At 45.9% G+C, this 60948-nt stretch overlaps 3 protein-coding genes across 4 annotated transcripts; 1 reads left to right on the forward strand and 2 right to left on the reverse strand.

Annotated features, from left to right (window-relative positions):
- Positions 1 to 35857: 35857 nt before the first annotated feature.
- LOC132084618 (platelet glycoprotein Ib alpha chain-like) lies at positions 35858 to 38952 on the forward strand. 2 transcript variants are annotated; one of them, XM_059489819.1, is made up of 2 exons: positions 35858 to 35905; positions 36454 to 38952. In XM_059489819.1, exon 2 carries the CDS (start codon positions 36457 to 36459, stop codon positions 38602 to 38604), a length of 2148 nt encoding a protein of 715 aa, XP_059345802.1. In that variant the 5' UTR covers positions 35858 to 35905; positions 36454 to 36456; the 3' UTR covers positions 38605 to 38952. The 2 variants fall into 2 exon arrangements, with proteins under 2 accessions (XP_059345802.1, XP_059345803.1); XM_059489820.1 differs by lacking the exon at positions 35858 to 35905 and adding an exon at positions 36131 to 36278.
- A 595-nt stretch (positions 38953 to 39547) lies between these two features.
- Positions 39548 to 44869, reverse strand: KLHL33 (kelch like family member 33). Its single transcript, XM_059489970.1, has 5 exons — positions 44631 to 44869; positions 42783 to 43310; positions 41595 to 42528; positions 40978 to 41148; positions 39548 to 40407 (listed from the first exon to the last, which is right to left on the reverse strand). The coding sequence occupies exons 1-5, from the start codon at positions 44713 to 44715 to the stop codon at positions 39831 to 39833; spliced, it is 2295 nt and encodes a 764-aa protein (XP_059345953.1). The 5' UTR covers positions 44716 to 44869; the 3' UTR covers positions 39548 to 39830.
- A 1125-nt stretch (positions 44870 to 45994) lies between these two features.
- On the reverse strand, positions 45995 to 49345 carry NDUFA11 (NADH:ubiquinone oxidoreductase subunit A11). The gene is made up of 4 exons (XM_059489971.1): positions 49228 to 49345; positions 49044 to 49136; positions 47050 to 47172; positions 45995 to 46188 (listed from the first exon to the last, which is right to left on the reverse strand). Exons 1-4 carry the CDS (start codon positions 49307 to 49309, stop codon positions 46076 to 46078), a joined length of 411 nt encoding a protein of 136 aa, XP_059345954.1. The 5' UTR covers positions 49310 to 49345; the 3' UTR covers positions 45995 to 46075.
- Between the last annotated feature and the right edge of the window lie 11603 nt (positions 49346 to 60948).

Here is a 60948-nt window from a genome sequence, read left to right on the forward strand (position 1 = left end):
GAGAAGGGGAGTGCCAAGGAGCAGAGTGTTGTGCATTCTTCCAAAGCTGTTTGAAGAAAGAACACTTTGCTTTCCACAAAAACCTGCCACAATGAATGTTCAAGAAAGTGCTTATTAAGTCACATTTAGAGACGAGCTCCCATGGCTGCACGTTACATTTTCAAGAAGCAAGAGCATACACAGCTGATTGTGCTTGTGAGTCAGCAGTTGCTGGATTCCTGTCATTCCCTTCACTGTGCACAAAAGCCCAGTGGTTTGTTGCTTCATTCTTTGTCGTCTGTGACCTGCACAGGACTGAAGCTGAGTGAGGGTATTCAGCTTTGCAGCTTTTCAGCATACACGTATGCACGGGGACATCTCTTGGGATATTTTGCCATTGCGAGGCTGTAATGTGCCGGTGGATATTTGAGCTGGGGAGGAGGGGGCAGTGATCACAGCCATCTGAAAGCAATTTGCAGCTTAACTAGGGAAGAGGAGTGCTTCTTGAATGTGCAGCAAATACAAAGTTCAGGAGCAAGATCAGGGGATGTGTGCTGTGCTGGCACAGTTTCTCCTTGCAAGACCTAGTCAAAAAGCTTTTCGTTAAGATGCAGGTGACAAGAGACACAGAAGACGGAGATACGGAGCTGTACGGAGGTAAGTGTCGCAGACATTTCTCCACAGAAATCCTTTCTTTCACATTTCTGTGTCTTCGGGAGGCCAGGGGCCCCCGAAGAGAAGGTAAACAATTATTATCAGCTGCTGTGGAATGCAATAGGATTCACCTTGATTGGCTCATTTTCTAAGTTTATAATTAAGAGCCAATCATCAGTTCAAGCCAGGGGACTGAGTCCTTGGCCACAACTTTGTTGTGGGTTCTTTTCTATCTCTTCTTAGCTTAGCTAGCTGCTCTGCAAACCTCTCTCTATATTCTATTAGTATAACTATAATGTATTGTATCATATATTAATAAATTCAGCCTTCTGATCAAGATACAAGATTCACCGTCTCTCTCTCACCAGCAGCGACCGACACAGGTCGCTGTAATAGGTAAGTACCGCTACCAGGCATCTTTCAGCAGAAGCACCACTCCGGAGTGCAGTGCTGCTGCCACAGAGATCTGTGTGGCATGTAGACACTTCTTCACCTCAGGTAGACTGAGAGCAAGGCAGCTTCCAAGAGGCGAAGAACGAAGCTGCAAAGCACCTTGTGTGTACAGCATTCAGACTGCTAGAGGACAATGACTTGCCACTCACCTGCCTGTTGAATTCACACTGGCATTTATATGGAAGGAGTTAATGGATAACTTTTCCTAAAGGGTCTCCAAGAGGTATGGAGAGTGACATTGCACAAAGGGGTATGGAGCGACAGGACAGGAGGTAATGGTTTCAAACAGAAAAAAAATTAGCTTTAGATTAGATTTTGGGAAGAAATTCTTTCCTGAGACAGAGATGAGGCCCTGGCACAGGTTGCTGAGAGTAGCTGTGACTGCTCCATCCCTGGAAATGTTCAAGGCCTGGTTGGACAGGGCTTGAAGCTACCCGGTCTAGTAGAACATGTTCCTGCCCATGACAAGGGAGTTTGAACTAGATGATGTTTAAGGTTCCTTCCAACCCAAAACATTGTAGGATTCTAGGAACATATTGTTCTGTGATTCTGTGATTTGATGATTCGATGAAAGTTTCTTTTTCAGGGACCAAACACTTACTTTTAGGTCCAATACATGCATTTTTAGGGTCCAGTGACTCATGGCTACTCTGGTGAGGGTGCAGCACCTACCAGGATCCCACCCTGGCCTAGGGTCTCCATAGGCTCCAGCTTCCTGGTGGAGCCGTTAATGATCACCTTAGAGAGACAACACTGCTGGCTGTATTCTCTTTTAAGCATCTGTGACACCTTGAGCCTGGGAGGAAGGTCATCTGAAGGGTGAATCAGGGCTTTCCCACCCCCCTTTTCATGTGAGAGTACCACTTCTCCCCTTCTCATGCAGCCACTTCTCCACAATCATGCACAGAGGGCTATGGAATATGTCCAAGGATGGAGCCTCCATGGGCTCACTCAGTAGTCTCTGCTGGTGCTCAGCACCCTTTACACTTCCCTTTCTGAACTGCAAGGGGTCCTTGCCAGCCTATTTCTCCAGTCTGCCCAGGTCACTCAGGGATAGCAGCACAACCCCGGGCCTAAGCGCCACTCTTCCAGTTTGCTGTCATGTGCCAATTTTCTGAGTATGTCCTCTGCCCCAGAAGACAGACCATTAATTGAAGATGTTAACCACGATCAATCCCAGTGCTGATTCCTGGGAGACAATGGTTGTTACTGGTACCACAATAGACTTGATGGCACTGAGCAGCACCCTCGGGGCCCAGCCATCTAGCCTTTTACAATCCCTATCACTGTTGGCTTGTCCAGTTCATGTCCTTTTGAGTTACTTCAACTCCATATTTAAAAAATAAGAGATTGCTAGTTGGGCACATGCAAGCATGCAGCTTTCAAAATCCCTTTATACAAACATCCCACAGGGAGTATTTCCACAAATTGCCCCAAAACCTACAGAGAAGGAAATACTTTGTAAATCATACACACAAAGTTAACAAGGGGTTTTAATTCTGGCTTTGTCTTTTCTGTCTGTTTGTTCCAAATGAGTGCTTCCTCCTCCTCTTTGCTGACTGGTGGTAGTCTGTGATCTCTACAAACCGTCTGCGGAGATTATAACCCTGCTGTGGTGATCTGCCCTGCTCTCTCTGCCTTGGCAGGGATTGCTCCCAAGCAACACTGGGTGCAGTAGCCCTCTTGGAGCTAGCATTTGAGGACACTTCCGGTGTATCGTCCTTTGGGTCTTGGTCACAATGTGGAGGGCTTCTTCTCCACCAGCTCCTCCTCCTCACTGACTGGTGGTAGTCTGTGATCTCCACAAACTGTCTGCAAAGATCATAGCCCTGCCGTGAGGACTGGCTTTGTTCTCTCTGTCTTGGGAAGTGTTGTACCCAAGCAGCACTGGGTACAGGAGACCACTGACAGCTTCTGTTGAAGGGCCCTGAAGCTGTGCCATCCTTGACAGCATGGTCACGACCTGGAGGAGTACTTCTCTTTCTCTTCCTCCCTGTTGAGTTGTTGAAGTCAGTGCTGTTCATGAACCAGCTGCAGTGATCATTGTCCCACTGCAGGGATCTACTCTGGATCCTCTCCCTGGCACTTGTCCTCTGGCAGTCCATTGACATAGTCCTACCAGGTTGACCATATGTCCCTGCAGAACCTGCCTGGTCATTGCTGGCCCCCCACTGACTGAGGAAGGAATGGGCATAGGATGGTATCAGAGAGGAAGCCACCATTCCTCCCATTTTCAAATCAGAGCATCTGGAGCGGAAAAAAAAAAGTGATCTCTGTTTAAGACCTTCCTTGCAGGCTCCTCTGGGATTCAGTCATTTTCTAGGAGTGGTTTCTACATCAGAGAAAAGGTTTCACCAAAGTCACCAATGGAAAACTTGATGGGGATCTTCCCACTAGGTCTGCCCCTGTTAGAACAAGTCCTCATCTCTATTCTCCCTACAGCCTCCATTTCACAGAATCCTAGAAAGGTTTGGGCTGGACTACCAAACCAAACTACCATCTAGTTCCACCTCTCCCTACCATGAGCAGGGACATCTACAGGTTGCTCCAGCCTCCATCCAGCCTTGAACATTTCCAGGAATGGGGCAGTCACACCTTAGAGAAGCTCATAGACAACTTCTGCCAGTGCCTCAGCATCCTTACAAGCATGAATTTCTTTGTAATAACTAATCTAAATCTCTCTTTCACTTTGAAATGGTTATCTCTTGTCCTATCACTGCATTCCCTGATAAAGAATCCCTCTCCATCTTTCCTGGAGTCCCCTATAAGTTCTCTCAACATAACCTAGTTTCAGAGAGCACACAAGAAGCAGCTTACACAGGCCAGCACCCTAAAGCCCAGCAAGAGAAGGACTGATATGATGTAGTTCAGAATTGACAGCACTGAAGTAAGCAGGGAAGAATTGTCTCCTATGACAGAAACACCCACAAGGATGAGAAGAAAAAGACCAAAGCCAGAAAAAGGAAACATATTCTGAACACATGACCCTGGTTATTACCTGGCATAGAACAGCAAATAGGCTTGCTGCCTGAGAACTGCATGGATGCCACAATTATCCACAGACTCATCATCCATCTTGTACCATTGTCCATTGCTGGCCTGCAAAGAAAATCATCTATTCTGGAAAGGAACTGCAGATTTTCTCCACAACACGAAAGAGAGAGAGCAGCTAAACAAAGAGTACACCAAAACAAATCCAAATCAGCCCTAAAAGAGACCTTTCCCAAATGCCTTGAATACCTGTAACACTGACAAAGAAGTTTGTTTTTCCAGCACATGTTACTTTATCAAGATAGAAGTTGCTCTTTACCTTTGTATAGCAGAAGAAGTGTCCATCAAGACAGGTGTCACCACTGTGCACCACAAGAGCATATAAGGAGTAGAGGAGGGGCTCTCCAGCTGTGTCAGACATGTATGGCCGAAGATCCAAGTACTCAGGATACTCAACAATCTACGGAAAGACCAAGTGGGCTCAGAAATTATCCTGAACTACCACATGGAATAGCCCTTCAGCACATAATGGTTTGGGCAGCAGGAAACTGTTCTCAGCCAAAGCAGTTCTGTTGGAGCAGAGTCCAGGTCTTCTCATAGGAATTCTCCTCTACCCGTAACAGAACACAAAACCCCCAACATAAGCAGCTTCTGAAAGTGTACTGCTATGGGAAATCTCCTGCTTCAAAGGTAAAGTTGCACTGCCGTTGCATACACACCTTGCTGATCTTCCTGCCTGTGTGATCAGCAGCCCTTTCCAGGCACACTGTGAAGACCTTGGGCACACGATGGACTGTAACCCTCTTAGAGGCTGTTACCTTCTTCTCACACCTTGAAACAAAGCAGAGCCAAGTGCTGAAATGCACCCTATCTTTGCCCAACAAGATGAGACAAACTTTTGTGTCTCACATATTCTTACAGTATATTAAGGCTATTCCATGACATAATGTCACAAAGAAAATCCCATGTCTCATTATTGTGCTTTGAACCTCCATGAGAAGATGATTCTGCTCAATGACACGCAGCTTTTCCACACAGAATCAAGTGTTAATAAGTTGTTAGAAATTATCTTACTTGCTACATTTGAGGCAGTATTTTCCATCCAGATTCTTGGGTGTCACAAAGTCCTCCAGAGCTTTGGTAAGGGATGAAGGTGCCTGGAGAAGTGACAAAGGAGCCACTGAGCTGTGGGAAATGCCCATGCCTAAACACTTCCAAGGAGTCAACAAGAAGATCCAGGCAGCTGATGCTGAGGAGACCCAACATGACCCTGCAGGCTGTGGAAGGAAGAAAGGAGGGAGGGATTGGAGGGTAGGGGGGAGAAAGGGAGATGGGAGACAGGGAGATGGGAAGGGAGACAGGGACAGAGACAGGGAAGGAGACAGGGAGGAAGAAAGGAAGGAAGTGTCAGAAGGAAGGAAGTGTCAGAAGAAGGAAATGTCGGAAGGAAGTGTTGGAAGGAAGGAAGTGTCGGAAGGAAGTGTTGGAAGGAAGGAAAGAAGGAAGTGTCGGAAGGAAGGAAGTGTCAGAAGGAAGGAAGTGTCGGAAGGAAGTGTCGGAAGGAAGTGTCGGAAGGAAGTGTCGGAAGGAAGGAAGGAAGTGTCGGAAGGAAGTGTCGGAAGGAAGTGTCGGAAGGAAGTGTCGGAAGGAAGGAAGGAAGTGTCGGAAGGAAGGAAGTGTTGGAAGGAAGTGTCGGAAGGAAGTGTCGGAAGGAAGGAAGGAAGGAAGTGTCGGAAGGAAGTGTCAGAAGGAAGTGTCGGAAGGAAGGAAGGAAGTGTCGGAAGGAAGTGTCGGAAGGAAGTGTCGGAAGGAAGGAAGGAAGTGTCAGAAGGAAGGAAGGAAGTGTCGGAAGGAAGGAAGTGTCGGAAGGAAGTGTTGGAAGGAAGTGTCGGAAGGAAGGAAGGAAGGAAGTGTCAGAAGGAAGGAAGTGTCGGAAGGAAGTGTCGGAAGGAAGTGTCGGAAGGAAGGAAGGAAGGAAGTGTCGGAAGGAAGGAAGGAAGTGTCGGAAGGAAGTGTCAGAAGGAAGTGTCAGAAGGAAGGAAGGAAGTGTCGGAAGGAAGTGTCGGAAGGAAGGAAGGAAGTGTCGGAAGGAAGTGTCGGAAGGAAGTGTCGGAAGGAAGGAAGTGTCGGAAGGAAGGAAGTGTCGGAAGGAAGGAAGTGTCGGAAGGAAGTGTCGGAAGGAAGTGTCGGAAGGAAGTGTCGGAAGGAAGTGTCGGAAGGAAGTGTCGGAAGGAAGGAAGGAAGGAAGGAAGGAAGGAAGGAAGGAAGGAAGGAAGGAAGGAAGGAAGGAAGGAAGGAAGGAAGGAAGGAAGGAAGGAAGGAAGGAAGGAAGGAAGTGTCAGAAGGAAGGAAGTGTCGGAAGGAAGTGTCGGAAGGAAGGAAGTGTCGGAAGGAAGGAAGTGTCGGAAGGAAGTGTCGGAAGGAAGGAAGGAAGGAAGTGTCGGAAGGAAGGAAGTGTCGGAAGGAAGGAAGTGTCGGAAGGAAGTGTCGGAAGGAAGTGTCGGAAGGAAGTGTCGGAAGGAAGGAAGTGTCGGAAGGAAGGAAGTGTCGGAAGGAAGGAAGTGTCGGAAGGAAGGAAGTGTCGGAAGGAAGGAAGGAAGTGTCGGAAGGAAGGAAGGAAGTGTCGGAAGGAAGTGTCGGAAGGAAGTGTCGGAAGGAAGTGTCGGAAGGAAGTGTCGGAAGGAAGTGTCGGAAGGAAGGAAGGAAGGAAGTGTCGGAAGGAAGGAAGGAAGGAAGGAAGGAAGGAAGGAAGGAAGGAAGGAAGGAAGGAAGGAAGGAAGGAAGGAAGGAAGGAAGGAAGGAAGGAAGGAAGGAAGGAAGGAAGGAAGGAAGGAAGGAAGGAAGGAAGGAAGGAAAGCTGAACATTTCCTTTTTGTCCCAGGAGTGGCTGAGGCCATCAAGAGCTTCCTCTGTAGAATGGGGAGATGAGTGCCATGGTCTCTGCAGAAGAAGGTGCATTCTCCTTACCACCCACCACCAAGCTCCCTTGTGCTCACAGGATCCATTGTTAAGACAAATACTTTGGATCTTAAAAACTACAGGGGCCCTGGGATTTCTTGAAGCACAACTGCGAGCCCTCTTACTTTGATATCCAAAAGGACATGCAGGAAGGCCTTGTAGGAATCAGAAACTGCTTGGCACCTCAAACATGTGACTGGAAGGAAAATCAAAATGCTGAGTGAAGAAGTTAAATTATGGTGACAGCTTATGTTCATGGTACCAAGTATGCCAGTTACAGGACCAGCCATTTTTCACAGACAGAAAGGTGAAAACAATGCCAAGGAGATCAATAGATGTGGAAACATTACCTCTGGATTTCAGAAAGCCCCCAAATATTTGATGGATGATAGTAGTTGTTTGAGAAGAGATGTCCTCACTGGAAATAAATGGCAAGGCAGTTATCCCCTCCTCCAAGAGTTTAGCTTGGAAAGCCCTGGGCATAGGTTTTCCTTGATGGGAGCACATCCAAGGAGTCCAGTGGGCTTGGGAACATGGAAAAGATAATTTACTTATGCTTACTCGCTGCTTCCGCTCAGACAAGCTCTCTGCATGGCCTCAAGAGCACAGCGTAAGAACTCATAGGCATCTCCAGCCATGTCAGGCTCAAATTCTTCTCCTATGACTAAGAAAGAAGTTAGTAGTTCTCATCTACACAAAAGGGAGATAACCTATCAAAGCATCTGAAATTACTTACATTTGAGGTCCCTGACAACAGCCCTAGGCCAGATGACATTGGCTGAAGAGTGCAGGACTTTCCTAACGTGTGCTTCCATGATGCACATCATGCAGAAGCCTTGCTGATGACCTGAAGGAGGAGGGAGGGAGGGAGGAAAGCTCCTCAGGTTAGCACATAATCCCTAGCACTGGAAAACCTAATGAAGATCTTGAAGTTCTAAGAATAATCTTCACTTCTCCCAAGTTGGTAATGTCACAGAATCATAGAATCACAGAATCACTAGGTTGGAAGAGACCCTTCAAGATCATTGAGTCCAACCCATGCCCTAACATCACCTCAACTAAACCATAGCACTGAGTACCACATCCAGTCTTTTTTTAAACGCATCCAGGAATGGTCACTCCACCACCTCCCCAGGCAGGCCATTCCAGAACTTTATTACCCTTTCTGTAAAAAACTTTTTCTTAATATCCAACCTATATTTCCCTTGGTGCAGCTTGAGACTGTGTCCTCTGGTTCTCAGCTGTTGCCTGGGAAAGGAAATCAATGGCCATCTGACTCACACCCACCCTTCAGCTGTAGAGAGTGATAAGGTCACCTCTGAATCTCCTTTCCTCCAGGCTAAACAACCCTAGCTCCCTCAGTTGTTCCTCATAGGCTTGTGTTCCAAGCCCCTCATCAGCCTTGTTGCCCTTCTCTGGACCTGCTCAAGCATCTCAACATCCTTCCTAAACTGGGCCCAGCACTGGACACAGCGCTCAAGGTTTGGCCTCACCAGTGCTGAATGACCTCTCTGCTCCTGCTGGCCACCCTATTCTTGATAGTGGCCAGGAGCCATTGGCCTTCTTGGCCACCAGGGCACACTGCTGGCTCACGTTCAGTCAGCTGCTGACCAGTACCTCCAGGTTCCTTTCTGCCTGGGCACTGTGAAGCCCCTCTGTCCCCAGGCTATAATGTTGCAGAGAGTTATTGTGGCCAAAATGCAGAACTTGGCACTTGGACGTATTAAACTTCTTGAACTTATTGAACTCTGCCCATCTTTCCAACCATTCCAACTGTTTCTAACAAGCCCAGGACATTTTAGTGTAGGTAAAACATTCTTCAGATTTGTCACAAGTTTTTGGTGCAATAAGCCAAGAAGGCTTATTGCTTGCAGGGACAGTGATACCAAGCAAGAAAAAGGTGTCTTCCTTAAGAGGGACACACATCTTGTGTCATCTGTGGACACACAAAATGGAACAATGGGTTCTTCTTTGAACACAAGCTCATGGGGCTGACAAAGAAGGGCTTTTGTCCTCCTAAATACAGTTCCAGGTTCTGTAATCCTTAGGATGTGCTCCAGAGATTTACAAGGAAATATTCCTGAAAGTACTCACACAGTTGACTGTGGTCACGAGACAGCAGGTAGTTGGCCAGAGGGGGTGTATATGTCAGGCACTGCAGGATGACATTGATGTAGCAAGTACTGCCCAGGTTGCAGAGTCCTGCTCCAGGTCTCTGTCTTTGCTGCCAGTCCATGCAAATCTTCTGTGGGGGAAAGAGGATCCTTTGTGGCAGAGCCATTCCCTCAGCAATGCCTGCCGCTGCAGGGAAATTATATTTGATGAGATATGACAATATTGTTGCTTGAAAGCACATTCAAATGTTGAGTTCTCTACAGGAACACCAAGGACAACAACTCTAACTGTCATCACAGAAACACTAGGGAAAGCCTAACAGGCCATTAACATCTACAGGAATGGAAACAGTTTTGGAAAGCAGTCTGTTCCCCTGCTTAGTCTGCCAGAAGTCCAATAAACTCCCACTCTGATTTCTGGACCTCTAGAGAGGAAGAAAAGCTACCTTTCTTCCTCTCTGACCCTTGGATTATCAGTTCCTTTTTCCTCATTGTAATGTGAAAAGAACAAGCAAGTACCTATGGATGTCAGGTCTTTCTATGAGCAATGTCCTCTTTCAAAGTCTTGTGCACTAGTGACAGAGTGACCAAATGCATTTTCCTGTGTCTAACTAAAATCACCTGGGTCAATCTGGCTGCTGTCAGGAAACACTAGTTTCACTCTAGTTTGTTAGCATACTGACGCTCAGGAATGAATGAAGCACCAGCCATGTTGTCTGTGGGCATTCACAAAGTCCAAGGCTGCTGGCAAAACTGTTACAGAAATTATTTCCTGTTGCAGCTGTTGCTCCTCTCAGGAACAGATGGAAAAGTTGTAGCTGACAAAGGATCCAGATCCTCCTCCAGAAAGATCAGATCAGAAGTAAACCCATCTCCTGTTGAAAAAGAAAATAAATGTAACTTGAAAATTAAAAAACCCAAAATGTGACCCACAGTACAGCTTTAACTGTCAGGATCATTTTGTTGATGCTTGTAGACACTGCCAAAGACAGACAATGCTTGAAAAAATGCAGACATGCAAGTAGGAAAGAAATTAGCTGAGTTATCCTGAAGACCAGCTCAATCTTTGCTGGTCTGCTCCTCAGAATACCAAGCATTGGGCAGGTGAGGTCACAGTGGCTGGACAGGTGCCACATATCTGCCCCTTTGTGATGCGAGGCTGCACGGGCACATCTCCTGTTGTGCCCACAGAACCCTATGGCTACCACAACCCAGGTACCTCTCACAAGTGGAAGTCACTGGACTTCCCCTGTCAAAGAGTTCACCCACCAGCCAAGCTCTTGTCTCTTCCTGGAGCTGCAGCAGCTAGAGGAATTAAAGGCTGCTGAGAGCTATGAGCTCAGTCACTGTTTTGGCTGGCACACTCGCAGAGCTGGAAGTTTCTTTTCCATTCTTCCCTGGTACTGCAATATGTCCATGTGACCTGTGTAGCAAATCACCTAGGCTCTTAGGGTTCATTTCCAGTGAATTTTCTCTGCCCTTAAGGTCAGCCTCAAGCTGAACCTGAATTAGAAATACCAAATAAACCTCTTCAAAAACTGCTTGGGTGGACCTGCGATGGCTGCTAGGCACCCACCCAGCTTCTCCATCACCCTGGCTTGCTCATCCTTGCTAGCTTTTTAGCAACAGAATTCTTTGAAATCCACCTCTCAGGAGAGTGTGTTAGAATCCAAAGCCTCATTTTTAGCTCACTGAAGGCTCAAAGCCTTATGTTCTTGATGCCCAAAGTCTCATTTGGAAGCTAAAACAAATTTTTCTAGGATATAAAACTCCATTTTTAAAGCTATTCCTTTAGTATCCATATATTTTAGTCTTGTTTTGAGGAACCACAATTTCATTTTCAGGGTCCAAAAGGTCCTGGGTCAAGTCCAAACTGACCTTGTTTAGGCCAAAACCCTACAACTCATCTGAAGGGCTCAGAGCATCATTATGAAGGCTCCAAGTCCTTTTTGGAAGGTCCAAAGCTTCATCTGCAGGGTCCAGAGACTCATTTGTTTTAGTCCCAGAGAGGACACCTATGGAAGCTAAAAAGAGGATTTGGACCCCAGAAATACCTTTTGGAGTTTCTAAAGAAGGCTTTGGACTCTACAGATGAGCCTTCACCCTACAAATGAAAATTTGGACCTTCCAAATCAGGTCCCACAGGCAATAAAAGATAATATAAAACAGGTTGGAAGGTCAGAAATTATGGTTGTGGCCCTAAAATGGAGGCTTTAGGCATGAAAAAAATTAATAGGTAAGATGGTACCAAAGACCCTTTAGAGCCTATTCTTATTCTTCTCCACCACCAAGAAGTGAAGCTATAGGCTCCATGGGGAGCTAAATACCAACAATAGCTTTCTGTCCTGTTACCTTTTGTGTGGAAGCAATCCCTGAACATGTTCAATTTTGGATGTGCTCTCCTAAAAGTAGAGTAGGGCCTTTTAAGGTGGGTCTCTTGCTCTCGGAGGAGAGCGTAGCCTGCAGTTCCTCTTGCTCTCCTCAGTGAGGACAGGTCTATAGGATTCCTCACATTTCTGTGCAGATGAGAAGGATATGGGTGTTGTCCTACCTTGTACAGCAAGAGCTGTTGTTGGATGTAGCTAGACTCTGTGTCTCGGACAGCCATTCACTCTGGAAAGGAGAGGAAAGCCAGACTGTGCTCTGCATCTGCTGGCTCTCAACTCTCCCAGCACCCGTGGGCTGTGGGGCATTGGCAGATGTGCCACTGCTGTCTGCAGCCTTGGAAGGAGACACCCACAGGAGAACTGCTGCGTCCCACAATGCTGCATGGGTCCTGCATGCAGCATGTGGTGTCTGCAGATGTCTGTACCTCAAGGGGTGATGCTGGGCATCATGAAGGTGAGCTCCAGCCTCTCCCAGAAGCCCTTCTTGGTCTGCTTCATGTTAGTGAGTTGATCCTTAGTGGAGAAAGCCCTGACAACCTCTAAAATCTGCAGCTCCCTGTCTCAAGAGTCACAGCTGGTATGAAGAAATTTTTCACCTTGCCCAAAAAACTATAGAAGATGAGCCACCCACAGACAGACTGTTGTAGCTGACATGCATCCCAGTGTTGTTAGTGTTCAGAAATGCATGATCACGGAATGATTATATGCAGGTGCTTTTATTGAAGAGCTCCAGGTGTCAGGGGTACAGACCCAAATCTGACTCCAACATGGGGTCAGGATGCACACGTTTTTATACTCTTATATGATTCCATATTAATTATTAAACTTATATTGTTCTATTGTATACATTGATTTAATCCAAGCATGGATTTTTGTAATTTCCATCAAACCCCCCAAACATAGTTTCTCATTATTCTTGTTACAATTAAACAATAATTGTGTCCAATTACCAAACAATCATGACATTTAACAATCATCTAATTTATCATAGTCATTAAATGCAGTTTCGCATGATCCACTAAAACCTAACATTTTTCCAGGGCCTACCAGGCCCGACCTTTCTTTACAGCCCCCCTGATTACCCCATGATTTTAAAAACATTTCATCCCTATGCTATCAGTGTGACTCAGGGAACACCCACATCATCACAGAGCAGGAAGAATGAGCCCTCTTACCCCCTCCCTGCCCTCCCCTGCCCCATAGTGACTGAGGACCTAATTTACTCATAAGTGCATGAGGAAATGAGTCTTTGAAATCTTAAAAGAAGGACTGGAGATGACCAAATTGCAGACTAAATACTAAAGAGGGGCTTTAGTGCCCAACATTGAGGCTTTGGAAAACTAAAAAGAAAGATTTGGGGGCAAAAATGAGCCTTTGGACTCACAAATCAGTCTTTGGACCTTGAGCCTTAAAAATAATGCTTTAGACCCTCTAAATATGTCTTTGAACTCTAAAAGCATAAACCTTGGCAGTTATGAATTGCTTTTTAGAAATTTAGCAAATTTTAGCCATCTTACGTTCTAAAATTGTGGATTTTGACTTTAAAATGACTATTTATTCTCCTAAAAACAGGTTCTGGTGATTTAAAATGTAAGTGGTCTTCCCTCTTTGTGTGGATTGAGTCATAAAAATAGTGTTTGTGCCTGAAAAACTCAGGGTTAAATCTGAAAAATAATCATCTGGACCTTGAAAATGTGGTGTGGGATCTAATTTTTTAATAATTTGTTTGTTTGTTTGTTTGTCCTTGGGATTCAGATTAAGATTCTGACCCTAATAATGAGGGGGCTGGAACTAAGTTATCCCTGTGCTATAGGCCCTGTTCTTGGCACAAATCCAAAACATAGGCCCCTTAAAAGGTATTATGAAGAAATTTAACTTAATTACAGGCCAAACTAGTATGCCTTAGGTTAGAAATAAGAGTGTGTATTCTATTCCTATCTGTTAGGGGTGGGGCAGTGTTCTGATAATTTCTGTTAATTAAATAACGTTGTTCTGCTAATTCGGCAGCTTTCTTTATCTCTTCTACAACCAATCCTCCCTTTGGGGAGATATCTTGTGTTATTAGTCCACTGAGTCTCACTGCACGACTGATAAAATTACGTCATCCCACTGTGAAAAGCTCCACCCAGAGGGAGGAGCCGACCATTCCTACCTAGATATAATCAGAGAAGACCACAAATAGCCTTTTCCCACTAGATTCCCAAAAGAGCAGTTTTCTTCTCTACTGGATTCCCAGAGGAAAACCAGGCCCATCTAAACCACCCCAAGACCTTCAGAAGAAAATTACAGCCTTCTATAGGATCTCTCTTCAAGAGAACTACATCTGCTACTCCAGGAGGACTGTAGCCACCATATTATAAGCACCCTGACCACAGGGTGTCAGGTTGTATTCTGATTCTGTCAGTGGGGATTTTTTTGTTTGTTTGTTTGTTTGTACTATTGCATTTGTTTGGTTTTGTTTTGGTTTGGATTTTTTTTCCTAGTAAAGGACTGTCATTCCTATTCCCATATCTTTGCCTGAGAGCCTTTTAACTTCAAAATTACAACAATTCAGAGGGAGGGGGTTTACATTTTCCATTTCAGGGGAGGCTCCTGCCTTCCTTAGCAGACACCTGTCTTTTCAAACCATAGACATAGTACTACTGTTCCCCATAATCCCTTAGGTCCCTTTAGGAAACTAATAGGACTCACTTAAGGATGGATCTTGTTCACGTAGGTTGCCAGCTAACAACCCTCTGTAGCTAGTATGCAAAAGCCCCAGTTATGTGTTATAGGTTAGTTGTGGTGGGGAATCAATCACTGACTAGTAAGTCCAAATAAAATGAAATTTATTAATTGATAGTGCAAGTGATAATAGGCAAAGTCAGCGCCCCAGGCGTGCTGGGCGACAGGGGAGTCCCCGCTCCACCACTGCTGCCCTCTTCTGATATTTCGTGGAGTTTTTATACAGTCCTGCTTCCAGGTTGCTTTCAGGGTAGTACTCTGCGCATTCTTCTCCTGCGGCTAGGTGGTCATAGTCCGCCTCCTGGAGGTCTGAAGATGAAGGCCGGTATTTTCCTTATTTGCTAGGTTTATCTGATTCCTGGATTTTTAGGCTCAATCAGCTGAGTTCCTGGAATCTTAGGTTTACTGAGTGGATAAGCTAATACTGTGCTATCCATCATAGCAAGCCCATCACCCATATTAACAGTTTACTAAGCAGATAAACAAATGTTTGTGAAACCCATTGTCTTTGGTTTCATCTTCCTTATCTTTTAAGTCTGGAAATTTATTAAGCAAACAACTGGAGGTGGTGCAACAGTCTTACTGGAATAACTTTGTCAGCTTTGATGAACAAACTTAAAGTTTTAACCCATTACACTATGGGGTTTAAGAATACATGCCATATAGTCCAGACCCCTGCCTCCCCAAAATGTATGAAATGCTAGAACATTGACAATCCAACTCTTCTGAGATAAGAACAAATTATAGCCTTATTTTTAATAATAAATACTTACTACACTGTGTACCTGTAGTTACCAAAATGGAGTAAAACCAAACACAAACAACAAGCAATGTTTTTCATGTAGAGTGTCCTGAGTAACCCAAAATGTTATTGCCGTCTGTATGGATCTGTGCCAAAAAATCACTACTGCCTCTTTAAGAGCCTGCAGGCTGGAACAGGGGCTGGGGCTGGACCGTGCCTGGATTATTTAAAGTCGGAGCGCCCTGGAAGAGCTCTGTCTCTCGCCTCGTGCTTTGCTGCTCGGTTTTTTCTTGCTGCTTGTCAGTAGTCGCAACAGTAGCAAATCGAGAAGCTCCGTTTCACAATCAAAAAGTGTTTCAAAGTAAATTTTGCAACACTGTCCTGGTTTAGGACAAATTAGGGGAAATCTCCAAAAGGGAGCCCCCCAAAACAAAACAAACCCTCCCCCAATACCGGGTTCGGGAAGGAATTTCTCGGAGGAGCAAAGGGGAAAACAAAACCTATTTATTTACAAGTAACAAAAGAACACTCCCCAACACAAGAAAATAAAAGAAAACCAAAACAGACTGTGTTGAGAGGGCGCCGCTCTTCTTTGCAAGCTTCGGGTGTCCTGGAGCTCTCAGGTCAGGTCCGGAGCCGGTCCAGTATCTTCAGGGGAGGGTAAGAAAGAGGGAACAAGAGAAAAGAAAAAAAACAGCGCAAAAAGCAGAAAGCAAGCAAGCAAAGCAGCTAGCCAAGCCAAGCAGCAAAAGCAAAAAGCCAAAGAGGCCTGGTCAAACCCTCCCTCCTCTCTTCCCCGCCCCGCCGCGGCAAGACGGCCGCGGGGGTGGGGGGGGGGGGGGAAGAGAGAAAAGGCACAGCTGCCAGACACAACACACGATATTGGGATAAAGGCTGTCAACCCACGACAAACACCTGCCTGCAGTCGCAGCCGCGTGTTCCGAGGAGTGGAGCAGCCCCTCTCTGTCCGTCCACCGCAGCCTCCAGCAGCGCCCAGCCGACACGAGCAGACATGGGGAAGCACCAGCCCAGCTGCCTTGCCTTGCTGTCTTCTGCCAAGAGGAGAAATCCCTCCAGGAGTTCTAGCCCTTGAGTATCAGACGCCAGAAGGTGCTGGCCACCTTCGCCAATGGAGCTGCCACTGCCGGAGAGATAAGAGGGATGGCTGCCACAATTTTCCCTTTGTCTCTACACACGTGTTCAGCTGTGGGGGCCACCCTCTGGGGCAAGGGATCACTCTGGCATTTTGAGTTTCTTTGTTCCTGGGAGTCCCTGAGACTTCAGCAACTTTGTAACTAGTGACTATTACTGTTAATTTTTGCCCGTCGCTGTTTCACCTGGTAGTAGACTTTATTTTTTCACTTTGTGTACCTACTTGTATTCGTTTCTCCTCATTGGTGGAAAGGGATTGATGAAAACCGTAAGGCGAAGAAGCCATTTGAGGGCATCCACCTCTTAAATTGTCTTAAACTAAGACATAAAGGAAACAGAATCTCCAACTTGGCTCTTAGAAAAATCAACCCCAACATCAAACCCAATAGAATTGTGCAGAAAAATTCACAATGCCAGGGGTTTGTGTCCAAAAAGGAGACAGAGGATTCCTGTAATTGTATTCGAATAAAGGGAGAGGCCATGAGGTATTTCCCTGAGGTCTCTCAAATTACTGGAGGATGAAGCCTCCTTTTAATCCTATTTTCCTGGCCATATCACCCTCTCTCTTTCCACATTGGCTGTGGTACTCAAGGGGTACGGATTTCTTGAATTGCTTACTACAGGACCCCCTTAACCTATTACACCACCCACCCCACCCCCTGTTCTCTTGTTCATCATCTTAAAATTCAGGAACTTAACATGGCCTTGGTTGAGCAACATTTCCTTTTAAAATGGTAACATTCCTTTCTTACCTATCAGTCTCTGGTTTTACTGACAAGCAGCCTTACACTGACTCTTACTAAAGACACACTCATTACTTTCAGAATCATCTTAAAAGTCACAATTTTAAAAGTTTGAACCACATAAAAATGTAAGTTGAGGAAAGATGTGCTTATGTCTTTACAAATAGATTGCTGGGTGAAGGTTATGAGTGTTAATGTCTTTCAATTGGGTCCCAATGTTTCTACAGACTTTGGGCTGCAGGTTTGTTACCGGGCCCTGACAGTTTGGCTCCTGAATAGGCAAGGGTCTGAACTTCTGAACTTTGGTGTAAAATGACAGGTTCAAGAGGAGATATATGGTAGGCGGTTCCAGAAGGCTGTACCTTCCTAGTACCTCAGCCAATAGGGAAAGGAAGAGGGCAACATGTGGCTGAGAGTTTAGGAAAAAAGGGAGGCTGCAGTCCGTGGGTGTGTGTTGAGGATTTTTTGCAGGCTGAGGAGTTTTTGCAAGACAATGGCGAAATTCAGCTGATGCACAACTCAGCCTGCTTGTAATAATGGACAATGGACATGTTCACAAACAATGGATAGTGGACATATTCAGAAATGGGGTTAATATATCCTTGAGAAAGACACAAGAAGAAGAGTCATCAAGACTCAGCAAGTTTGTCAGCAAGCTTGAGAAAGTGAGAAAAAAGAGAAGCCATGGGTGGGCCAGATGACCACAGCAAGACGCAGGAAAAATTAGATTATCCAATCAGCATTCTATTTTAGATGCATGAACAGCTAGGATTAACCAATCATGTGTTAGCTAGAGACACATGGACAGTAGAAACTTATTATAAATATAGCCCTTGTAGGGATAATAAGTTTGGCTTCACTGGATCATATTGAGTATGGCGTGATGTCCCTGAACCTCCGCTCCCCACAGGTGTGTGCCCCAGTGGACTCTGTCTCTTTATTCAAAAAAGTTAAAGAACTCCTCTGTCTCCTTTTTGAACATAAACATCTGGCATTTTGTGCATTCTCCTGACACCTGAAGGCTTGGTTCAGGATCCTTCCACTCTCTGGGTCCAGCATGTGGCAAGAAGAGCTGGAGGCATGCCTCACCCAGTTTTGGTCATCTGCTCCCTTCAGCACTGGCTGGCCGGCGCTGGCTGGCCAGCACCGGGCGGTAGATTAGGTACCCAAGATTGTCCACAAGATAGGCAAGGGGCATACCAGAGCGTCCATGAAGGGGTCTTTAGGGAGAGGTGAACCAGGGAGGGTCTGTGAAGAGTCCATAGCAAGAAGAACATAGATTGACTCTCCTTTATTGCCTGGAGGGGGCAATAAAGGAGAGTCAAGAAGGGTCTTGGCAAATCTCACCAGTAAGCAGTACTTTGGGGTGTGATAAACACATATCATAGTTTTGGTTTTTGCGAACAATAAAATGGATGCTATTTGCTGTATATAATAATATAATGTTAACTTTTGCAGAAGTAGCTGTAATTGTGAAATAATAACAAATTATTTTACTTTCTTAACTAACTGACAATAATTAAAATAACTCAGACATATTTGTGGAGTAGATTTATATTTGTGATTTTGATTTAGAGTACTTGTGGTTAACTTGCAATGACTGAAATAGCTAAACTGTCTGCATGGTCAGATAACATTTGAGGAATGGACGTGATGAGGACCCCTGCTACTGACACTTCGACTATCAATAGCTGTCACCTGCTGAAACCACGGAACAGGGGGCCATTGTGAGGAGGTGACAAACGACCTTCAAAACCACATCCAAGATTACTGCACATGCTCCAAAAAGGCAGACAAAACAAAGGACCATGCTAAAAAATTCCTGGAACCGGTAAATTTGTTCAAAGAAATGTTTGAATATGTATAATCATTTATGAATATGCATTTTACTGATGCAATAGAAAGGGTATAGAAGAAGAGTTGCTATGGTTAGCTGATGTGCCTCTGGCTGCAGCTACACACCAAGCACTGTTATGTTTGATTTATTATTTTGTCCCCTATTGTCTATTAATGAAAAAAGGGTTTTGACTACAGGGCTGAGAATCCCAAAATACCTCTGAAGGGTCCTTTAGGAGAATATTGAGATGGTTTTCAGATTTTCCCAGAAGTAGCTACAGGGACATGAGTACCCAGACTGAGTAATATGGTGTATGCCCAGAGGGAGCAATATGGGGAACATGGATGTGCTTTGCGGAGATAAACAAAACTCCACAATTTTGTGAAAGTTGTAAAGCCGGTACGTTTATTACAGTGCTGGACGCATGTAGGAATCATTCCCTTAAAATGACATGCACACTTCTGAGAACTTCAGGTCCCTTTTTATCCCCCTCTCAAATACATATGCATACAATTTCACAATAGGCTCATACATATTCATTTTTACGAATTTCATGTGACATTTGCTGCTAGTTCTTCTTTATCAGAAAGAATTCCTAGGTCAGGTTTACCTGCTCTCACAGCAGTCTCAGTCTCTCTTTATCACCCTCTGTCTCCCCCCCCACCCCTTATCTCTGTCCTTCACTGAAGCAGTTTCTCTGAGCCTAGGCTTTTGCAGTCAGGCTAAATAGCTATGTTTTCAAACCACAGTACATGGGGGCTGAATCTGTTGCTCTCGGCACTGTATTCTTTTCTTTATTCAGCACATATGCTTTTCCTCATATCTACAGTTTGAACAATCCATCCCCTCACAGTCTCACCCATGTTACGTTTGCCCAATTATTCCATTATAAAAAAGAAACAAACAATATTAAAAGTAGTAGCAATTTTAATTGAATAGTTAAACTAAAAATATATAAAATTGGATACAATATAATTTGATTAAAATAAGGGATAATTTTGTTTATAATAGCGCATAAGCAAACGATAACCACAGGGTACAGAGGGCAGAGTTCTGGAACCCTTGCCACCTCACGTACAAGCTTGCCAAGTGAAAATCATCCCTTATATGCCATGTGTCAATACCATCTCCTCCTATTTTCGGTTCATCCCTTTTCTATCTCCGCCTTCATTACCACCTTTACCAAGCATGCGCCACCACTCGGTTTGGTGGTCACACAAGTCTTTGGGGGTCATCACTGATGAAGGCTCAGTAGTCTTCTTCATTGTCCTTTCATTCACCTTTCGGTTGCACATGCACATCAAGCCAGTACAATGTAAGCCAAGACTAACATATCACTGCATCTACATATCAAGGCAATAAATCCCTTATAATTAGCATTTTCTGGGATCCAACCAGGTTTTTGCTCCTTTTTAGCAACTGTATCTTCAGCTTCTTTCCTGTGGTCCTTGAGAACATCTGCTGGGGGGGGGGGGGGTGTGGAGCCCCTCCTCTCCCTCTCTTCTTTGGCATTACAACTTTTAACTATTTTATTATCCTCAAATATTAATTACTGTATCAATATTGATTACTGTTTCCATTTTTATCAGCACAAATCATACCTATTTATCACACCCACTATTCTCAGTTCCTGCACCATAACTGATGGGATAGCGGTGTTATAAGGAGACATACACAGCTCCAAAAGATCTGCCTTTAACTGAGACTTAGCTACAGGCTGCAACCCCTTCCTTCCTGCCCTTGGAAGAGGGTATTGCTTTTTAGACACCAGTCATCCAGGTATTGCTTTTTAGACACCAGTCATCCAGGTTGCTGCAGGGTAATGCTCCAGACCCAGTTTCTGTATCACAAGGGCACTAGTATCCCCATCATCCTTCACAACACTAACTGGCATTCTCAACTCCAGTCTTCAAATCTCCTCCTAGCAAACCACAATCACAACCAGGAATAATCAGAAACTCATGCTTTTCAAACCCATCTCTTACATTCACCAAACTCTCACAGGCATCCCTGTGTTATTTTACACAAATTGCATCTGCTTATCTTTCTTATTTATAAAAAGAACATTACCACAATTGTTCCCCTTTGGCATAAAATTGAAATTAGTCAGAGAAGCCCCTGTGTCTACCAGGAAACAGACCTCTCCCTTCAGTAAGTGTTCCAGTGTAGTGAGCACCCAGCACAATAGCAGATCCTGAACCCTTAACAATCCATATCTAATGTTTTCCTTTTCCTTTCTTTCACATCTTCTATATACTTGAGGTGCCTTTCTACCCAATTCCTACAGGGACACACTTGGCCACCTCTCCAGCCCCTGCTCCTGCTGTTTGTGGGCTCTCACCTTCTGTAAGAAAAAACTCTCACTTTTAAAATTTTAAAAGGTTTATTAAACTTCAACAAAAAATATACAACAAAAGACTGAAGAGGGAAAAATTTCATAGCTGGGAGTGTCTGTAGCTATCAGCCATGTGCTCATCTACAAAATGGATGCTCTGCCTTTTATACCCTTAGCCCCTCCCAAAGTTTTATAAGTCAAATCTTTCTCTGCCATCCATTGGTGGAGATTACTTTCTTACATCTTGATTGGAGTTCAGGTGTTGCTATGCCATGCCTCTTGGTAGCAAGTTGATCGTCTCCGAATGTCCTGACTACAAAGACTATTACAAGGGGGAAGCGAAAGAGGACTGTGGGAGGACATATTACAATAACATCACTATACATATGCATAATATTCACTCCTTAATTGTGAGGGCTGACATTACTCATCTATAACACTTCCCGCAGCTGCTAAACTCTCTGCAAAATCACTTACTTCCCTGGTGGCACCCTACACTGTACACCAAAGCTGTATCATAGCATATACCAAAGCCGGTGCTTATCAAGACGCAGTGTTTAAACGCACACCTGCAGCACATCTGGGCTGTTCTCCAAGCACCACAGACTCTGTAAAGCACCAGGTGCCAGCACAGCTCAGTGGGTGGGTACAGCTGATGATGCTACAGGAATGGGCAGGTGAATGGAACATCCTGCCAGCCTCATGGGGCTGGGGAGGCCCCTGCCTGTGGGGGTGGTGGTGTTGGGCACAGCCTTGGCTCAGTTCCACACCTCCCCAACAGGTTCCCAGCCCATGCTGCCAATCCTGAATATCCACACTTGACTTCAGCATTCTTCACCATAGAGAAACCATTTCAAGTCCTGAGAAGCAAGAAGACAAACCCAAATCCTCCACTCTGGCTTCATAATAACCCAGGAAGGAGTGTGGATGTAGGAATAACACCTGCCTGTTTTCCTTCTCCTAGAAACTGGGAATAAAAAAGGCTTGCAGCTGGCCCTGTATTACACTTCAGATTTTAAAGACAAGAGAAGGTGGAGAACATCCCAGTCCTCACTGTTCTTTCCTTATCACATAGCTTCCCTCTGTTATTTGCCTTAACCATATCTCTCCACATTCCTCTTCAACTGATCCTTTCCAAAATTAATATTGTATTGCCCCCTCTGGGCGTGCGTATCCTTAATTACTTCTGGGAGAATGCAAAAACAATTTCAACATTCTCTCAAAGGACACTTTGGAGACATTTTGGAGTCATCAGTCCCATAGTCAAGACCCTTTTTTGACTTTCCTCTGTTGTCCACACTGGGCATCCTGCCATGTTTTACTCCCCAACGTTGTGCTCACCAGTGAGATTTGCCAAGACGCTCCCTTGACTTTCCCTTACTGCCCTGCTCTGGGCATCCATGTCCAGTTCATCCTTTCCTATGGACTCTTCATGGACCCCCCCTGGTCCCCCTCTCATCTGTCTCCTGGATGATCTCAGATACCCAATCAATCACCTGGTTCTGGTCAGCACTGAAGGGAGCTGATCACCGACACTGGGTGAGGGTATGCCCAAAACTAGGCAAGAAAATAAAACTATAGTCACTTCGGCTACAGAGTAGGTATTTGTTTATTCCATGCTGGGAGTAAGGGGGTGTCCAACCTACAAAACTCACTCAGTCTTCTTTAGCCTTCAGCTACATTTTAGAAGTGCTTGTGTGGAACGTCACAATTACAACATATCATTAGCATACTCATATTTGCATAAAGCTGTGTTATAGTTTTGTAACAGTTGGTTGCTTTCATCCGTGTGTCAGTTCCTTCTGTAATGGTCGTCAGTTGTTTTACTTATATAGATCAATTAGGGCAAATAACAACAGATATACATACAGTCTGGCAACATGAAAAATACTCCATGAAGTAACAAAGGATGATAATCTTGGTCAACTGACTTATGGGAGACATTTACCTCTTAGCTCCCTAATCTAAATTGGTTGAAAAAATTATTCATGGGAATCCTGTTGTTAGGAATAATAATTTTGTGTACATGCATATATAGCAAATGCTTTTTGTGCTCCTGTCAGTGAACCACAATGTATTATGATGATTGGAAGAGATATAAACTGAGACATAGAGTAAAAAGAGGAACATATTTCCAGAGAATAAACACATGATAATTTGTGAAAAGATTCACAAAAGTGAAAAGAAAGGAGGGATTTTAAACCTAAGTGATGTGTAACAAAAGGTTAACCACAAGTAATATTGTAACAAGATGTGCAGGCAGAGCAAGCAAGATAGTGGAGTGAGTGAGATAATATGCACAAGCAAAAGCAGGCAAGATAGCAAGTTTTAACGGAACTTGCAAACTGCTAAATTAGCTAAAAACAAGTTAGACTGAAAAACAAGAAACACAGAGCTTGTGTTGAAGACAGAGGTAAAAAGTTCAAATGTGAGGAAAACTACAAAAGTCTTCATCAAAAGATCACCAGAAGACTGATGACCCATTTGTGCTGTGTGATCATATCTAATACCATATTAAAACCGTGTAATAATTTATTTGCAAATAATTGCAAATGGTTTGCAATTTTTACCACTTCTGCTGAGATATTCACTATACTTTTTCTAAGTGTAAAATTCCTGAAGTTGGGAATAAAGCTCTGACAAAGATGTGAAAGCCTGTGTTATATCTTGTCAGAGGATTAGAAGGTATACTTCGACTAAATTGGTTTCTCCAAATTCCTCTAAAGATCCCTGTAATTAAACTAATATGATTTATAACTTGTATAGGTGAGATGAGATACCCCATAGTACACTGACCTGTCCAATTTCCATGCAGTTGTTTAAGGGCTATTCCATTTCCACACAACCACCAAAAGTAATCTGGCAAATCACAGCTAGTTATGATGCTCATGTTGGAATTGTTAGTATGACTTGCAAACAAAGTCATACCATTGAGCAAATTGAACTTTAAAATCCAGTGAGCTATGTGCTGAATTTACACCTGCTATGTTTCATAGAATGGCAGTAATTCTGGTCCACTTGGTAGTATTATTAAACTGGCCAGAGTTTGGTCCTGTAAAGTTTGGCTCCACATAAATAACATATTGACTGATGAGTGATAACTGAAAAAGGGGTTTTCCTAAAGGTGAACCTATTTGTTTTCATTGTGTACTAATACTATACAAGGTACACGGGCCTAATTCAATCCAATTACTAGAGGATCCCCCTAACAATGGTAAGTGTAATTGTTGTACCTCTCCACACAGCCAATAATCTCCTATTCCAGTATGATTAGCTGCTGCTTCAGGCAAAGCTACATACTTATTAACATCAAAAGTTACTACAATCTGCCAAAAATCAACAAAGCAAAGCAAAGTATTCATTATTTATTTATGATTTATGATTTTCAGCTTCAGTCCATCATTATAAATGATTGTTACTGTCCAAGGTGCAACAGGAAATTTCTTTACTCAGGTGTAATGAATCCAGGTAGGTTTTTCTCACACATGAATTACAGTAAAGGTTGTTAGGAGGACTTGACATGGTCTGTCCTGCTTCTCCTGTAGAGGATCACCTGAAAAATTCTTAACGCACACCCACCAGGATCAATCACGAGCAATTTATGATTTGGTTACTGAGGTTGGGTTTCAAATAGAACATTATACTTCTGATCAACTGAGTGTTAATGGTTTATAAGTATTCATAAATATATTGATTACCAATCTGTGCCAGGTTTTCATCATGAGGGGCATTTAACCCATAAGATCTACCACACAAAATGCCAAATGGGCTAATCTTTATTTTTTTGGCCTTGGCTTTACCCTGATTCTTATGAGGGCAATTGGTAATGCTTGGTACCAGTATGACTTTGTCTTGTAACAGATCTTAGCTATTTGTTGTTTAGGTGTGTGGTTCATTTTCTCTACTTGAACACTATCTTGTGGCCTGTAAGGACTATGGAGTTGCCACCCAATTCCCATGTCATTGTTAACAGCTAATACAATTTATGCACAAAAATATGATCTTCTATCAGAGGATATTTCCCTATGTGCTCCAAATCTAGGTATGATCCATTCAACAGTAGTTACTACTTTTCTAACTTTTTATGTCCTACAAAGGAATGCTTCTGGCCACGCAGAGAAGTGTCACGATCTGTCCTAGTGAACAGATAACGTGATGGTTCGTAGGGGTGATCTCAGGGTGCAAAGAACCAACAAGGCACAGGGGATTTGCAGTAACAATCAACAAGTGCAATTTTATTGAAATAACCACAACAGAAATGCGTTGGTGAGGGGAACCGGGGGGAAAAAAGGAGAAAATAAGGAAAAGAGGGAGGAAGAGGAGGGGTGGGTTATAGCTACCAAACAGGGTGCTGCATTATCCTTCAAGATCCAGCTGATAAAGTTCACCAGGCCACGTCTGGGGAGATCTCAGAGGCATAGTTCATCTGGACCTCAGTTATACTGTTTTGCGCTGGGGGAAGGGGGAATGAATTTCACAACCAAAACAAAGTTCTTCAGGGGGAAAGAATGGATTTTGTCACGGGTACACAAAGTCGAGCTAGACAGCAGGCAAGAACCATTGTTTTCATGGCCCATTGCTTGCACCTGTACTTGCTTTGGGCAGCTTTCCTTCCCCCACCGCTGCACATCTCCCCCAAGTTGGGGGGGGTTTCAGTCCCAGTCTATGGAAGAAGGTGAGAGGGAGCCTTCTCACACAGGGATTTCATGTCTTGGTTCCTTGATGAAGAGGCCTACATCTCTACTTGTCTGTCACGATGGTTAAGGACGGGCAAGAGAGGTCTTCTCTTGGAGGAGGGACCATCCCAAAGCTCAAACCAGTCAGGCCAGGAGGTGGGGAGGATTCCTGGGCCATTGTGGAAAAAGGGCAGAGTGATCAGAATCCAATTTTATTGTGAGATACAAATATTTATATACTATTTCAGAGAGACTAGTAATGTGTACTACATAGATTAGATTAAAATCACATACACAAACTTATGCAAATAACATCTCTTGCTTGCAGAGTTTAATGGGATTTTCTTTTTCCAGTAAACCCGTTTGATTGAATCTTCTTGCAATCTAGGTCTAATTTTCAAAGTTCCGTTTGCTTTTGCCAAGACATCCTGGTATCAAATCTCTTATGTTAACCAGGTCCAAAGTCCATCATCTGTCTTGTGTCCCCCAACATTCCAACACCCATCTGATTTAATCTTCTTGCAATCTTCAAAGCTATTTGTTCTTGCCAAGGCATCCTGTTATCAAATCTCTTATGCTAACCAGGTCCAAAGTCCATCATCTCTCTTGTGTATCCCAATAGTTAACAATATTGGTCACTTTAATTTCATTATCATTAGATTTGGCCAGGACTGCTTGGTATTTTAGGAAACTTGAAGGAGACAGCCAGTGACAGCCCTTTTGTTCTATAACAGCTTACACCATGTGCAACACTAAGTAATCTTTTGTCCTAGTGTAAACTTCCATTCCTCTTCAATGTTCATGATCACTGCTGGTATTGTCCTAAGGCAGGTGGGCCAGCCCTTGCTCACAGTATTGAGCTATTTAGAAAAATCGGCGACTGCCCTTTTGTAAAGACCCAAGTGTTGTGCCAGTTCCTGAGCCTAATCTTTGTCTCTCATGTGAGATAACCAAAAGTGTTTACTTACCCCAGGAAGTCCCAAGGCTGGGGCCCTCATGAGCTTGTGCTTTACCTCTTCAAAGTTGTGATTTGTTTCAGGGGTCCATACCACAATATTTTTAGAAATTTTCACTGGCTCATATAAAGGTTTCACCACCAGTTCATAGTTGTATATCCACAACTGGCACCAATCTGTTGTTCCAAGTCCAGAGTCCTCTTACGTTTTGTGGCTTTGGTGTTTGGCAGATTTCCTCCTTCCATGCAGTTCTCAGGGATCGTTGTTCTCCAAAGACTTCATATCCAAGATAGGTCACCTGTTGTTGCACAAGCTGAGCTTTCTGTTGAGACACTTGACCAACATTTAGACCAAGAAAATTCAACAGACTTATTGTCTATATAAGGCACTCTTTGATAGTTTTTGTAGAAATTAGTAGATCATCTATATATTGAAGGAGTGTTTCTTCCCCAGGAAGAGACTGCCATTGTTACAGTTCTTTGCCCAATTTATTCCCAAAAATTGTGGGAGGTTTTACTGTTTTTGAATCCCTGAGGTAACACTGTCCAGATAAGCTGGTTTTTCCAGCCTGTGATAGGGTTCTCCCATTCAAAAGCAAGTACGTTTTGACTTCTTCTGCAAGTGCCACACAGAAGAAAGCACCTTTGAGATTTATCACCAAGAAACAAATGAGATCATTGCAGAGTTTAGTTAGCAAAGTGCAGGGATTTGCAACCACTGGGTGGGTTCTTTTAGCAATCCCATTGACTGCTCGCAAATCTTGCACTAATCCATAGGTTCCGTTAAGTTTTTTCACTGGTATAGAAGTATTAAATTTGGATTCACATTCTTTCAACAATCCTAGTGTCAAAAACTTGTTAATAATTGGTTTGATCCCTTTTCTGTCCTCTGTTCTCAAGGGATATTGTCTCCTAACAGCTGGTCTGGCTCCTGTCCCCAGTTCAGTCTTATAGGGTCAGCCAATTTTGATTTCCCAGGAGCATCAGTATTCCATACTTCTGGGTATACTTGATTCATTATTTGCTGCAAATAATTGCTATTGTTCTCTGGTCCTCTATCAATTGCCAACCTTAATGCTAAAATAAATTTGTCCTTGGGTACTTTAAATTTAATTTTTCCCTCTCTAAACTCAATTGCTGTGTCTAAATTTTCAAGGTGATCTCTGCCTAACAGGGATTTTGGTGAATTTGGTAGATAGAGAGATTGATGTATTCCCATCCTTTTCCCAATTTCGTATTCTAACAGTTTTAAGAAAAAAAAGCATTCTCTGGTCGGCCTGTGGAATCCATTACCTGGGTATGTTTTTCACTTTTAGTCATTAAAGTCTCATTTAAAACCAAAATTGTGACCCCTGTATCTTTTAAGACTTCAACTGCTTTAAAATTCCATACCTGTATCTTAACCATAGCAGGTACACTAAGGAAAGATCTGTGGGTCCCTGTCACTCACTGTTAACTATTGCTGTAACAACAGCTTCCTGTGGAGTGTTCAGTAACTCTGGGCACTGGCATTTCCAGTGCCAGTGCTTTCTTACAGTAAACACATTGATTTGGTCCTAACCTCCCTTGGGATTGATTTGAGCTGCCTTTATTATTTCTACCTTTTCCTCTGCCTCGTCCCTGACCATATTCTCTTCTGTGATGTTGCTCTAAAGCTGTCACTGGCTCCTGTGAGTTTTTAGTTCTTTTGCTTGTCTCAGTTGTTATATACCCTCCATGTTTCTTCTGTGATTGCTTCTAAATTTCTATTATCTGTCTCTTTTAATCTCTGTGATGTCTGGGCTGGACCGTCCTGGCATCAAGGAGACTAACTGCTGCTACCCCATTTCTGAGGCAAGATCAAGGGTTGTAAACTTTCACATTGTCATTCAGAGACTCTTTACAAAGTCGGTTGGAGACTCATGCTGTCCCCGTTTAAAATTATACATTAATGCCCAATTTACTGCTTTCAGAATGCCATTCTCTAATCCAAATTTTACTAACTCCCAGTATCTGGTTATTGAGGCATATTCCCCTAGATTGTTTGGATCCCACAGAGGATTTGTGTTAGGGATTAGCATGTTTGCATTACTTTATAGGGCTCCACTAGCAATTCATCCCTGCACACGTGCTTTAGTTCTAATCAGTAACTGTTTTTCAGTTTCTGTTAATTCTGTCAGCATTAAATTGATATCACCTCAATCTGGGTCCTGGTTCTTGACTATCAAATAATTTTGCCACTTTACTGGGGTCTTCCCTGTAACCTTTAAGCTCTTCTCTCCAGTGATTCAAATCACTAGTGGAAAGAGGTACTTTTATGCATCTACACTGGCATCTGACATAGCATCTACATTTTCAGTGGGGTCTGTAATGGTATCTTCGTCTGCAATGATACCTCTACAGTGGGTATCCTCATCTGCAATGAAGTCTGCTATGGTGTGTTGGTTTGGCACAGCCTGGTTTTTGATAGCAGGGGAACAACAGAGGTAGCTTCTGTGACAAGCTGCTAGAAGCTTCCACCATGTCTGACAGAGCCAATCTCTGATGGCTCTGAAGATGGACATGCTGCTGGCCCAATTAGAGAGGTTGGTAACACTCTGTGATGACGTATTTGAGAAGAAAATCAAAACACTGCTCATGCAATTTTTTTTCCAGGGGTGGCAAGGTGCCACCACCAGAGGCCATTCCTGGAGCAGTGCACAGCAATATGCCACAGCTGCAGCCATCTCAGTGTGGCCAACAGAGAGCCTTGCCAGCCTGGCCACTCCTAGCCACTGTGCCATGGGCAGAAGGGCAGGGGCAGCAGCGGCTCCCCCTTCCCGGTGCACGTGGAGAGGCATTGAATGGCGCCAGCGCCGCGGCAGCCACCACTGCCTGTGCAATGGGGCAGAGCCGCGTGGCTGGCAGCAGAAGCATGACGAGTGATTCCCAACGTGGAACCTGGGCGAGATCAACTTCTCAGCGCTGCAGGATCCTGCAGGAATCTTTGAACTCCTGAGATTTGTTGGCAGTGGTTCCTACAAGCAGTAGCTCTTCTTCTAGTCAGAGAAGAGGAGGAAGTGAGGACTCGTGAGGGAAAACAACATGGCGGCACCAAGATCAGTGGTAAAGAAAGAGGGGGAAGAAGTGCTCCAAGTGTCAGAGCCAAGATGCAAGCTGTACTGAGGACTGTGGTTGAAACAAACTGTCTACTTGTAACGCATGAAGTCCACCGGGGGTGAAGAGAGCCGCTTGTAGCTCATGGGAAAAGTGCTCACACTGGAGCAGGTAGATGCCAGAGAAAGCCATGATCCAGTGTGTGAAAAACAACTGCTCACTCTGAAAATTTAAAAAGCTTTATTAAACCTTAACAAAAAAAACAACAAAGGACTACATAAGGAAAAACTGCAGAGCTGGGAACTGCCCCTCATGCACACCACATTGCCAGTTCATCTTCAAGATGGGTGCTCAGTCTTTTATACCCCTGGGGATTGCATCAGCCAGCCCTGGCCCTTCCCAAAGTCTGTCAGCCTGCTCTTCTTTGCCATTTTTTTAATGGAGACTGCTTTGTAAATTGATTGGAGGTCAGGTGTTGCCATGCTGCACCCCCGAAGCACCAAGCTTTTCCATTCCCAGCTGCCCCATGCAAGGGACACATGTGCACACCTTCTTTTTACTTATCCTAGAAAACCCAGAAAACTTTACTTAACCTAGAAAACTGTCTGATGGCAACAATACGGGGGGGCGGAGGGGGGATGGGAACTATGGGGAGAACAGAGGACATCTCAACTACAATAACATAACTATACATCACTAAAGCTTTTCTTAATATTCACACTATAGTTATCTTTTAATTGCAAGAACCAATTTTCTCATTATCCATCTATAACAAGTGGGACACCCAAATAGAGAGAAAGGGGCCCCAGCTTCCAAAGACAGAGAGAGAAGGAGCCTTTGCTTCCAAACTAGAGCAGCCTATCCTTATGGGACTGCACCCCTTGGATGAGTGACCCACACCACAACAATTTTGGGATGACTGTTTGCCCGTGGGAGGGACTCCATGGCATAGCAGAAAAAAGACTCCCCTCCCTGAACAAACAGGAGATCTTGAGTGACTGTAAGAGACAGTCCTAAGTTTCCCTCATTCGCCTCATGACCGTTGCAAGGACAGAGACCAAGACCCTGAAGATCCCGACTGGAGTTCTGGCTTGGTTGAGGTGGATGCTTGCCAAGGGATTATTTGCAGGTGAGCTTGCTGTGTCACCACAGTACACTGCTTTGAGCAGAGACTGGCAAGGAGCAGCTTGCCCTGTATGCTTACACCTGCTTCATGATCCTTGTTCATCACAATAGCCATGAATCTCCCCACCTCTTGGCCAGATGCCACTTGCTTTAGAGAAGGTAACTGGTGATTCCCCATGGAAGATCCTTCATCTGCCTCACGACTGCCATCAAGGACAGAGATTGAAGCCCCCCACCAAGGACTGAGACTGAGATCCCTATAATTCTAACACAGGGATGCTGGCCTGACTGAAGTGGGATGTCTGCTAAATGTTACTTGCAGGTGTGTTCGCTGGACCAAGACTGGTTTCCCATGGGAACCAGTCCTGAAATGGGTCCTGCTCACTGCTGGGACTGGTTTGTCCTGTTTGGAACTGGATTGTCTGTACTTGTTCTCAACAGACTTATTCTCCACTGTTCTGTAGCTGTTCCCTCAACATACCACCCTGTTCCCACCCCCTGGTGGAAGACTATAAAAGACCTCTGAGTTAACCAAAGACTAAGATTCTCCCCAGTGTGACAAGACAGATCTATTGGCTGAGCAAAAAGGATTTAGTCTCTCTGTTGGTAGCTATTTCCCCCCGCCTCCCTTTTTCTCTCTCTCTCTGTCTTTTATCTCCTTTCTAATCCTTCTATCACATTTGCTGTGGGCAAAGTGCATTTGTTTTTATTAATACTGAAAGTCCCCCTGCTGTACATCTTTTGCACTCTGAGATCAGTAAAACGAACCATCCTGACCCCAGCTTGTACCAACGGATCGTGACAGTAAGTGTACTTGTTGATCGTGACAAACTGACCAAACTGACAACAAGTGTACTTGTTGATCGTGACAAACTGACCAAAACCCCCACACCCTGTCTCCCTCTGCTGTTGGTGGTGAGGAGGGAGGGGCTGGGGGAAAAAAAAAAGGTGTTTTAAAGGCTTATTTTACATCTCATTATCCTCCTCTGATTCTGCTAATGATAAATTTATATCTTTAAATTTGAACTTGTTTTGCCCTTAGTGTTTTTTTCCTCCAAGACCTTATCTCAACTCATGAGCCTGTTGTTCATCTTTTTCCCTCTCCTTTGCCCAACTGTAGCAGGAGAGGGTAAGCAAATGACTTTTGTGGGTGCCTGGCATTTGGCCAGTGTCACACCATGACATATGGCAACTTAACCTTCAATACTACCTGCTTCTGCAATGTTATCTGCACTCGGTTGTTGGACATAACAAGTGCTACATATATCATTCCATATGCAGATAGCATTGCAGATCCTGTCACATGTGTTGATAGCATTGCACAATTCTGTGGAGACAGCAACATTATTACAGATATACACATATAGCACACCAGGGCTCAGCACTGCTCAGACCAAATATACACAATACCACACCATGTATGGTGTTTGCCCCCTCCATACCCACAAATTCCCCTCCTCTTTAGTACTGGAGGGACATCGGCCAGTCGGGGACACTGCTACAGGGGAACGGTGCACAAGCACTCACCGCCCAGGGAGATGCTAAGGGCACAAAGCACCTCACCCTGGGCAGAAGGCTTCAGAGATCTACACAGTCCACCATGGGGCTTCAGCCAGACTCTTTTTTTCTGGTAGCGGCAGGAGGAGACACCATGGATCACAGCGGAGAGGAGACACCCAGCAATGCCCTTCCAGCCTGCTGCTGGCCTAGCAGCAGCTCCAGCTGAAACGATCACTAGAAGACACAGCCCATACTGCATTTGTTGAACATTCCCCAGAGAAATCCATTCATTGCATCTGACACTCAAGCAGCTTCAACATGGACCTGACTACAGCTTTACCTTACTCTCTTGCAGAAGAGGATAAGAAGACACCAACAACTGCAGTGGACCCAGTGTTTGTATCTCCAGACCACACTGGAGAACACACTCTGCACTTGCTTTTTGCAGTGACACCACTGTTTCAGCAGTGGGCAAACAGATGTGAGCCAGGCAATATATAAAACAGAAAGAACAGGGGCAAGCCAGTTTTACTTATCAGCATGCTTCTGCTATCTTTCTGTTGCTAAATGCCCCAATATCGTCAGGATAAATAAAACCCTCTAATACTGTCTTTTCAGTGTTAACAAGTAAGGCATTACTTTATCCTTGGTCCAGAGGTGTGTGTATGGCCAACAAAATTCCAGCCTCCATACAGACATTGATGCAACACTTTTTCACTTACTTGTACGTTGTTAGCAAACAAAGAAATTAACAATAATTTATTCTAAATTACATAACTCTCTTTCATAATTACTATTCTATCTTCTACTGGCCATTGAATTCTTGCTTCTTATGCTAATTAGTCCTTATTTTTAGTCTTTTTGGTATCTTTTTCCTCCAGTAGGGACTTTCCAACACATATACTGAGTCTTTGTTAGCCCTTTATCTTCCGGTTTCTGTGAAAAGGTCCTTACAGTCCATGATTTCTGCATTCTAGATGTCCAGCTTCAACAATATATCTCACTCTCCCCAGTTTTGTTCATTGAAACTTATCTGAGTTAGTTTAGAAAAATGTAAAGTTTCAGTAATTTTCCAAAGCTGTGTTCCCATAAAAGGAGCATATGACAACTTTACTAAATGCTGGCTAAAAGTTATTTAAGACTAACACACTACCTATAACTTACATACTGATTATGATTAATTTTTAAAAATAATTAGATTATAATTAAAACATTAATTTAAAAATTAGAGAAGTTATATAATTTCCAACATCTGGGCCTAGAAAAGGGAGCAGCCAAAGCACACAGGTGTATCTGACTGTAAAAATGAAAAGTAAAAAGAAGGAAAAAAGCCTGGGGAATCAGAGGTTCTAGTTAAAATGATACGTCCTGTCTCAATCCCCAAAGATTCTGCCCATGTTTTCTTTGTTTGGACTAGGGAGAATAAAGAGAGAAATAAGAGAATTTTTAAAAGAAAAATAAAATTAAAAGAGGGCAAGAATATTAAGAAAAACTTATATTCCGAGCTTAGGTAACTCATATGATGTAGGCAGACGCAAATGCCATTGCAATTACTGTTGTAAATATAGGTATCATTTCAGACTCCATTTCTTCTGCAGATACCATTATAAATTAAGATTTCATAGCAGAGGGAAATGCATCTGTGGATGAGTACCCCAGTGCAGTTACAATCACACATACCATTCATAACTTGCATCTAAGCTCTGTCTTCCAGCAACCAGGCATGTTGTGTGACCACCTGCACAGGTTGAACACATTCCTCCTACCTAACTCCCAAGGCAGAATGGTGGACACTCCTTTGAGAGCAAAGGCTGCAAATTCAACGCAGAGGTCTGCACCATCTACCCTGGCTACTGCCAGTTCCTGCATCCAGACAGAGCTGCCAAAAGGAGAGGCTGCAGTGTGGATCTCTCATTGCAGGAAGTGAATAGATCTTTCTCTAGGGCAGGAACAGGCAGCAAACTTACCTGCAAAAGGTATGCCCAGGTGGAGGACCAGCTGTTGTTAAGAAAAGCAAGAGGCAGTGAGAGGGCTGCATAGTATCATGAAGGCTGAGAAGGAGTTCTTTCCCAGGAAGGAGAGAGTCTGCTGGTTCCAAGCACAGTTTGCAGTAGACCCACAGCCATAAAGCCTAACAGCAAGAGACTCCCCCAGGGACACACATAGAAGGGAAGAGGACCAAGAGAACACACAGAAGGGAGAAAGGCTGGTGTGGAAGAATGGAAACTTGGAACAGCAAGGACCTGCAGTAAGAACAGTCTTCCCCCAAAGGCACAGGTGCTCTTGTAGAACCTTTCCAGAAGACAGAGGTGCCCTTGCAGAACCTTTTACTGATCTGTAGAAAAGACTCAGCAGGAGAGGCACTGAAGATGAGTAAGGCAGCCTCATCTACTCCCCATATAACAACCAGTAAGGCAGCATAATCTGTTCCCCATATAACAATCAGCACAACTAAGAAGAGGGTAACAGTAGGAAGAGACTCTCTTCTGAGAAGCATGAAGGCACTATTTACTGGCCTGCTGCATTGTCCAGATCATGCTGCTTACCATGGACTCCTAACAGAGATTTCACTGAGACACTACCATGCCTCGCACAGTCCACCATTACCTGCTGCAGCTATTTCATGTGGGTGCCAGTGAGAAGCATCAAGGAGGATTACAGATCCCTGGGAGCAGCAGTAGCTGCTGACTCTGGAGCACAGGTAGTTTTTGACCTTCTCAGTCAAAGCAAAGGGGTTTGAAAGAGCCAGTCTAATCTGGGGAATCAACAAATGGTTAAAGGACTGGTGCCACAACCAGGGATTTGGCTGCTTAGACCATCAGACTTGCTTTGAACAACCTGGTCTACTGAGGGCAGATGCAGTCCATCTGTCAGAAAAGGCAAAAATCATCTTCACTCACTGGCTTGCCAAGCTAGAGAAGAGGGCTTTAAACTACAGCTGCTGAGAGAGAAGAGCTTCAGTCCATCCTACTCCTATCACAGACAGCAAGAGACATCCTGAGTCTCATGGCATCCTGGTCCAGATAGGCCTGCCTGCATCCAGATGCAAGGGCTTCTCCAGCATGATGGACATGGAGTCATTTTTGTATCACCTCAGCCCCTGCTCAGAAGCTGTGGCCAGTGTTCCTGCCCCTTTCCTCTCCAGAAGCCAATGGAATTGTTTTCTGCAAGCACTCCTGTAAATCATAAGGAGAAAACTGGCTTGAGCAGCAGAACAAGCAGGATCCAATGCAGACTGCAGGACCTTTTGCTGCTAGGGCAATGCCTGCTGATCCTTGACATTTTGCAAAGACAGATGGTGATGTGGCAGTGCAGCCAAAGCAAGGGCTTTGCGAAAGGACAGGAGATGGGTTTGGCTGCTCAGGAAACCACAGCTCCCTTCCCATAACTGCGGGTGCTGATAGAGGGCTGGGCAGCTCCCCACTAGCACTGTCCCAGAGCACTGCCTGGTCTGTGGGCAGGAGGAGGCAGAGCAGCAGGAGAGCAAACACTGGAAGATCTGAAGGTGAGTCAGAGTGTTCACAGGGGCCTGGTTGCTCATGGAAGACACATCTGTGCACAGGAAGGTTCTTTCTCATGTTTCATGCTCCTACCCTCCAAATCTAACAGAGGGCTTAGCTGGTGTTGGGTAAGAGCATATTCAGGGAGATTCTTCCAGCACATGATTTGTCCGGGTTGAGCTGGGTGTGGGTATACTGGGACACAAACACTGCAGAGGCATGGCTTTTACAGTGGTGAGGGCAGCAATGCTGCCCCAGTGGAGAAGGCAATGCTGTGAAGAGGCCCATCAGTCAGATTCTCCCCACTATGGAAGAGAACGAGGAGAGCAAAAGGGCCAAAATATCATCTGCTGACCTCCAAGGACAAGATGGCAGTAGGTGTGGGATTCATTTCTCCCTTCCACCATCCCAGGGAGGAGCTGCAGAGCTCAGAGGGTGCCAGAGGGTCTGGCAGGGGATACCAGTTTTGCTGCAAATGCCGCTGTGTGGGAAGAAAAGCAATGTGTAGATGCATGCCTGCTTGCACCCACACCCCTCGGTTCTCCCCCTCCAGGTCATGGAGGTCCTTGCCCTGACCCTGGTTACTCTTCTGGCTCTGCTGCCCCCAGCCCAGCCCTGCTCCTCAGAGATGAACAAGGTCAAGGACCTCCTGGAGGTGAACTGCACAGGGCAGGCTCTCAGCGCAGTCCCCCCAGACCTGCCTGCAGACACAGGCATCCTGCTGCTCAGTGACAATCGCCTGGAGTCCCTCTCCACCACTGCCTTTCTGTCCCTCACCCAGCTTCAGGACATTGACCTGGCCAACAATGGGCTGGTGGCTCTGCACACGGGGGCCCTGCTGCTGTCCCTGAAGGAGCTGACCCTCTCCCACAATGCACTGGCAGCCCTACCTGTCCTGGAGGGCCTGCCTGCACTCACCCACCTGGCTGTGGCTCACAACAGCCTGGAGACATTGGCCCCGGGGGCTTTCCGCACAGTGCCAGAGCTGCAGAACCTGGACTTGCGAGGGAACAAGATGCAGCAGCTGCCCCAGGAGGCCTTTGCAGGGCTGAATGCACTCAAGGAGTTAGACCTCTCAGACAACCTCCTGAAGGAGCTACCCAAGGAGTTGCTGCAGGACCTGAAGAAGCTGGAGACCCTCTGGCTCTCAGGGAACCAGCTGCAGACCCTGCCAACAGACTTTTTCCCAAAGGGGCACTTATTCATGTATGTTTTCCTCACTGAGAATCCCTGGCATTGCAACTGTGACCTGCACTACCTCCAGACCTGGATCCAGAAGAATGCTGACATTGTTTATCAGCCAGAGCGGGGTCTGGAGGAAACAAAAGTGGAGGTCGCACCTGAGAAGGTACTGTGCCACAGCCCTGCTGAGCATAGGCAAAAGCCCATCATTCACTTCAAGCTTAACTGCAGCATTGTGGAGGATGAGGATGAGGAAGGAGGGGATGAATATAATTACGAAGAAGAAACAACAGAGAAAGCTACCATGACCACCTTTCCCCCACATCCATTCATCCCCAAAGAGCACACTACCATGCCCTGTGCTATTACCTCATCTTGCCTTCCTACCCTTACTACCACAAGATCTCCCCTCACCAGACCTTCCCTCAGCACCCCTTGTACCTCCACCCTTTCCCCAAACCCTTTGCTTGGGGTGCTGACAAGCATCAGAGCTCCCAGCACCACCATTCCTGTACCAGCCAGTCTCACCACGACACCCACACAGACCCCCAGTACTGCCACCATTCTCACGGCTGCTACCACCATCACCCTGCACAGACCTGCCACCTTTGACAATGCTACTTCACTGCCAACAGCTATGAGCAGCAACCCTTCTAGCACCAGTGGCCATCCCCAAACCACCCTTGCTGCCAACAGCATCTATGGCAGTCTTATGGCGTCCACTGGCACATTTCCCACCACTGCCACAGCAGTGCCTTCCACTGCCATGCTAGAGGCCTCTTCCATTGTCAGATCTCCATGTCCAACTCTGATGTCAGCCAACACCATGCTTTCCACTCATGCCCCAACACTACCACCTCCCTTGGACACCACACACTTCACCCAACCTGCATGTTCCCCTCTACCTGCTCCTCCTCCCCTCTGCCCATGCTCCATCCCAGGACGGGCTGTACCTGTGCTGCATTTGCAGGCAGGTGGGGAGGCTCTGCAGTGGGGGCAGTGGGTGCTGAGGCACTGCTGCCTGTTGCACTGGGTGCTCTACCTGGCTTCCTTGGCTCTGCTGGTCCTGACCATGCTGGCTGTAGCAGGTTGGCTGACATGGATGTGTCTGGTGGGACAACCCTCCTGGTACCAGTCCTTGCAGACCCAAGAGGTGCAGTATCCACTGCTGGAATGGAGGGAGTCAACAGGAAACCCTATGATGCATCTCAGCAGCTTCAAAATCCCCCTCCAGCAACCTAAATTCTGTACAATCAAGGAAGTGGAGTTGTGCCCTGAGGTTACATACTGCACAATTAAAGATCTGGGGGTACAGCGCAGTCCTCCTGCAAGTTACTCCTTCTGCACCACAAAGGAGTTGTGGGTTCACCACAGTCCTCTGCATGCATCAGTCAAGCCTTTCTCCAGGAAGCTGATGGTCACAGACCTTAGCTTCCTGAGGACCCCATCTGTCTACAGCCTAGACAGGGGTGTTGAGACCATCGGTGATGTCAGAGTGAAATATGCAGGTAACACCATGTAAATGTGTTACACACATGTGTACACTCAGAGAAAGAGATTGAGTCATGGCTCTGTTCTATATGCTTTGTTTTACAAGGGAAAGATCTACTTGCCTAGGAGGAAGCCATCTAGCTCTTTCCTCTAGTACTCTCAAACAGCCTGAAGTTTCCAGAGCTTGGGTATTTGGCAGAGGAAGATAATGTCCTAAACTGGTCATTGATAGTCTGGGGCTGCCACTGCCTGATTTAGGGGTGATTGAGGGCAAGCAGAACTTATGTTGTGCTCTGTCGCAACTGCTTCTGCTCAAATTATGTACACAAAGATGCAATACACTTTCCACTCTGTGCCAGGTTCTTAATCACATAATAAATATTCTGTGGCTGAATTTAAAAGAGGTTCTGGTTTGATTTCACTGGACTTGCCACAAGTCCTGGTGTTTGGAATAGTGAAGGCAGGGAAGAAAAGTCCGTGGAATGTCAGTATCCTAGAATGTCAGAATCCAGAATGTTTTCTCCCCACTGGCATTACTGGTATCCCAGTATTTCTCAGAATCCCATTACCTTTGCCTCTCCTTGCAACTCCTCCCTGGAATTCTCCCACCTCTTCACACAACAAGCACTCCAGGTCACTCCAGGAATCCAAGACCTCTCAAAACCACCTAGGAACCCCAACACCCCCAGAACTCCCTATTCTACCCCACCATCAACCCCCACAAATCCTGGCACCCCCAGGATTTTATTCCCTTAGGATCCTCTAAGCACCCCAAGACCCCTCTCAGTCCTGAGACACACATATACGCACTCGTGCCCAGTGAACGCAGGCACGCAGAGTCCCAGCGCCCAGCATCACCCACCCAGGACACTCAGGTCACTGGTCTCCTGCTCTCCTGTTCCTTGTGAGAAGCACCTGGATGTCTGGGTTCTCCACCAGAAACAACAAGACCCAGATAGACAGTTCAGGAAGCACTTTTATTCAGCTCAAGGGTGGGGGGAAATTGAGGGATTCCTAGCTCCCAGTGAAGGGCTCAGACAAAGGGATTGAATATTCCTGGAGGCAGAGGGCTTCATGTGGGGAAGCTTTATGTTCCACAGGTTCACAACCGTCTAGGTCATGTACCCTGAGGGTGAAGGGTTGCTGGAAACCACAGAAGGTACCCACTCTGGGAGAGGGATCTGGACACTTTTGTCCCTTAGAGGTACCCATGGATGCTACCTGCATATCCCATGGGGTATATGCAGAGAGTATAACCTAAGCATTACTGGAAGTTTCAGTTGATCTCAAGGGGTCCTTAAGGCAGCTGGGGGCACGCAAGGCAGAGGGTACAGTGAGAACACAGGCTTGTAGGTCAGTATAGGCATGGGGCAATGTGCCTCGTGTGATCCAGCGCCGGGTACCCGGCTGGTAAGCGTGGATCAAGTGTGTGTCCTGGTAGGTCTCATGACTGTACCCTCCCAGTACAAGCAGCTCCCCTCCCAGCACAGCTGCACCCCCAACTACATGTGCACGGGGGAGAGGGCTAAGGAGGACCCAGATATTCTGCTTGGGGCTGTAGACCTCAAAGGTCAGCTGGTCCTTGTAGCCAGTCAGCCCAGCCCGCTGACACAGGCCCCCAGCCACATAGAGCTGCCCACCTGCCTCCTCCATGACATGGCCAGCTCGGTGGCCATTCATGGGGGCCAGGAGTGTGACAGGTGCACCTGGGACATAGCGGAGCAAGGATGCCTGACACTGGTATGCTTCATCACACCCACCCGACACGTAGAGTTCACCATCCAGGGCACACGCCGCATGCCCACACAGAGCCATTGGCAGGGGCTGGCACCTCCTGGGCAGGGAGAGAGGGAAAGGTGATGGACAGGTTAAGCAGAGCTATCCTGCAATGACTGATTACTTAGGGGTTCCCTGGTGAGCCATGGTTTCATTGACCACTCAGCAGGCAACCCTTGCCAACACCCAATGAGTCCCAGTGGACAACATCAGCTGACACAGAATGGATGCCCCACAGATGGGGCCATCACTGTTCAACACTTTGTAGTCACCACACCATTGGTCAACCGCAGTGGGCTCCATTAATGGGCAACAATGGCCATCACCCCATGAACATTATGCCTATGAGAGGAATCAAACTACTTTTCTCATTGGCTGATGGCCAACAAGACCGGCAATGAACACACTGCTGGCCAAAAACTCATTTGCCACCCACTAGGCAACACTGGCCAACACCCAGTCCCCAAGAGACATGATTGTTCAACACCCAGTAGACCTCTCTCAAATACCACTGCAGGTCCATTCTCCACCAGAGGCTTAGTGACACAAAGCACCCAGTGGGCACCATGGCCAAGACAAGGGGCTCTGAGGAAAAAGGAAAACTAGGCGTTGGCTGGAGCAGCCTCACCTCCAGGTGTCATTGGCCAGGTCGTAGCACTCCACAGTATCTGTGCAGTAGAGCTCCCCTGAGCTGCCCCCCAGGGCATAGATGAAATTACCAAGTGCCACAGCAGCAAAGTAGCTCCGTCCACATGTCATACTGGCCAGACGCTCCCAGGAACCATCCATAGGCTGGTACCTGGGTTTGAAAGGCAAAGGGGCAAGAGACAACCTGTTACCTACAACACCATGAGCTGACGTTGGCACTGCTGAGGGCAACAACCCACCTACAACTTGCTAGTCCCATAATGCCTTGGGACTTGGTCACATGGTCACCTTGCATGGGAATATCCCCTCCTTCTGGACAATATCAGACTCATAATGTCCTGGGGCATCTTCAGATAGATGCCTCCCACTCCTACTCCCAAAAAGCCTGTAATACCCCAGAGTAGGAGGGCACCTTTGAGTCCAACACCCAACCCTGAATGGGTTGGGGCCCAGGACCCAGAATGTCTTGGGGCCACTTGACCAGCTGCAATGCCACAATGTCTTGGATCCACAGGGCAGCTGTAACTCTAGCTCTAGCAATACATCCCACAATGTCCGGGTGCCACATGCCAAGTCCAAGTCCTCTGTAGCTCTCACCTGTAGACACTGGCTAAGGTGTCATGGACCCCGTAGTAGTGCTTTCCACCCAGGATGTAGAGGTTGTTGCCCACCACAGTTACAGCATGACGGAAGCGTGGGCCATCAGGAAAGTGTCCCAGTGCCCTCCACTCAACCTGCTTCACCAGCCCCACAGCACTGAGGTAGCGGTCTGCAAACCAGAGATGTCTGCTGGGCTTCCGGGCAGTCAGGTTACCCTTTACTTTGTCTCCACCACAAACCACCAACACCTCTTGCAAGGAACGTACCCGGCATGGCAGCTGGGCCGTGGGGGTGAAACTTGCTACCATGAGCTCGCGAAGGACCTTTGGGTCAGCTACCCCTGCAGTCACAGATGGGACCTTCTTCAGCTCCAGGCTGGACATGAGGGCAAAGCGAACAGAGGACAGGATCTCTTTGGCTATATCCTCCTGGCCATCTCCATTGGCCATAAGCCACCGAGATGCTGCTTCCAAGGCTTCCAGTTCATGGAGGACATTGAGACCATCAGAGCGGAGGAGGCGGATGAGAAGATGTGCAGGAAGATCCAGGAAGGCTGGTGTAACCACCACACAGGGAAAGGTGGCCAAGATGTAGTTCTCTGCTACATGGACCACCTCATCCAACCCATAGGCCACAGCAAAGGCCAGCACGTCAGGGACAGTTTCTGGGGTCAGGCCATGGGTGAAAACATCCAGGCAGAGAGTGAGGAGCCCCCAGGCCTGGTAGCGCAGGGAGGTCTCAGCTGCCTCCAAGACCATGGGCCATGGCCCTGCTACAGCTCCTGTGTAGGCAAAGGAGAGGAGGAGACGCAGCTCGGCTGGCGACAGCCCCGTGACCAGTGGGTCGGCAGGGTCATGGGTGGCTTCTCGCATGGGGCAGGTGAAAAGGGCCCGGAAGAAGTCACAGGAGCAGCTCAGGGCCAGTCGCTGAACTAGGAGGAAGGAGGAATAATGATGTGAAGCAGCAGGGAACCCTCTGCAGTGTGCAGCCCCTGGAACTCAGGTGTCCTGGTCCCATGACCATTAAAGTCCCAGCTCTGCCAAAGAGGGCAGCCGTGCGGGCACCTCTAGATCCTGATCCCCACCTGGAGCTGCAGTCTTATCATCCCCACCAGAGGACTTGGCTGTCCCAGAGCACCCTGTCCCACTCCTCAACCCTTCATAGGGACCCCCACCTCCTGCCCACCTGGGATGACCTCATTCCCTGCCTGGAGCTGGAGGTCACAGCCCACACCATTGATATGGAGCTGCTCCATGGCTCTTAGTGTTTCCCACTGCTCCTCCAGGGGCTTAGGACCTTCTTCCTGGTGGTCAATCTCCAGACGCAGGGCACAGGCAGCCACCAGCCGGGGGGCACCCAGGGCCCGAGCAGCCTCTTCCACCTCTTTCACCTGGCCATGGGGCACAACTCCCCCATAGGCAAAGGTGAGCACAGCCCGCCAGCCCCACAGTGTGGCCCCAGGTGGCAGGGGGATATGGGGGAGAGGATCTTGGCAGAGTTGTCTGGTTCTGCCCTCCAGGAAGCGGTGGAAGAAGGAGCTGATGGAGGCCAGGACCACAGCATGGGCCATGTCACCCTCTGGGCCCACAGTCACATCCACCAGCTGTCCTGCGGTGCGGAGATGGTCAGCCACAGACAGGAAGTGCCCAGCATGAGCCCCATCCCGCAGGTTCCACTGGTCTGGGGCCGGCCCCTCTGCAACCCACATCTCGCCTGTGGAAACACATGGAACAGGGTGTCAGGGAGCTGTCTTACAGCTGGAGCCTCTGGCCCATGGCAGGAGTACTGGGTGGGGACATGGGGTCTTGCTACTGGCACATAGCAAAGCCACCAGATCCACCACCAAAGCCTCTCTACCCCACAGCCAGGGCCACCATGCTCTGCTACTGCTCCATTACTGAATTTGATGCTTCTTGGCAAAACTGCAGCTCCACAGGTGAGAACAACATCCCATTTCACTGCCCCATAGCTGAGCTTGATCTCACCTGCTTTATCTCCGAACCCTTAGCATGAAGCTACTGACCCACAGCCAATGCTGCTGCCCCACATAGCTCAGGCCACTGTCATCACTCAGAGCTTCAGTCCTATAGCACACACAACCACACCCTTCCTCAGCTATCGCCCCATAGCTGAAACTACTGATGGTCCAACAAGTAACCAAGCTGCTGGCCCCCACTAAAGTGCCTGCCACTCCTGCTCGGTGCATGGCAGTGCCTGCTGTGCACTGCCTGTCGTGTCTCACACTGTCTGTCACACATTGTGATGCATTATCCTGCAATGCTGTCTGCAGTGTCACATGTCATGCTCCCCTGCACTGCATACTGTTGAGGTGTGCTGACTATCATATTACTGCCACCCCTTGCCCCCTCTGTGTTGCTTGTCCTTGCTCAGGCCATGCACTGCAGCCCCATGAAGCGCTTGCTGTATTCCGTGCCCCTGCATTACTGTGTGGCCTGTTAGGCTGTGCCATGCACTTGTCCCCCTTACCGCCTGCTGCTGCTCTGCAGAACTTCTGTGACCCCCTAGGAATGTGCCCGGGTAATTATAGACTGGACAGAACACGTGGCCCCAGCCAGGAGCCGGGAGAGGCTCAGGCAGAGGGAGGTCCAAGGCCCCAGAGTCCCCAGTCTGGGACAGTGGTCACTGAATTCTCTGAGGACAGGCAGCAGGGCCAGCTGAAGCTGACAGGAGCTCTGTAAACCCCGTGCTACCCTGGGCAGGTACTGCTGGGGACCCCTGGCCCCTCAGGCCCCTCTATAAACCTTGATCTTCTCCAGAGCACAGGGTGAAGCAGAGCCCCCTCCCAAGCCTTCGGGTAGGAAACAGACAATTTGCCTATTCCCCACCCCCATTACGGGGTAGAGAGGTCCACCACCACCTGCTGTGCTCCTGAGAGCTGTGCTGGGCTACTGACTCCCAAAGAGCTGGGGGTCTCATCTCCAGGAGGATACCAGCCCCTTGGCTCAGCCTCAAGTGCCCCCAGGAGCACCCCACAAACACCCAGGACCCCAGCAGCCCACACAGAGCACATACCAGAGGAACACAGCCTGCCATGGCTGCGACGGTGTCCCAGTATCACCATCCCTCCCTCTGATGTCCTCTGGTGCTCCAATCTCATCTTGTCCCCTGTTGCCTTCTGATGCAAGGCGAGGCGACCTGGTTCTGAGGAAACGGCACGGCGACTCACTGCCCAGGGTCACTCGGGCTAAGAACACACGCAGACACCAGTATGGTGGACGGTTCAAGACTTTTATTGTCTTGTCTCGTCGGGTTTTATACTGGGAAAGTTTTTTCTCTATGTCAGGGGGTCTTACTTTACTGTAATTGGTTAGTAAGGAGTAGAAAGTTACTAATGTTAGGGAGGACTACATTCTTGGGTGATCTCTTATCACTAGGCGTTAGGGGGAGAGGAGTCCTGCTGCTTTCTGTGACATGGCGAGATTTTCCGAGCGCCTGCCCCTATCTACTACAGTCCCCTCCCCCATGCACCTGCGTCTCCCATGTCCACATTCCCTGTCTCAGTAACTCATGCACCCATCTCTGTACCACACTGTTCCCACATGTCCAGTTGAATTCTGTGTCCCCAAAAATGTTCTCACATCCTCTACAAGTCCATTTTTCAGCACTTACCTATCCTGCTCGTGATTTTTTTTTCTATCTAGTTAGAATTTCCCTATCTTGTTATTTCCCATCCTTCACTGCACACCTGAGCCTCCACTTTCTGTAGCCACTAAGTAGTGAAAAAGTCCTATCACATCAAATCTTGACCTTTTCTCCAGGAAAAATGATTCAGTTCTCACCTCTCTTTGCACATCCTGTGCCTCCATGCTCTCCATCTCTGTAGTGGGTTTGCAGGACACACTTGTTGTTCATAGAAAAATCAACCAGATATACCTATAAGGTACCTGCTCCAGTTCTCAGCTGGCATTCAGGGGTCCCTTCCAGCCTCAGATATTCCTCACTTTCAACCCTGAAGCACTTAGCTCTAGACCTCCTGAAATGCTTTTTGGAGAAAGACTCCAGGCTCTCAAACACATTGTGAGCAACCCACGACTTCTTCCTTACCCCACCTTCCCTATCTTCAGCTCAGAGCCAAGCACTTCTTCAGAAGCTTTCGCTCCAGACCCTCAGTGATGGGCTCAGTGCGTGTAATTCCACACCTTGTCAAGAAGCCCCATTTAACTACAAGAACCTAAAGCTACAGGAGCTCACCGAAGCTACAGCATAGTGCTCACACTTGAGCACACAGTACTGAGACATGGAGGCAAAGTAACTTGTGCACAGAAATCACACCCAGACCAGATCATGCTGCTTCCTCTTCAGCAGCTCCAGCTTTCTGCACCTCAGCCCAGATGCCAGGAAAAAGCCGCATGACACCACCATGTTGTGACAACTGCTGATTGGACCAAATCTTTATTACATGACGTCCTAAGTACATACAGCATTTGGAAACCAGCTCACAGGGGGAAAGGTGACATTCACAGCTTGGGGGGTCCTGTCAGTCTCCAGCCCTCCTTGTTGCCGATCTTCATGAGAGCTGCAGTGATTCCGAACCCCAGACATGCTGTGGTGCCAGTGAGGTAACTGTGAGCTGAAGAAAACACATCAAACCAGAAAAGATCCATTAAGGCGCAAGTCCTTTGCAATAGATCTTGATAGACTGCCATTTTTCATAAGTCCTTTGACCATCAGCAACATTGTTTGGCCAGAGGAACTAGAAAAGTGACCTTTTTATAAAATTGAGTTCTCATGCTTATGGCTTGCAATTTGAAATATCAATTTCAGTAATCCACTGCCCCATCCCCTTAAGTGGCAATCTTAAATGGCTCATTTGAGTGACAAAAATAGCAATCACTGCTTTGAAATCTCATCAGCTCACAACCAGGACAAGTAAAAATTAATTATATTTCACCACAGTTACAACTTTAAAAAAATCCCTCACTTCTTTGGGTTGGAGGATGAATGTCTAAAGAAAACAGAATTGTGTCAGTATCTGCAGGCGCTGTTTAAGCCTTTCAAAGGGCTACAGGAGCAACAGCAGCAGGACACAGTTTGTCCCTCAAACTATGCGACGAATTCACAAGGCAAATACTAGATTGTACTTGCTGTCTAAAATAAATCACGCTTGTTGCCAAGAAAACATGGATTTCTACAACCATGTTTTTCCTGTCCTGCAATTTTAAGGTACAAGCAGTAGCTGTAACTGCCAGTACTGAGTGAGCTCTCCTTTCATTCTGTATGTCAGTTCATGTCCCGTTTGGTATCCTCCCCTCCTGCAGCCATATTTAATTCAGCAGGCCCACACAATACCGCTGAAACTGGCATGAACAGAGGCTGAGATGAATCATTACCAAAGAAGCCTGACATCAACATTCTTTAACATTTTTCCCCAATTGAAAAGTTTCTAAAGCCAGCAAGGGCACGTTTCAATGCAGGCATTGTCCAGAGTTACCTCTCACTCCCAAGACAGCTCCTGATGCACAGCCGCCTATGAAATAGTTCAAAGGATCCTCTGGCTCTTCCCGGACTTGGGCACTGAGACAGGTACTTAAGCCAAACACAGCTCCCAGTGTAGCTGTAAAGAAGTAAAAAAACAAAATCAAAATCCTCAAGGACCAGAGAATTCACACTGAGCACGACTTCAATATTCACAGTGACTACAATGGCAAATGAAGATCCATTTCCCAGGGACATCCTAGCCCAGCTGCTACAGTGAGACTCAGCATTCACTCAGTCCCACTCAGCTTCCCTGGGTTTCTCTCCCTGCACTGCTCAGAGCTGGAGCCTCATAGCACCCCACACCCACTGCCCCCAAAGAGCACCACATGCTGACAGGGTATCACCTAACAGCCCTTCCCGACAAGGCACGGGGCAGCCCTGACAGCTGGGGGCAATGGAGGGGAGCAGTGGTGTCTGTGCAGCCACTTCCCCAGCTTTGCCTGCACTCTGCACTGTAACTCAGCCCTCAAGTCCCCGTGAAGCCACCTCACAGCACCAGGCAGAGCAAGCCCAAGGGCTCTGCTCTCCCTGTACACTGCTAGTCCTGGCACTTTCCTCCTCTGCCTGCCTGGGGTTCACAATGATTACTGGATAGCAGGAAAATGAATTGAGTTTCTAAATTATTCTTGTTTGTAAACTGACTTTGAAATGAAAAATTTTGAATTGAACTAAGAAACTGCAAAGCAGAAGCACCCTGTCCACTGAATTACACACTTCATCCCATCAGACCCTACACTGATATAATTGCAAACTTTGGCAAAGAGCTGTGTCAAGAAAAGCTGGGTTTGTATCGAGTATAAATTCTTGATCATGAAACATGAATCTGTCTACCAGGCAGCATCTGCAGATTTCAATTCACCTTTCTTGGGAACAACAAAAGTATCCAGGTTAAAAATTTTCAATCCCAATATAAAAACAGCAGCTCCTGTTACAAACCTATGCAGAAAATGAATTATGCTGATGCCAAAATCAACTGAAAAGAGCACTGCAGAAACAAAACCCCCAGACCTAGGACTGCATTTCAACTTTCCTGCTCTCCCTGCTTTGAACCAAGGCATCTGTAGGCAAAATGCACAGCCTGAGGCCATGAGGTGTAGCTCCTGAACAGCAGGCAGGACAAACCCTTCCTCAGGTATGAAACTGAGGACCCAATATGCCTGTTTAGGATTAAGGGATTTACTGAAATCACAGTTGATTACATGATCCAGTGCCTTCATAACGACCTCAGCTCATTAGAGGATATGCCAGATCCTGGTTTAGAGTCAAACTACTCAAAAACGCAAACCTGGACTGACTGTGCCCCATCTCAGAGCACCAGCACTTAGGGAGAGGCAGAGGTGGCACAAACCATTCAATTAGACTGAAAAGCAAAAGTATGCTAAGAGGAAAACTGCACTTGACAAGGGACAGAATGAGCTTCAACCATGCAGCCCATTCAACTTCCTGCTCCTCTCTTCAGCATCCACTTTCTCTTCCAAAGACAATTCAAGACAACTGCATAGTTTCTCCTTGTCTATAGAACGTGACGGGGGAAACCCCACGTTTATTTTCCTTTTGCCACCAAAAATACTGCATTGTTCTTTAGCAAATGCACTCTATTAAATACAATACCTAAATACATTAAGCAAAAACCTAAATTTGCTCGTACTATGTTGTTGCTCCCAAACTGAGTACTCTAAAAATACAAAAAAACACAATGTACCTTTTACTCTAGATTGCAAAAAATATGTTACCTCACCTGCAAATCAAGGATATGTCTTTCCGTTTCACTGCTCTGTCTCTTGCCTAAACAACGACCCAAGCCCGGTGGAAGAGAGAACCACCGAAACCGTGCAGGGGCAGAGGCAAAGGCAAAAGTGAGGGCGCAGCCACACCGGGCGCAGGCGAGGCTGGCGTCCCTGCGGAGTTCCGTCCCAGAGTTACACTGCCGAGGGGCCCGGCCCTTACCCATCGTGACACTGTCCGCCGCTGCCGTCTGCAGTGCGGCCAGAGCCGAGCCGGGCCGCAGCAGGATGATGCGATACGCCGCCCCGACCAGGCCTGCAACACAGCACTGCGCGTCACTGGCCGGGCCCGAGCCCAGGCCCCGCTCGGCCGCCCCCCCGTGCGCCTCCCTTCCCCCGGTGCCCACCCGCGGCCGCGCCCACGCGCGTGGCGAGCCAGGTGCGCTGCGGGCACTGCTCGCCCTCGGGCCCGTCCCAATAGCCCGCCATGGCGGCAAGGGCACCACCGAGCTCTCGCGAGAGGACGGCGCCGCCCCGCCCCGCGAGGGGGCGAGGCCAGGGATCGTCCCGCGGGCACGCGCGTGACGAGTGCAGCGGCCCCGCCCCGCCCCGCCGGGAGCCGGAACCGGAACCGGAACCGGAACCGGAACCGGGGCCGGGCCCGTCAGCGGCCGCTCCCCGAGCGCGCCCGCGCCGTCACTGCCCTAAGGGATTTCTACGTGGGGTTCCCCGGTGCCCCACCCGCGGCTCCCAGGCTGTTTGCCTAATCCCGGGGCTGTGACCCTCCCTTTTGTCTTTGCTGTCTGCTTGCAGGGTGGGGAGATCAGTGGGGTTTTGTTTTGTTGTGGGTGTTTTGCGTTTTTGTGGGGCAGGGGTTGTTTTTTGTTTGTGGTTCGCTTTTGGTTTTGTTTTTGGTGGGGTCTACAACTCTTACTTATTGGCGCTTGAGATATTTTTAATGAATTTTCAAAGATTCTGATTTAGTTCGCTATCTGTGTCTATACTGCTGTATGGTTCCTATTTCCTGCAGAAATAAAAAACATGCTTTGACAGAGGTTATAGAGATGCTATGTACATTGATTTTTCTAGTTGTCCACAGTACACCAATGAAAAGACAACTCTACTGTGCTTCTTGGTGATATATGGAAAATCACACAATGAAAAGCCAATGTCCATAAAGGAGACTGAGGAGTCCTGCAATTTTATTTGAATAAAGGGCGAGGATCCACTGGGACACACGCCCATGGCGTTTTGTTCTCTCGAGGTTTCAGAGGACGCAGCTTCCTTTTATCCCAAATTCCCGGCTGCATGTTGCCCTCTTCCTTTTCCCACTGGCTGAGGTACGAGGAAGGTAGAGCCTTCCCGAACCGCCTTACCACATATTCCCCCTTGAAGCTGTCATTTTACCCCAAAGTTCAGAAGTTCAGGTTTGTCCTCCACTTGTCTGTTTCAGAAGTTGGGCTATCTGGGCTGGGTAGCAAACCTGCTTGAAGTTAGTAGAGACTTTAAGAGCCATTTCAAAGACATTAACACCCATACCCTCACCCATCAAATGGGTTTGTAAAGACATTAGCATGCATCTCCTCTATCAGTGACATCCCTTCAAGCAAAGCTGTTCCAGTTGTTTTCCCGACTCTTGAAATAACTCCAAGACCTGAGTGAAGAAGTCTACAACTGTATCTTTGTTAGCTCAAGCTTTCTCACCTCCCTACCTCTTTTCCCTGTATGTGAAAAGCATATTAAATACTTGATTTCTGCATTTTCCAGTATGCTGAGTCCCCCACAGTATCTCTTTCCGATAGGAGCTCAAAACAGCTGGAGTTGGATGCTACTGCTCCGTTATAAAGGAATTTTTTGTAGTGCTCTATCCTGCTGGCAGTAAAGTTGGAGCTTCACGAGCCCTGCAGCAGGAAAAGGAGAAGGGACATGACCTTCCTGAAAGCCACCTACATACTATCTCAGCCTAAAACCTCTATAAAACACTATATTCCTCTTGCTGGAACAAGCCAAAAACAAACACAACAAACCCCAGAACAAGCATATTCTGATGAGAGCGAGTCATTTATTGAATTTTTCTGAATTGTCTTGCAGTTAGGAAAAAAAAACCTCAGCATTGAACTTTGATCTGTATTTTACAAAAAAATACCGGGGTTCGGTAGCTGTGCTGTATCACACCAGAGATGTGCTGGGGTGTGCTCACAATGCAGCAGGCAAACCTCCTCTGCTCCAGAGTTGTCTCAGGGTCAGAAGGAGTGGGTGTGGAGTGCATTCACAACACAGGGCCTTCCACTGACCCTCGGCTTGGGCACTGCTTCCTCTGCTTGCCGGAGAGCTGGCTGTTCTTACACACAGAACCAATGCCACCATCAAGCGCTCACTGGTGCTTTAATGAAGGATGCATTTTTTAGAACAGCTTTACCCCTTCTCCAAAGCTCTTCCTAGGCACACCAGATGGAGGGCTGTGTGACCCTTCCAGACAGCAGGATGGAGAAAACACTTGCCTGCAGGGTGGCACATGCTGCAAATGTTCTTTCCCCAATAAAAACCATACAGAAGCCACTGAATCTTGCACAGGGCAAGACTCTACACCATTAAGTAACAAATAGTTTTTGGGATCCAAGCAGCTGTTAAATGGTCTTCTGAGACCATATCCCATGCAGCAAATTCCTAATGCGTCTTCCACTGACAAGGGAGGTGGGACAGAGAATTCACAGATCTCCTGCTTTGCAGCAGGTACAATGCCTGCAGCTGCAAGACTCAGCACACTGCTGTCTACAGCTTTGCACTTGCCTCGTGGACAGACTGCAGCTCACCTGCTGCACGCTGCTGGTAGCGGTTCATTCAGCAGATACATATCTTTGGGCTGCAGACCCTCCCCGGGCAGTCAATGCTGTTAAGAAAGCTACAATAAGAGAGAACAGTTACCTTACTATAAACAGGCAAGTTCAGGGAAAGCAATGCATAATTAATGTAAGATTTTTCCCTAAAAACTAACTTGGTTCCAAATGATTTTACTGCTGATTAATAAACTTGCTGATACAGGGAGAAAAAACTTGCTTAAACAGGGAGAGGGAGTTCCCATTGTACTACAAGATGCAGATAACTGTGTTGTAGATGAGTAATGCAATGGTTGACTCTCACAATTAAAGAACAAATATGATGTATATGTTAAGAGAAGTTTTGTAGATGTATAGTTATGTTTCTCCCCCCTTGCATTGTTACCACAGAATGGCCTGGGTAGTCGGGACATTTGGGAGGGTCAGCTTGTTACTACATGTGAAACATGCATATTATAGGATTGGGTCTTCTTAAATATTAAAAGGAATGCTATATGTGTTATGTTGGAAAGTTATGTTTATTAATTTTGTAGTACTATTAGTACTGTATTAATCCTTGTTAAGTAGTGTGTAAATATAGTTTTAGGCTATAACATATTAAAATAGAAACTATGTGATGTAAGATACTTTTTGTAACTAGCTCAAGGAATGGATAAGATAATCAAGAAATTCTTCACAGAGATAACAGCAACAAGACACCAAAATTTCAAAAGAATTATTGCCTCCCTATTGGGGAAAACCAGACTCCTTCCACCTCCTTCCAGACTCTGAGGAGCCAAACAATGATTTACAAGATGAAGGGGGGGAAGTTGACAATAAACAGAAAAATCCCTAGCTTGAAAGGAATGTTTGCATCATAAATGAGATATATGAATATGCAACAGGCTATTGCTTTTAAGAGTTAATCCTTTGTTAGTGGTTATGCTTTTTGGGGACTTAATGCCCAGGAAGCATCCAGATGTCTGTAACTCCTTGCTTTTTTATTGTCTTTTACTGTCCTAACTCTGATTGCCCAAATTCTTATTGCTCTAATTGTTATTATTTTTATAACCATTTTAGTACTATTAAACTTTTAAAATTTTAAGACAAGTGATTGGTGTTTTTCGCACTATGGTAACATCTGACCTCCAATCAAGATGTAAAAAAATTATCTCCACCACTGGACAGTGAAGAAGGAGTCGATTGACAAAACTTTGGAAGTGGCTAAAGGGTTGAAAGATGGAGTATCCATTGTGTGGACGAGCAGATGGTGATAGAATCCTTTGCTCCTGGTGTGCTGTATTATTTTTTCTATTCAGTCTTCTGTTGTATTTTTTAATATGGTTTTAATAAACTTCCTAAATTTTTTGAAAGTGAGTATCATTTCTCACAAATGGGGACTAGTCGGTGATATACACCTGGCCCCGGTGGCCCTAGGACTTTTCAAAAAGACACGTCCCTGCCACAAGTTTGGCAGATTCTATCAGACTTTCCCAAGACTACTGGTGGTCACAGGTTGGAGCCCCAAAGACACCACGAGACTGAATAAAGAAAAAGGGGAAGGGGAGGTGAATGTCACCCTCATAACCATATTTGCCCAGATTGTGATTCTGTAAAGCCAATGTATAAAAGTCAGCTTCAAACAAGTATTACACGGGACCTGTCCTGGTCTGTTGAAGCTTCAGGATATTGGACAGTCGAAAGGAAAAAACAGTGGGACGCTTGGGGGGAGGAAAAAACAGCAGGACACATGGGGGGACCCCACGGAGACTGACACTGTGGCTGGCAGGACACGTGAGATTGAAGGATTTTGGGGGCTTGGGAGCGGGGCAGCTGCTGAAGGGTTTGCAGCAGGGGTTGCCCATCAGGGAAGACTCTGCTCATGTCGGGACAGGGCTGCAGCTGAGCAGAGCCAGACAGGGCAGGGAGCAGAGTGCAACTGTGGGACCAGAGCATTGAACCAAAGAGGAGAGGAACAGCAGGGACCAACCTGGTGATACAGAAGTCCCTGGATCGTAGGTGCTTTTTTTTTTTTTTTTTACTTTTTGGAAGAGAGGTTAAGGTTTTTTTCCTCTCTTCCCTTTTCTTTCCTCCTTACCTTTTCCTTTCTTAGGAAGGCGGGCCTTCCTGGGAGGGCCTGTGGTTACCTGTTGAGATGGGATTGGGAACAAGCAGGGAATTCCCCAAGGAGGAAGGAAGAAGCAAGGAAGTACCAATAGGGACACCCCCAGATAGCCCTCTGGGAAGGAAACTAGCCTGGTGGAAATATGACCCCAATACCAGAGATAAGGACGAGCTCAAAAGGATTCAGTACTGCATGCTAGAATGGACTAAAAGGGAAATTAGGAGTGATCATGCACACTGGCTGGGATATGGATCAGACGAAGGAAGGACATGTCGGGCATAAAACATCTATGTAAGAACTCAGAAACCATTCATTCAGGAAGAGTGTGACTATGCTGCCTCTTGGGAGAGGGAGACTTCAACCTCGAAGGTGAGCGTGTTTAAGGTATCAGGAAATAAAGAATGGGACCCGTTAGAAAACTTGCCCTCTCCACCTCCAGTAGCCCCAACTGCACCTCCCCTACCCCCTGATGGGTCTAGCCAAAACACTAGGAACAGAATGGCACAATGAGAGGAAAGCAGATCAGGGGATGGGAACCACGCAATAGTATTATATCCTCTGAGAAAAGTACCACTGGGTGGGGCACAGGGAGGAACTGGATTTGTAACCATACCTCTCGATTCCTCTGATGTGAGAATGTTCAAGAAAGAATTAAAAGGATTACTAGAGGACCCTATTGGATTAGTGGAACAGTTAGACCAGTTTCTGGGGCCCAATATTTATACGTGGGAAGAGATGCAATCAATAATGACCATGCTATTCACACCAGAGGAAATGATCCAGGCAGCTGGGATACGGATATGGGAAAGGGAGCACATGCAAGGACCTCCTGGGGACCTGAAAATGCCTGTAGTGTGCCCCAGTTGGGACCACAACAGAGCTGGGGGAATACAAGACATGGAAGAGTACAAAACATTAATTATAAGTGGTATCAAAGAAGTAGCTCAATGAAATCAAAATGCTTGTAAAGCTTTCAATGAGCAGCAAAAGAGGGAAGAAAATTCAACAGAGTAGCTGGAAAGATTGAGGAAACATATGAGGGGATACCCCAATATTCAAGAGTTGACCTGTAGGAGTCCTTAAAATCAGAGGGTTTTGGGAGAGCTGCAAAAGACAGGTCTCAGAGATAACAGAACTACTATTAGAGCTAAGCAGTAGCCATAAGATTTGTCAGCAGAAAAATTATATAAGAAGTAGAAAAGTAAGAACAATGGTCTGTGTATTAACACTTGTCTAGAATAACTCCCTAAGCTAGAGAAAAGTATATCTAGCCAGATGTTAGGAAGTTCTAAGCTTAATAATGGAGCTCTGTGCATTGTGTTTTAAGGCTTACAAGCAGGTATTGTATTCGAAAGAAGCAAGCATTGTTTTAACCAAAGGTACGTGTGCTTATAGTGATTGGATAGAACTACTGTCAATGTGCTTTTGCTTTGGGTGATTGGGCAAAAAACTTTTGAAGTAAGTTGAAGTAACAAAACACCTTTGAAGAATTGAAGTAACATTAATTTCTTTGTCTGCTGCTGGGGACGTGAGCTGCTGGCATCTTCCCATTGTCATAACCATGTAATGAGACTGATGCTAGAAAATAAACAACTTGAGACACGATGCTCAGCAGTTCTGTCACATTCATGATTTGTACACAGACCCCTGGCCAGCAATATGACCCTGATACAATGGCCAGACAGATTTTACTAAAGATAAATTTTGTCAGTCTTGCTTGGCCAGATGTACGTAGGAAGTTAAAAAAGTTAGATGAGTGGCAAGAAAGGAGATTAGAAGATCTTTTAAGAGAGACACAGGAAGTGTATGTAAAGAGGGATGCAGAGAAGGCCAAGGCGAAAGCCAAGGTAATGACAACCACCATTAAGGAAGGACAACAGCACATAAAGAACAACCCATGTAAGGGAGGGGCACCACAAATGTGAGAAAACAGATGGAGGGGGGATGCAGCTCCTTGGGACGGGACATAAAAAAGAGAGTTTGGGAGATGGGGGAATGTAGGACCTGTAAAGAGAATGGGCATATCAGAAAAAATTGCCCCCAAAGGGAAAAGGACCTGAGAGTCTGTGAGACTGAGCAAAAAGGAGAAGCAGAAGACTAGGGGTGTTAGGGGCTCTACCTCCTGGGGACAGAATACCATCAGGAGCCCTTGATAACTTCAAAAATGGGTCCCCAGGAGGAAGAATTGGAATTCTTGTAGACACAGGGGCTGAAAGAACTTATGTTTGTAGAATTCCAAAGAGGTGCAAAAAGGGTCAAGATACCATGCAAGTAATAGGTGCAAAAGGGGAAGGGTTCAAAGTCTCATTTATAAAGCAAGTAAAGTTTGAAGGGACAAATAAAATAGGGATTGGGAATGTCCCATTAGTTCCAGAAGCCGGGTGCAGTTTATTAGGATGGGATTTACAGGTGCAGTTGGACATTGGAGTACTCCCAGAGGAAGCAAAAATGGTAGTTAAGCTTCTTCAATTAAGGGAAGAAGATAAGAAAAAAATTCATAGAATGGTATGGGCAAAACTGAAAAATTGAGGTAAATTAAACATGAAATCTATGGTAATAAAAATAGTTCATGAAAACCATCCAGTTCAGGTAGGACAATATTCACTCTCCCTGGAAGGGAGACAAGGACTATGGCCTGTGATCCAGGGCCTACTTGAGGAGGGGACCTTAGAATCATGTATGTCCCCCCATAATACACCCATATTACCAGTAAAGAAGTCAAATGAGACTTACAGGCTTGTCCAAGACTTTAGAGAAGTGAATAAAAGAACAGTGAATTGATACCCAGTAGTGCCTAATCCCTGTACACTACTGACTTCACACCAGTGGGTTAGTGTGATAGACCTAAAAGATGCTTTTTGGGCTTGCCCACTAGCAGGATAAAGTAGAGATATATTTGCCTTTGAATAGAAGGGCCCTGATTCAGGGAGGAAGCAATAGCTGTGGTGGACTAGGTTACCCCAAGGGTTTTCCAAATCGTCAAACCTATTCAGTGGTCAAACACCAAGAGAAGTACTACAACTTTCTCCATCAAACCTGAGATAAAACTTTTCCAATATGTAGATTATTTGTTTCTGTCAGGATAGGAAGAAAAAGAAGTTTGGGAATCCACCATGGCGTTAAATTTTCTGGGGGACCAAGGACTTCAAGTATCAAAAGGGAAACTCCAATCTGTAGAACGTGAAGTAAAATACTTAGGCCATGTAATTTGTCAAGGGAGCCGGTGACTGAACCCTGAGAGAATTACGGGCACAGTCTCACTTCCACGGCCTAAAACTAAGAGAGAAGTCAGAAGGTTTCTAGGCTTGTTGGGATATTGTAGGCTACGGATTGAAAGATAACCACAGGCCATCAAGTTCTTGTATGAAAAGTTAGTAGAAGAAGAGATTAGGTGGGAAAAAGGATATGAGCAAAATTTTGAAGCTTTAAAGCAAAACTTAGTGTACCGGCACTGAGTCTTCCTGCCTTAGACAAACCCCTTTATCTGTAGATATAGAAAAAAAGGTAGCTCATGGAGCACTAGCCCAAGACTGGGGAGGATCCAGGAAACCAGGGCCTATCTATCAAAGTTGCCAGACCCTCTCAGCTGGGGATGGCCAACTGACATTCAGATGGTGGCAGTGACTGCCCTACTTGTAGAAGAAAGCAAAAAATTAACCTTTGGGGGAAAATTGAATATATACATCCCACACTCAGTTAGGAGTATCCTGAGCCAAAAGGCTGAGAAATGACTCACTGATTCCCAAGTGTTAAAGTATGAAGCCATCTTAATAGATAATGATTTAGGATAATCGTGAGTAACCAAATCAACCCTGCCCAGTTTTTGTATGGAGAACTAGATAAGGAACTAATACATAACTGCCTAGAGGTTATAAACTATCAAAATAAAGCAAGAGAGGACCTAACAGATCAACCACTCCAAGGAGGGAAACGATTGTACATCGATGGATCTTCAAGGGTAATCCAGGGGCACCAGGTATCAGGGCATGCTATAGTGGATGAAGGGTTGGAGCCATAGAAAAGGGAAAGTTACCTTCCAACTAGTCAGCCCAAGCATGTGAGTTATATGCCCTAAAATGAGCTCTGGAAATATTAAGACAGAAAAGAGGAACAACATATACAGACTCAAAATACACTTTTGGAGTAGTGTATACCTTTGGAAAATTTTGGGAAGAAAGGAGGCTATTAAATTCAAAGGGAAAGTAAATGATTCACAAGAAACTTATTTAAGAAGCATTAGAAACCTTACAATTACCAGGAGAAGTAGCAGTAGTGTATGTTAAAAGACATCAAAAAGGGGTGACTCAAGAGGCACAAGGAAACAATTTAGCAGATTTAGAAGCTAAAAATGCAGCTGAACCAGGGACAGAAAAACTAATGATGGTATTACCCCCATGAGAGAAATACAGGAAGTCCCTGTATTCAGTGGGACAGAAGAGGAAGAACTCCTTAAAACAGGAGCCAAGAAAAATTACAACGGGAAGTGGAGATTAGCAGATGAGAGGCAAATGTTGAATAAAAAGTACACTTTACCGAACTTCCCCAGGTACACCAGTGGAAGCTTCTGCTAGTGATAGTAGGTCACTTGACTCATTGGGTAGAGGCAGTACCGACTGTTAAAGCCAATACCAATGTTGTGAGTAAAACACTTCTAGAATCAATCATCCCCTGATAGGGGATGCTAAACAGGATTGATTCAGACCAAGGAACTCATTTCACATCTAAAATATTGCAGAAAGTTGTTCGAAAACTGGGAGTAAAATGGAATTACACACTCCATGGCATCCACAGAGTTCTGGTTGTGTTGAGAGGATGAATCAAACTCTTAAAAGAACTCTAGTTAAGCTGTTGATTGAAACCCAGATGTCATGGATAAAATGTCTCCCTTTAGCCTTGTTACGAATTAGAACCCAGTCCTGATCTGATCATCATTTCATCAGCTGATCTGGGGATCTCAGCTGATGAAATGATGTTTGGGTTACCCTTTCTGACCTTGCCCCAGGAGGTTGCCTGTGATGAAGGGGAAGCCAATGCCAAGAAATAAGTTATGTCTATAGCACAAACCTTAGAAGGGCTAAGGCATAAAGGGGCAATTGCTCAAACTACCACCCTGGATTTCAGAATCCATAATATTAATCCTGGAGATTGGGTAATGATCAAGTCATGGAGAGACCAGCCCCTAACTCCTCAGTGGGAAGGTCCCTTTCAGGTGCTGCTCACCACCGAATCGGCCGTGCCAACTGCAGAGCGGAGATGGACTCATGCTAACAGAGTTAAAGGCCCAGTAGAAGAACCCCAAGAATGGACTATAACATCCAGACTGGGTGAAATGAGATTGACTCGCAAGCAGAGACCAAGAGATAACCAGAAAAACAAGATGCCAAAAAAGTAGAGTCAAGTTTCCATCAGCCAGCTTGAGAATTCTTTTTCTGTTTTAATCGGTGAGAAATTACAAGGATCTGTTGAGGGGAAGTACACGAGGGACCGTAAGAGGTAATGGGACAGCCTCCTTAAGAACCATAAGTAAAGTAAGACAAGGAATGGAGAGCAAGACCAGGTTGGTCCCTTTGTTCACTACCAAGAAGATTCCATAGCCCTGATGTGGGTAGCAACCCCATAGGCATGGTAAGGTAGGGGCAAAAAAGGCCATACTGGACCTTTATTATTCCTCAGCTGCCTTTTAATACAAAAGGGATTAGAGGGGCAAGACCAAGTTGGGTTCTGTACTTATCACTAAGATTCACCTACTCTGGGTAGGAACCCAATAGGCACGGTAGATGGGACTCAAAGCCCTACTGGACCTCTGTGATGCCCTTTTGTCCATTTCAAGTAAGTGTGTCTAGGAAAAACCTAAGATTTTTTCTCCAGTTCCCACTGCTCTTACCCACATCAGTAGATGTTAATATGACTCATTCAAGAGAAAAAAAAATTTTAAGTTAATTGTTTGAGCCAAATGACTTATAGAAAAGGGGGGTTTGTTATAGATGAGTAATGCGATGGTTGATTCTCACAATTAAAGAGCGAATATTAAGCATATGTTAAGAGAAATTTTGTAGATGTATAGTATGTTTCTCCCCCCTTGCACTGTTATCACAGGATGGCCTGGGTAGTCCAGACACTTGGGAGGATGGACTTGTTACTATGGTAACATCTGACCTCCAATCAAGATGTAAAAAAATTATCTCCACCACTGAACAGTGAAGGAGTCGATTGACAAAACTTTGGGAGTGGCCAAAGGGTTGAAAGACAGAACATCCATTTTGTGGGTGATAGAATCCCTTGCTCCTGGTGCACTGTATTATTTTCTCTATTCAGTCTTCTGTTGTACTTTTTGATAAGGCTTTAATAAACCTTCTAAATTTTTAAAGCGAGTGCCATTTCTCACAATTGGGGTTCCTTCTATCTCAAAAACCTTTTCAAAAATGGCAGAACCATCCATCAACAAATTGCATTCAAAACATTACCCCATCCCTCCCCTCTCAGGAGCTTTTTGTAGGGCCTTGTCCAATAGATCTCCTGGCTGCAGCAGAATTTGTGCTCTGAATTCTCTGGAACAGGAATCTATCTTGTCTGCTAAATGGACTACAGACAGCAAGCTGCTTTTCAGAGGACAGGGTACAGTCAGCACATGGATGCTCAGTTACCAGCAGCAGACACCCTGCAGTGGGGGCTCAATGATACCTCCTGGTCTCTGGAACAGAGGAAATCAAACATAACATCACCATTTGACTTCTCCAGTTCCATTAGAAGCTGAAGGTAAGCTACCAGAATTTGATCAGGAGTGGTTCATTTAAAATAACCCCACATTTAATTCACAGATAACCCTGGAAAAAAGGCATTCACTGCACACCCATGCAACAAAATTACCAGTGTTCTCAGTGACAAATTCAGCTTTTGTATCTTTACAAAAGGACAAGTTTTGGAAAGAAGTCCTTGAAAGGAGGTAGCCAAAAGGAAGCTCTGAATACTACCTTCAAATGAGACTTTTATTTACAGAAATTATCTGTAAGCATTTCTTAATGAGATACCTGTACTTTCACCTAGCAAAAAAGAATCAAGGACGACTGTCTTATTTAGCAATTCTCTCTTGCCCCTGTGTTGGTCTGTGATGATTTCACAGGAGGGAAAAAAAAGGAACTCTTTAAAAACAATTAAATCATCTTTGTAACATCCTGTCTGAGAATCTG

Source organism: Ammospiza nelsoni, chromosome 27 (assembly GCF_027579445.1).
Source record: "Ammospiza nelsoni isolate bAmmNel1 chromosome 27, bAmmNel1.pri, whole genome shotgun sequence".
Taxonomy (NCBI): domain Eukaryota; kingdom Metazoa; phylum Chordata; class Aves; order Passeriformes; family Passerellidae; genus Ammospiza; species Ammospiza nelsoni.

Excerpts from the sequence above, each read along its gene's own strand:
- LOC132084618 (XM_059489819.1), top strand. The coding sequence starts at position 36,457 with ATGGAGGTCCTTGCCCTGACCCTGGTTACTCTTCTGGCTCTGCTGCCC.
- KLHL33 (XM_059489970.1), bottom strand. The coding sequence starts at position 44,715 with ATGAGATTGGAGCACCAGAGGACATCAGAGGGAGGGATGGTGATACTG. Across the intron at positions 41,149-41,594 it reads ACCTTAGCCAGTGTCTACAG|GTACCAGCCTATGGATGGTT; the intron begins GTGAGAGCTACA and ends TTTCAAACCCAG. Across the intron at positions 40,408-40,977 it reads CTGGCCAATGACACCTGGAG|GAGGTGCCAGCCCCTGCCAA; the intron begins GTGAGGCTGCTC and ends CTCCCTGCCCAG.
- NDUFA11 (XM_059489971.1), bottom strand. The coding sequence starts at position 49,309 with ATGGCGGGCTATTGGGACGGGCCCGAGGGCGAGCAGTGCCCGCAGCGC. Across the intron at positions 47,173-49,043 it reads GGCGGACAGTGTCACGATGG|CTACACTGGGAGCTGTGTTT; the intron begins GTAAGGGCCGGG and ends ACTTCTTTACAG. Across the intron at positions 46,189-47,049 it reads AGCTGTCTTGGGAGTGAGAG|CTCACAGTTACCTCACTGGC; the intron begins GTAACTCTGGAC and ends TGTTTTCTTCAG.